General features: G+C 37.5%; 2 long non-coding RNA genes across 3 annotated transcripts; one reads left to right on the forward strand and one right to left on the reverse strand.

Moving 5' to 3' along the window:
* The first annotated feature begins 12,721 nt into the window (after window positions 1–12,721).
* Window positions 12,722–25,287, forward strand: LOC311433857. Of its 2 annotated transcripts, XR_014690990.1 has the most exons (5): window positions 12,730–12,814; window positions 14,440–14,486; window positions 21,913–21,971; window positions 23,431–23,578; window positions 25,108–25,287. It is a non-coding gene; the product is annotated as an uncharacterized lncRNA (long non-coding RNA). The 2 variants fall into 2 exon arrangements; XR_014690989.1 differs by lacking the exon at window positions 21,913–21,971 and having other exon boundaries at window positions 12,722–12,814.
* A 9,986-nt stretch (window positions 25,288–35,273) lies between these two features.
* On the reverse strand, window positions 35,274–60,090 carry LOC311433858. Its single transcript, XR_014690991.1, has 4 exons — window positions 59,979–60,090; window positions 38,130–38,184; window positions 37,793–37,878; window positions 35,274–35,859 (listed from the first exon to the last, which is right to left on the reverse strand). It is a non-coding gene; the product is annotated as an uncharacterized lncRNA (long non-coding RNA).
* Between the last annotated feature and the right edge of the window lie 858 nt (window positions 60,091–60,948).

The following is a 60,948-nucleotide window of genomic DNA, read 5'->3' on the forward strand; positions in this document are numbered from 1 at the left end:
GGTTATTCAGGTTGCAAAGGATCACAGGAAGTGTCTACTCCAAACTCCTGCCAAAAGTAGGATCAGCAAGATCTCAGACTGAATTACTCAGGGTTTGATCCAGTTGAGTCTTGAAAACCTAAGACTGGAGATTAATATGGAGACTAGAATTTGTGATTGAAGCAACAACCCTCAGATTTGCACCTTCCTGGTCTGAACAAATATTTAATAGAGTTCTTCTTCAACCCTTGTACATGTCTGCATTGCCCTTTTGCTTCCTTTTTCACTGCGTCCTGCCAGCCAGAATTCAGATACTTATCTGAGTGTTCTTTCTGTCTTATGAAGAAATTTTACATCCAATCTGCTGAAATGAGAAACAAACTTGAATTGATGGCAAAGGGAACACTTGAAACTTTTAATGACAAAAGTGACACAAAGATATGCCTGGGGTGGAAGTTACATGGGAAAAGATAAAGCAGACAAATGATGTGATACTATCATACACATTGAATCAGAAATATTCATATATTCTAGATGCTGGAAACAACTTGAGACACCTCAGAAATGTGAAAAAAATCTTCCTTATTTCAGTGGTGATTTTTATGTTTTACTAATTATCTGATTAGACATGAGAAGAAGCAAAGACTCCCACCCTATTTTTTATGACCTACATTGCCCTATATGTTAGCTAGTGTGCTGTAAGAATACATCAGCCTGAGAATCATGGTTATGAGATTCCACTTGCATTATGGATCTGCAGTCTTTCTATCCCACCATGCCCAGTGGCATCACCAAGCCAAAAAATCTAAGAGCAGGAGATAATCTTTTAGAAAAGAAATTGTGTTCAACAACCCAACTAATTTATACTCATAGGACTCTTGTATGACAGCATACAAAATCTCGTCTGGCCCCTCAAAGAAGCTTGTGTATGTAAATTAAATAGACTCCCAGACTACCATGATCTTCCCTAAAGGCAATCTGCAAGATCTACATCTTGTTGTAGTACCTAAGAACAAGGTTCCCAAGGAGAAAGTTGAGATATCTCCTTGACAGATTGATAGCTGAGAGATGTTGAGAGATCTCTTAGAGCTCATTCAGAGTAACAATAGTTAAAGGTCAGTTATTTATATTTTTCTTCCTAAGCAACTGAAAATTCTTTGTGAATAGTTTGTGTCTGGATTGCACTAATAAATTATTTATTTTTATTTTATTTTATGCTTGTATTAATTGTAATTTTAAGACATATGGAAAATCCTACAGCATTCTGCTGCCATTAAATAGGGATAATGGAGTACTCTCGCAGTGTCTATTACTGTAATACAGAATGGTCCAGTTGGTAGCTGGAAATGCATACTATATGTGCAATATTTTCCAGTGAGTTGTATCACTCATGGTCCTTGGCAAGCATCAGGACACTGGAGATACTGTCTGAGTTCAAGAATCCACTGGCAAAATTGTAACACTTTAACACTTTTTTTTGTCCTCCTTTGTAACAATCATATTTTTAGGCTGCAGGAAAGATAAGACTTAAAAATATGCACAAAAGATGCCATCAGAATAAATAGTAGGACATCAGCCGTTGCCCTTAACAAAATATCTGAGAAGCCAATATGTCCTTTATTTCACTGCCAACTCCCAGAACCACAAATAAGGATGCAAGTATTTGCACAGATCTTTAAATATAGTGCAAGCTTGGCTCAGCATACTGTGGTTTGTGTAGCTGTTACTAGCATTGTTACAACAATTCACCTTCTTAACTCTAAACTCAAGAGATTATTTTCAGTTTCAAGAAATGGTAATTAATAATAAACCATGCACTGTTCCCCAGGGTAAATCAGGTATTTTGTTTTGTTTTGTTTTTCTTTTTCCTTCTTTTTTTTTTTTTTTTTTTTTTTTTTTTTTTTTTTTTTTTTTTTTTTTCCCAAGCTTTGGAGGGGGGAAATCCAAAATAAAAGCTAAATCTTTTATATTGAAATTCAGAAATTGCAGCCAATACAGAAGGAAATATGCAAGCACCTAGCAGATTCTACAGGATTCTGTTAGAGATATAAGGACAGACAAGTCTCACTGCCTGGCATGTAGTGTGCATCCACCCTGAGGTGTGCCTGTCCTTGAATAAAATGCAATGAGGACGATAAGGTTAACACTTCTGATAGCAGTAGAGAAATACTCTGCTTGTGCTCTTCAGCTACAGAAAAAAATGGTCTTTCTCAAGGCTCGAAGCCTCTCCTAGAAGCAAAGGAGGAGAGCAAAAAATACTAACCATCCAGGAGTGTTTTGTTTGTTACCTACAGTTCTTCCTCTCCTCGCTCTTCCCTGATGCAAAATAACACCAGTGCTACATTACCATCCACTGACTCTTGCAATGCTTGCTGACACTTGCCTCATCAGTTCAAACACACATCACTTCTCTGGGAACCTGAGAGGGACCTGGGAGGCCTTGACAAAGTGCTCAAGCCTTGTGAGGTCAAAGTGGAGCTCCAAAGCTTGCAAAGACAGCAGTCAGACTGCTCTTTTTCCCCAGAAAGGGAATTCTGTTAATGTCAAAACAAACAAACAAACAAAAAAAAAAAACCCTCAGACTATTTCATTTTTTCCCCAAACCTTTTCATTGTGAAAATAGATTGGAAAAAATAGAAGGGAGATTTTTGCCAAAAGCTCTAGGATTTTGTTTTTCCTGTGCCTGCACAGCTGTCCAGCTGAGATTTTTGGAGTCTGTTAAATTAACATCTGACATTATATAAAGAGAGAAAATCTAGAGCAGGTCTTTGACTTTGGAGCTCAAGTGAGAGAAATAAATGTGAATCCTTTCCCTGGTCACTTGGTAATATTTGCTGTTCTAGGTATAACAGTTTTTCATATTTAGTCAGGGCAACCAGCTGCACAGGAGTCTCACTACTAGTCCTACATGCTTGAAAGGCAGCAAGAGCCTCTTACTCCAGTACTTATAATAATAATCTTGATCAAATTAAAAAAAAAAAAAAAATCTCCTCTCAGTCTTGGAAAAAACATGTACTCACTGAGCATGTTGGGAACTTGTGAAGTGGTACGTGTAAACATTTAAGAGAGAGATGGGGTTGGGATGAGTTTGACAAATAAAGGGACATAAACAACACTGAAGAAACAGAGACAGATAATGCAGAAATAAAGAGGATGGGAAGAAAAGAGAGGAAGGCAAGAGCTGGAATGAACAAAAGGGTAAGCTAGCAGCAGATGACAGAAAAAGAGAGGTATTATTAAAAGAGAACAGTTTACCTACCTAAATGAAGAAATGAACTGGAAAAATAAGATAAAAACAGACAGGAAGAAAATAATCCAGAAATGGAGAAATGGAAGTAGGAAAAGAAAGAAAATGTATGATTTAGTTAACTGAAACACATATCATACTTCTTTATTTTAAATACCTCTGCTGTTGATGATAGGGAGGGAGGAAAGGGAGTTATTTTACACAAGGATAGGATGGTAATATGGTAGGTGTCTTTTGTCTACCATGAAACAAGTTCAGATGTGCTGTTGAATGAACTCAGAGCTTTTCCTACCAATACTTCTGAAATTCTTGAGGTAATATTTAATCCTATCTTTCTCTTTATTACATTATCTGTCCATCTCTTTCTTTATATAGATACCCAGTAAGATTTGAGGTTGTCAACCAAGTCAGTGCTATGTTGCAGAAGATGATATATATTTTTAAAGGTGTTCTTCTGAAGTGTCAGCCACATTCAAACCATGAAATATGATTTTTATGATTTCCTTCTACTCTTGCTAACTATGCAAATGAAATTGGGAAGCATAAAAGTTGCTTGGAATTACCTTTAATATTTCATCAGTTTTTGGCAAGCATTTTTGGTGCTTGGTTCTCTTGCTTCAACAAAACGCCTGTCCTTAATAGTGCCATCTTCTTGCCCTTGAGTGTTTCAAAAGACTTAAAATGTCTTGCAGCACTCTTTAACTATTGTAAGAGATAAATGTAGATGGTAGCTGCTCCAGCTTCATCTACTGTAAGTTCTTCATACCGTCATCTACTGGCTTCAGTGATCCTTTATGGAAATGCAAGGACCTCTGTGCTCAGGCAGAGTCAGTAGGAAACCCATGATTGTTGCTCTGTGAAAGCAAGCAACATCAGTCATGTGCCAATTACTAATCACTTTTTTTTTTTTTCAAATTTTGTAATGCTCTTCCCCTGGTTTTGTTTTATTGTGCGACATGTCTAATACTGTACCATTTTTTATAACACTGTACAGACAATTTTTTTTTTTTTTCCAATGTATTTTAAATCCACCACAGCAGATCTGATTTTCAGTTCAGCCATGCAATATTTCTAGTAGGAGAATATACATCCTTAGTCATAAGTCATTCTGCTGTTTGCTTTATTTATGCTGAATCCAAACCCAAAGGAAAAACTTACCTTTCACTCCAAATTACTACCTTGAAAAGACAGTAGAAAGGATAAAATTCTGGTATCAAAGGAACTCAGGGGATTAACTGAAACAATAATATTAAAATTGGAAATGAAAAAGAAAAGTAGGTGGTTTTTTTTGTTGTTGTTGTTGTTTTTTTCATTTCCAATTTTAATATGAATACATGTATGGCGAGAAGAAATTACAGTGTAAAACAATGGAAATCTAGCCCTGCATCAGCACTTAAAAAATCTTTAAACTATAAAAATCTCAGTTGACCATACAGCATACATGCCTATTCTAATGTCAATACTTTTGAAGTAAATGTACTCAAAAATAAAATTAGTATTCTATCTTATTCTCATAATATTTTTTTATGGGTATTGTTGAGACAGAGAATTCTGAATACAAAATATTCGTTATCTATTGTTTCATATGTGGAGGTAATAAAACTAAGAATTTCATGTTGAAGTTATTTAAAATAATGACTAAAAGTAATAATAATTAGTGGCTTACTGTTAACAATTAATAGCATTACCAAGAGATATCGTAGAGTATCTATTATATATCTATACATAGTATTTATGTGACTTCAATTGACATAATGGCGAAACTCTGAAATCCTTGCTTCTTCCTCTTCCCTTGTCCCTGTTATTCTAGTAGCACCACAGTTTCCAATCAGTTCCTTAAATTAAAAGCATGGGATCTGAAAATTGGAGAGGAGCTTGGCACTGCACTAGAAGAGGGAGGTAGAAACTGTTTTCAGACCCTTGTATCTTCACAATTATAGGCAGGGAAAATAAGCACATTGCTGGGCTGCTAGCTCTGATCATGTATTGAATGCTTGTTGAATGGAGTAACTTAAGGAAAACTGTGGGCTAGCATGAAGAAATAAATCTGGACAATTTAAACTCCGAATGTAGACATTTAAAACTGAGAAATTCCTATTTTTTTCCAGCTTGTCCTAAAAGTTAAATTCTCCCATGGGAGAAAAGCCACCATAGATGACAGGAATGTCAGGCTGCAAAATGAAAATGGCAAACCATCAAGACAGATAGCTGACATATCTTAAGAGAACGCACACAAACTTGGTGTTACAGCAGTAATTTTACAGCATACACATATTACAAACAAAAAAATCATGAATGAATAAATGTTTCATTGCAAAGTCACATGGCATAACCATAGCTGGATAAATTCTCATGTCCACTATGTATCAATTACCAATAAATAAATAAATAAATAAAATTATTTTACAGTGAATTTTTTCTTGCATCTTTGTCTGTGCTGCCTTAGTTTGTGTCCTCTACTACTGACTCAAACACATCAGGTTGCAAGAGCTTTTATTTTTACAAGGAAAACTGTTACTGGGACCTTCCTCCTTTTCAGGCTGTAGAATTTGCTCCCTAGAATTGCATTAGTTCAAGACACAAAAAAAAAAAAACAAACTGTAGTGGTTTCAGTTAGGACAGAGTTAATTTTCTTCCTAGCAGTGGGTAGGGTGCTATGTTTTGGATTAGGATGAGAAGAGTGCTGATAACATGCTGATGTTTTAATTATTGCAGAGCAGTGCTTACACAAGCCAAGGACATTTCAGCTTCTCCCTCTGTCCTGCCAGTGGGCAGGCTGGGGGTGCAGCAAGAGCTGGGAGGGGACAGACCCAGAACAGCTGACCCAAACTGGCCAAAGGAGTATTCCATACCATCTGACATCATGCTAAACAGGGGTGGCTAGCTGGGGGGAGGGGGGCGGACTGCTCGGGGTTAGGCTGGGCATCAGTCAATGATGGTTACCATTGCTCATTGTGAGCAATTGCATTGTGCATCATTTGTTTTGTACACATTGTTAGTAGTAGTACTATTATCATCATTAATGTTATTATTATTATTGTTATTATTATTTTCCTGTCTTAATAAAATGTCTTTATCTCAACTCACAGGCTTCTCTTTCCCATTTCTCTCCCCCACCCAGAGAGGGAGTGGGGAGGGTGAACGAATGGCTGTGTGGTATTTAGCTGCCAGCCGGGTTAAACCACAACACAAAGAAAAACAAAAACAAAAACAAAACAAAACAAAACAAAGCAAAACATTATTTAGGTCAACAAAGGTTTTAAGACTAATGTACTGGGCAAGGGTAAAAAAAAAATTTATTCTGAATAGCAATAAGAATTCCTCCAAGTCAGGTATTTATTCTAACAGCTTATAAGGAGATTTCTGATATTAAATGTATTCCATTATTGTAGAAAGAACAGCAATTTAGAACATGTTTTACAGGTTTCTAAACTTTGTTAGCACTAATTTTTCTCTCTCTAAGACTGGTTCTATTATCCATACAAACATTTATCTTCCTCTCTTTTTATCAGTTTTCTTTTGGTGTGAAATTACACTGTATTTATTCCTCTATGACAATGCCAGGAGGATCATATGGAGACAGCAGAAATTTAAGTTAAGTAAAGATGATATATAGAAATATAAAATGTGAGAAAGAGAATAATGGCAAAGAGCCCTGTAAATCTGTGTGGAATATTTGTCACAGACCTGGAAAACCACTGAAGACATAAGATGTACATCTTGGCTTGTAACTTGATTAAACATTAATGGCAGAATTGTGCTCTCAGAGCTGAACAATAACTTGCTTTGTGTTGATGTTGTGTGGTCACTGCACATTCAGCCCATCTGCTGACATCAGTGCAAGACTCTCACTTTGAGGATTGTGCATTGAGCTTGAGGGCCGTGATAGCTTTGCTATGAAGATGAAGGTGCAATATTCACCTGTTCAGTAATGGTGCAGGGAGTGTTGCACTCAATAACTGCTGAAGCATGACTGCCTGGAAGGGCAGGGACATGTGCTGGCATCCCTGTCACCTTAACAGTAACTTCCTAATGGCTTTACCATGGAAATGTTGCTTATATCCCTGTGACTACCTTTTCTTTTCTGCAGCACGAGTGTAAAAATAGAGGCCATTTGTTCAGAACAACGTCTGAAAAGTTTTACAAAAGGAGCTTCTCTCTTTCCATGTTAAAAATCCCTTGCTGTAAAGGATAACTACGTAAGTGCTATAACATTCCTTTACTCTGACCATCTTGAAGGTGTGCATGCTATTCAGTATGAAGGGTTCATTTTAAAAATTCTTTTAGCAATAATAATTGCTAATTAACAGAAAAACTCTATGAAATAATTTCTGACCCTTGGGATCAGTTTCCTTTCTTTTGCAGCCTAATCCTTCAATATTAAGCATGAAAAAAAAATCCTTCCTCAAAATTCTTTGTGTGACTGAACAGCATTTCTGTGAGCAAGAGCCAAAGAATCTAGTCTCAAGCCCTTTGAAAGAGCTGATCTGACTTGGCACTAAGCTTTTGTGTCATCTTAGTGGAGAGCATAATTGCAAGCAAAACCTTTCTGGGACCATCTGACTTCCTTGAGCGAGGAAAATAGTCAAATCTGTTCTATTGAATGTAGAATCATATCCTTTGGAGATTATCAAACAATATCACATTCCTTACTTCTAGCTCTTCTGTTTTTCATGTAGAAAAGTATCAAAAACAACAAATGCATCCAAAAGCCAGTAAAGGTCTTTTCAGAAGGAACTGTAGAATTTTTTGCTGCGCACATCTCTTGGTTTTGCATACTAATCTCCATGACAAACTGTGCTTGATTCTGCTCCCATTGATGTCAGTGACAAAACTCCCACAGATTTTAGCTGGAACAGCATCAAACCCAATTTTGCTGATGGTTCAAAAGAAAATTCATATTTTCTTAAGTTTCCAATATAATTTCTTGGCTTCTTTCCTACACAGCCCCTGTCTAGAGGAATGTAGACCTTGTGGGATCTTAATTTATAACATGTCTATTGCTGTCACAGCTATAAATTACAGTGTCAAAGTTCCAAGGACTGTATTGTTACAATTCACAAACAGCTCTTGGGAAAGAAGAATACTACTAAATTTCACTGAAGGTATGTGACTCATCATGAGGAATGGCACGAAGAAAATACATATTTGAATATCTGTCTCTGCATGTGTTTTCTACTCCTTTATCTGTTTGAGCAACCTTTGGTCTTCAGAAACCATTGAATCATTGTTCTGTGCCTAATATTTCCTTTGGGAAAACATTCCAAATGATGTGCCTGCGGAGCAAAATTCTGGCACAGATCAAGTCTCCCTTTTACCTAAATGTATCTCCTATTGTCACACTCGTTTTTCTGTCATTCATCATGGTTTCTGCAGGGAATCTAGCTACAACGTTAAGTACTGAAATGAACAGCTGTAAGTGCTCCATCATGGTAAAAGGCTCTAGTCTGTAATTCACGTTTGCAAGGCAAACAGTGTGTGGAAAGATGCCTGCACTCATTGCTGCACTGACCATACTTGGAAAATTATTGTGTAGATGAGATTAATTCATATATGTAGTATATATTTGAATTATGGTAGCTTCATGTTTCTTCTGGAGAAACAGTTCCACAAGAACATCTAAACAATAACTTTCATTTTCAAACTAGACTCCCAAGCGAAACCCTCATTATGTTATGAGCCCTATTGGGCTAATGAGTGTGAGTGCTATGTTTAAGTTTTTCTATACAAAGAATTCTTGAAAGGAGTTTGGTGTGAGGAGAATAAATTTTCCTCATTAACATGAACTGGGAATACCGATAGTACGTGCCTTGATTTAGCAGCGTGGCTAAAGCAATAAAAGGTGAATGGTGATCACAGTCATTTTCTGAGTACTGCTTGAACAATGATGTTTGCTAACTCCATTTCAATATTTTTGTTCTAGAATACAATGGCCTTTTAAAAATTAGATGGATCTAGTCTAATTAATCTAATCTATATTAATTTAATCTAATTTAATTAAAAATTAGATTAAATATATAGACAATCTTAACAAAGGTGTTCATTCATAAAGTCAATGAAAAATATCTGCTCCAGATAAAACTGCTGTGTAGATAAGCCATTTGATATGGACAAGTGACTACAGAGTGACTGAGTGGCTGCAGCAAGCAAATACTGCAGTCACAGATGTGCACACACATTTAGGCTGAGCCTGCTGCAAGATGAAATATGTTATCTGAGCCCACGTAAAGGTGTTATAAGGTCATACGTTTTATCTGCAGGCAGGGTAGCGGGGAGACAGCAAGATGCACATGCTGTCTGGTGATGTGGTTTGACTGAAGATGAGCTCAGCTCCAGTAATGATTGCTAGAAATTGTATGGCCACCATGCTGGCATCTGCAATATGGTTACATTTTCTGCATTTGCCTTCATTCTTCCTGTGGACTGAAAGGAACTGTAAAGGGACAGCAACTTGGAGGATGGCCCCTGAAATTAAGTAAATGGAAATTAAACTGGGTTACTCTGACTTGTGATGGTGAAGACTTTTTGGGGATTTTTGTAACAATCACTTTCCTCCAGTTGTCTAAGTCACAGAGTTTACATAGCTGGCCTTGGATGAAGTTATTAGAATAAACATGCTCCCAGCTATATGGGCAGAAATTTCCTTCCGCCATTTTGCTTGATATGTGAAGACTTCAGCTAAAGGATTTATTAGACATTTTTTCCACCCTCAAGAAAATAATAAAAAAAATCAATTTTTTAATTTCAAGTTTATCTGTTTCATAACAGATCAAAAGGAATTCTGTAAGCCCTAGAGTCTTAGTGAGAGTTGTAGCAACTAGCTGGAAGGACATAGCAATACCAATGAAAGCACAACAGGTTGCTATTTTGGAAGAAATTGCACACAATAGGAACAATCACCAGCAGCTAATCTTTAATTTAGACATGGTTTCCACTCTGGCTGGGTCAAAAATCATTCTACTTTTTGACTCTGTCTTGTCCAAGTGTTTTGAAGGATGAGCTGGGGAGATTTTAGTGCTGTCCACACCAGTTTTGTTTGAGGTTTGTGTATGCAAGAATTAGGATGGGATTTTGTAAATAAATGGACTCCTCTAACATAAAGAGAATCAAGGCAAGAAGAGATGTGTTGCCTTACTGAGGAGTTAATGACAAAGGCTAGATTTTAGTCTAATGATCACAGAATCTCAGAATCATAGAATTGTTGAGGTTGGCAGGGACCTCTGAAGATCACCTAGTCCAACCCCTCTGCCGAGCAGGATCACCTAGAGCACATTGTACAGGATAGCATCCTGGTGGGTTTTGAATATCTCCAGAGAAGAAGACTCCACAACCTCTCTGGGCAACCTGTCCCAGTGCTCTGTTACCCTCACAGTAAAGAAGTGCCCTCTCATATTCAGCCAGAACCTCCTGTGCTTCATTTTGTGCCCATTGCCTCCCATTCTCTCTCTGGACACAACTGAAAAGAGACCGGCTCCATTCTTTTGACACCCTCCCCTCAGATATTTATACACGTTGATGAGATCTCTCCTCAGTCTTCTCTTTTCCAGGCTAAATTGGTCCGGTTCTCTCAGTCTGTCCTCATATGACAGGTGCTCCAGTCCTTTGTTCATCTTCGTAGCCCTCCTCTGGACTTGCTCCAGTAGTTCCATGTCCCTCTTGTACTGGGGAGCCCAGAACTGGACACAATACTCCAAGTGTGGCCCCATGAGGGCTGAGTAGAAGGGGAGGATCAGCTCCCTTGACCTACTGGTAACACTCTTCCGAATGCACCCTAATGATGCCAGTCTGAGGGTCCTAGTCTGTTCAGTGCATAGAAGTCAGCTACAATGGCAGATGGTTTTGAACAGTTAAATTACTCTCTCTTGGCTGCCCTCTTGTAGCATCTCCACCTTCTGTGTTCATCCCATACTACCTCATCATGGCTTTCTCATTCTGTGCTAGGAAACAACCTGTGATGTTTTCCAAATGGTGGTGGTGTGCTTTGCACACAAAGTGCACACAGCCCTAGCCACATGGAGCTCTGCAGCGTAAGAGAAAAGGAGATGGAGACACATGAGGAGAATTCCCCAGGGTCATTTCTTTGTACTGGATGGAGAAACTGGGAGGCAAGGAGAAGATAGGATTCTCTTTTTGCTCATCCTATCAAGCAGAAGAATTGCAGAAGGACTTAGGATCTGGTTGCACTCTGCAGCGCAGCAACATTGAAAGACAGCCAAGTTAGTCATGGAGCTAAAAGCAGAGTAGTCAAGGGAGGGTGGTGCTGTGCCCAGGCTAAATTAAACTGCTGAGAAAGTAATGAGCCCTGGTGGAACTCAGTGCTGATGTAGCTACACTTGCTCCCAGTCCTGAGCTGGTATCTGCACAGCACATCACTGAACATACTTTTATTAATCTTTAGGAGAGTCTTAAATGTGGAGTTTGCTTAATGAACTGAAATAATTCGGAGAGCAGATAATGAGGAAATGAATCTCTTTCGGTCTACAAAATAGGATGATTGTCTGGCCGATGCTGCAGTTAAGTATATCTTAAATATTTTCATATGTGCCAGCTACCCAGCTGATCTCATTACACAGAGTGCTGTCTGATGTCCCCATTCTGGTCATTCTCCTGATAAAGCTCCCAGATTTATACTCTTTTGTTAGCATCTGATGAAGTCCTCTGGAATCACTGTTGGGGATAGCATCATAGAATCATAGAATATCGTGAGTTGGAAGTGACCCACAAGGATCATTGAGTCCAGCTCCTGGCTCCCCAAAAGACCACCCAAAATATCAGACCATGTGTCTGAGAGCCTTGTCCAAATGTCTCTTGGATAGGCAGCTGGTATCACTTAGATAAGGTGAGCTGGGAAGTGTGAAAAGGAAGAGGTTAAATGGAATAAAGTGTAGATAAGGTGCACGTATTTTAAACCAGCCTGGATATTATGTTGCAAAGGAATTGTGTAAACGGCAGGATCAGCAAATACGAGCTGTGGAATAGTAGGATTATGTTAGAAGGCTACAGAACATTGAATTATTCTTCTCAGAATTTAGCTTAGTTTAAAGTTCACTGGTATAATTATAGGCAATGAGAAGATAAGGCTTTTGTATCAGGATGTTAGGAGGCATTATTTGAAAAAAAAAGGGGGGGGGGTGGAGGAGGGAAGGGTAATCCTGCAATGAAGATTTACCTTAGAATTTGGGACAGACTGTGTGTATGTAGAGTTAGAATTTTCATTAGGATTTATCTCTCCCAACAGAACATGTCACCCTTGTAATTACTCATTCCTCCAAAGCCCCATTAAATTAAACACTTTATATGAATTGTCTGCTACGCAATACAAAAAGTGCTTGAAATTTGAAGGAAATTAGTTTGCAAATACAGAAAAACTGAAAGTTAACTGGATTATCTAAAAAGATGTTTTTTAATTAAAAGTAAATTGCTACCTCAAATGATGAATTGCTACACCTGTCACCAACATAAGAAACACAAAGAGTAACTGCTGATGAAGGAGATGGAGTGTTGGTAAACCCACTTTCCCTCAGACGAAGGGTCATAAAGGGTTGATTGACTCTCCAGAAGGAAGGAATGCTTCTAAAAATCTTTTTGGTATGCATAACTCCTCCCTTTTGTTTTATCTTCACCACAAGATTTTAGGAAGCAAAAAACCATTATATTCAGATGTAATTAAGGACTGTGATGAACTACTAACTTTTTTCTTTTCTTTTACTGTTTCCTCTTACATAAGGAGGTAATCTCTGGAGACTACTATATGGTTATCTGGTTTTATTTGAGAAATGTGTTCTAATTTTGGAGGACTCGTGTCTGCACATTTAAGGAATGGGTGAGGTACTATGATGTTATCCTTTTGTGAGGACACAGAGGAAATGTGGCAGTTAGGCTTCAATGAACTTCTGTAAAACCAGTTGACATGTGCAGCCCAGTGCTTGACAAAAGCATTTATTGAGGCATATTGGTCACCTACAATATGACAATGGCATAAGTCAGTTTTGTGCATTTACCACCTTGATCCCAGCTGTGAAATAACGGAATTCTAGCTTCAGAGTTGAACTGAGCTTTTGGTAACTGTTTTCCTTTAATCCTCAACTGGCCTAAATTGTTATGCTAACTGTGAGCTGTAAAGCAGTTATGATTTTCTGCACATGGGAAAAGCTGAATCATTTTGGTAGAAAAGTGATTTCCAAATATATATAAAAAAATAATCTTGAGAATCTATGTAAACTCAGGAGTCAAGTCTTCAAATAATATTAAAATAAATAAATAAATAAATTTGGTCCTCAAGCTCTTGTTCTCCTAGTGAATTTTGTTTTTATGAGAGCAATGAGAAGCGTGCTGTTCCTTTTGTGATGTTTTTTGTTTGTTTGTTTTTTCTTTACTTTTAAAATAGGTTGCTGTTCTGTGTGAACTCTGAATTGTATTTCTAATGTGCATTGCTTGCCTCTATACTTACTTCTAGAGAGCATAATTCAACTCCCTTTGGCTGCAGCATTTGATTTAATTAGCTACATTTTCTCCAGCTGTTCAGCTCAGCTATGTATCTCACAATACAGGTCCTGCATTCACTTATTCCCTTCCCAGAGGACCTTCATTATTGGGATAGCAGCCTGTACAGCATGTAGGAAGACAAGAACACTCAGAACTGAGGAGGAGTTGTACACGTCTAAGTCAACATTGAAAATGCATACACATTTTATGAGATAAATAGGTTTTTACAAGAGCAGAATGATTCATATTTTTCAGAAGATATGAATACTTAGTGCTAGATGGAAGTGTGGTGATTTTACATTGGGTTAAACTGTGATGTCTGTAAATAGTAGTTATTAGAAGTGACCTGGAAGCTCTTTGTAAACTAGGATCCCACTTTACCATATTCAGCACTTCCTCATTCAAATTTTTCAGCAAGTTTTTTTTTTTTTGAAAAAAAAAAAAAAAAAGCTGCATGACACGTAGCTTTTTCCTTTGCCCACCACCACAGTCCGTAACTTCTTCACTTACATCAAATTTACATCAGTGTGTAGCAGACATCTCAAGAGCAACAGGTTAGGTCGACCTAGATTACACTAATTAAGGAGCATCTGCAATGAGGGAAAAAAATTAAATTGATATAAAAGACAGAAGCAACATATACAAAACCTAGTGAAGTTCTTATATATATATATTTTTTTTCTGATTCATTTGTAGAAAAATTGAAATAAAAGCAGAAGCTGTTTCAGAATCTTACGCCTCAGAATGCATCCTTCATCCTGAATGCTACAAAAAGGTAGGAAAACACCAAACATTTCCATTTTATATTGCAAGAAATTAATGCAAATGGAAGAGGTAATTTTATTTATAAATGATTGACAGATCACTTTTGCAAGATCACTGTGTCTGGCCTCTACAACTACATATGTTTAAATGTTTTAAAAAGATGTTTAAAAAGGGAATCAGATTGTGGTTTATGAAATTTCAGGCACAGCTTTCACTGCTGATCAAAATGAGAAATGCAAGCATAGGTTAGAAGAATGAGTTGAAGCTATGTTTGAGGTGGTAACTCATTTGAAGAAAAAATAATAAACCAACAAAAAAGCCAATCTGCTATCATTCTCATCTCTGGACTGTTAGTATTATGTCCTTTATTCACTTACTGCTATACATTGAACTCAGACTATTGCAGGAAAAATACAGGTGGTAATTGAGGTCAGAAATCTATTGGAAAGAAAGATTGTTTAGTTCTGCTGCTTGTGAAAAAAAAAAAAAATGCATGGATTTTGTTTGTTTATTCATTTGCCTTCCTATGTAGCCTCCAATTATGTTGTTAAAGTAGTCTTTTTTTTGGTATTGATATGACATTTACAGGCCAGGACATTGTTCTGAACTTTTTCATAGTTTCTTCATCCACTTCAGTTGAAGAATTAAATCAAATTAGTAATACTAGTATAGCTAAAGTGGTGGAAAATTAACCCCATTTATAAGATTCAAGCTTTAAAGAATTAATGCTACTATTTATATACAGAGATACAAGCTGTTATATACTGTTTCATTTTGAGAATGTAGGCTCAGCGTTGGAGTGTGTGACTTGTATATTATTACATGTGATTACAGTCAGCAATATCACTTGTGTTACTGTTAGGAGAAAGACATAAGAAAAATAAGTTCTACCTACCTATATATATAGTTTGGATACAGGACTGGATTCCCTATGGCTTGCAGTAGTTTGTTTCATTGATTGGAAGTAGAGTCAAAGTCTTTACAAAGCTGACAATAGAGGAATGGGAGAAGTAATATAATATTTTCTAAAATATGATGCCTCCCAATGAAGTTTGGTACCTAAATAAGAGATCTCTTTACCGCTGCAAGAGACCTCCTTTTAAATAGGAAAATGAGAAACTGATGGTCAACATTTAAGAGTAGCTATTGAAACTCCTTTCACAGCATTATTCAAAACTCCACAATGCATAAAGTATTTATATACTGTTGTTAACAATAGCATTGACTATTACCCATAAGTTTTTGAGAATGATCGGTTGACATCCTTTTAATCAGTTCTGCTCCATGTTTTATCGGGCATTCTTCCAACAGAAGAATTTTTAACCATGTTTTTGCTCATTTCTCCTTGTGTTCATGATTATTCCTTTTTCAGTTTTCAGGGACATATCGAGTATCACTTCTCTAGCTTTGCTTATGATGCCATGTTTCCCAGTCTTTTTGGACTACAGTTTTAAAAATAAATACAATGATAATAATAAAAGCTCTTCCAATTGGTTAACTAGAATTTATTATCTTGGTTTCAGTGGTGAGGCAGTTCCTTTCTCATGTGTCTTAGAAAGCATGTGTGGTGTGTATTTCCCACACTCTCTGGAAATTACACTTTTATTCTCTTCAGTGTAATGGCAGTAAGCTATTTTTATTAATGACAATATTTTAGTCATATTTTAAGTTCTCTTTACTGTTGCAGAAGCCTTTAAGATGAATTTTCATACAGGTGTGATATGCAGATGCAACAGGTTGACAACAGAGCTACTTCTCGATCTTGATATGAATTTGATGCCTCAACCCTCTGCATCAAAATTCCATTAACAACTAGAGTTATTAAAAAATGTTCTTTCAGAAGTACTTATGGCATTTAAATCATGTGTCCCATTGACCTTTAACGTGTCATAAGCAAAACTAGCTCTCACTATTTCAGCATTCTGAGAAAATTGATTTCCAGATCCCCACAGCAAATTGGTAGCTATAATGATCAGTTAGTATTTAGTGTCTAGTTCACTTTAGAAATGCTGTCTTTCTGGTTCTGCCAAATGGGTATGCTCAGCTTATTCAGAAGTTAGGTCAGCCTGTGTCACTAATTCCTAAAACTCACAGCTGTTTTTTAAACAGCTTAATTATTTAGTAAGCATTTTTGAGCATTAGGCTCTTTTTAACCTAGCACTAGAAGGAGGTCATAAAGTACACAGACTTTTCCCAAACATCCTGCTGTAGCTCAGCCAGAAACTTTATGCTTATACAGGAAATTCTCATTGAAATTCTATTGTATTTATCATGTGAGATGTCAGACTGGTTAACTGCAATGATCTTTTAAAGCCTTGACCACACCAAAAATGACATATTGTATCACCAAATTTGAGAAGTAACAATGATCTCTGCATACCTGGGATAGGAGAGACTACAGTATATTAAGGCAGTTGCTAATTTTACATGAATCTTATATAAAAGAAAATCCACAAAAATCCATTTTAATGCAGTTTTCAGACAGCTTTTTGTGCTGTGTAAACATAAGAAGCTAATCTACACAGTCAAAGAGAGAACAACAAAAAATGTGGAACTATATTACTTCCATTATATAAATTTTAACAGTACTATGATGTGAAGCACCTCTTCACTTTATTCTTCCATCTAACACTAGTGATGTCATGCACCATAAATCAGACTTAGATGTTCATGAATTAGCAGGCATCCAAGCATATAATGTCAGAATAATTAAATGGCCTAGAGAAAACTTCTTTCAGCCCTACACCAGAAGAGAAGGAGAGGAACACAACGAATTTATGATTCCTCTGAAGAACATCTAGTCAACTCAATCAATGTGCCTTCTATCAATAACTAATAACATATCTGCATCTACTGATGAAGACCATCACTTTTTGCTGTCACCGATATGTATCTTTTTAACATACCCTGCTTATGTGAAGTTAGTTATGTGGTAGGCTCAAAACCAGGACTTGGAAGCTGTAATATCTGAAGTGATTGTGCCAGATTTCACCTTAGGAATGTATGCCATGTTTGTACTTTCCGGATTTCTTGTATTACTAGTAAGTAGCATCACTGATGTAGGCTGTACCCTTTACTCCCAGTTTCCCCCACCACCAAGTGCTTCTTTCCATGAATTTTTCTTTCAAAATTATTGTTCACCTTTTAAAGAGTATCATAGAGCCAAAAGCAATCAAAGACAAGGAGAGAGAAAATAAAATTATTTAAATAATGCTTGTCTTACTGGTTTTGAATAAAGATTGTGCTGAAACTGGGTTGTGAGTAACTACAGTTCTAGTAAATGCATAAGGGTTTAAAACGGAGTGTTATTAAGAACTTTCATATAACAAACTGACGGTTAGCCAGATGAGAACTTCCCCATTACTGTGTTTCCCAAAATATGAATGGAACCCTAACCATGCATAGCAGACACATGTTTAAAAATGCCAAGAAAGAGAACTTGAGTAAATATTAAAAGACATGAGCATAAAAAGACGGAAAGGACAAAATGAGAGATGCAGCACTGTGTTATTTTAGACAGCTGTGCTGGTTAAGTATTCTTGCAATTGCTTATATGTAGATATCTTACCAAAATCTCTCTCTTTTATATAAGAATTTAAAAAATATATTAAATATATAAATAATATGAATATTAAAAAATGTGGTAGAAACACTGTGGCTAATTATTTATAGACAAACTTTGAGTAAAATGCAAGTGATCAGAAAGTAAATATTTTTTTTAAATGCCAAAGGCCACTGTTTTTCATAATCCCTAGGTAGCTACTTCCACTGAATGTCAAAGATTATCTGATTAATAGCCTCAGTTAATTGTTTAACCATTTCACTCATTAAAATGACCTTTTTTCCATTTCAATATTTTTTTTCTGCTCAGAGCATATCTCCTTGGTAATTAAATCCTCACTAAAATGCATTAACTCATGTCACCCATGCTTCACCTTTGCTGCTCTTGTCTCTGCTGCCCCTTCTCTGGCCTGGAGCTGGTCATCCTCTTCCAGCTTGGGGCACACACTTGCTTCCCTCCTGCAGGTGCTGGCCCCAGGGCTCTCAAGCAAGAGCACAGGCACATTTGCCGAGCAGTGCCTCAGAGAGATGAGGGAAAGGTCTGCTTGGGACTGTATCACTTTTTTGTCCACCCTCCTCATCTCACCTGTGTCCTACTTACAAAACTACAGAAAACTCGTGGTCAGTCACGAGTGCATTGGCTCTAAAAATCTCCTATCTGGTTGCAGTCACAAAGACGGACACATATTCAATATGTGTTGTATTTTGTGAGAGGAAAAGGAAGATCTATGTCTCCTGCAAACTTGAGCTAAGCCTGGAAAAAGACATTGAAAAAAAAAATATAGATCTGCAGTGTCACTTCATAAGTCAGACAAAGGATGTGATATAATAAATACTTGTGCTCATCCTCTTTCACTGATGTTGTTTTTCATTTTGATTAGTTATTTTAAAAGGCTCATTTCTTAGTTTTTACCTCTTGTAAAGCTTTTCATTATACTGCTTCTATAAGTACAAGAAAACAGAAATCACAATGAAACAATATATATACTGATGCTAGAAATTTCTTCTCAAATGAAATGATACTGGTGTTTTTAAGAACTGAAAATATTTTATCAAATTTTTAACAGCCTCAGGATGTTATAAGCTAATAATGACAGGCTTATTAGTGTGTGAAATACCTCCTAGCTGTTCTCCAAGGTGTTTAAACTAATCAACTATTAAGAATAAGGGAATAATTTTCCTTTTACTGTCAGTAGCATCAGTTCATTGACTTTACTGATATCTCTTCTGCTTTACACTAATGCAAGAGAAGCAACATGTCCACATATAGCATCAGGTCTGTAGGGTGAGTTGGAAGTAGTATTATTGACTGACCTTGATTTTTGAATGATAGATAAGCAAAATTATATCACATGGTGAAAATGTATCCTAAACAGTCTTTTCTCAGCATTTTTCTTGCATCCATGTAAAATTTGTTCCCCCAAACTGACAGCTGGCAATTGTGCATCAATTAAAATAACAAGGAAAAGGAAATCACTAATCATAGAATATTCTGAGTTGGAAAGGACCCATAAGGATCACTAAGTCCAATTCCTGACACTGCACAGGTCTGCCCAAAAGTTTAGACCATGTGACTAAATGCACAGTCCAATTGCTTTTCAAATTCAGACAGGCATGGTGCAGTGAGTACATCTCTGAGCCTGTTCCAGTGTGCAACCACCTTCTCAGTGAAGAACCTCTTCCTGATGTCCAGCCTAAACTTCCCCTGCCTCAGCTTAACACCATTCCCACCATTCCCACCATTCCTGTGAGTACAAATTTACAAAATTTGTATTTGTCTTTCCTTTTGTTCTGAGAGTGGTGCCAACGACTGACAGGACAGTGCCAGGACAAGAGGAAATGGACACGAACTGAAGCACAGGAGCTTTCCTCCGAACATGAGGAAGCACTTCTGTGCTCTGTGGACAGAGCACTGGCATAGGTTGCCCAGAGAGGTTGTGGAGTCTGCCACCTTGGAGATTTTCAAAAACCATCTGGACATGGTCCCAGGAAACCTGCTCTGGGTGACCCTGCTTGAACAGGGGAGGTGGACTGGATGATCTCCAGAGGCCCCTGCCAACCTTAACCATTCTGTAATTCTGTGATGCTGATTGTTTTTGTGAGTTGTTTTAATCTGGGGAGGGGAAATCTGCAAAATGAGATTTTTTATTTTGTAGACAAATTGAAGGACATAGGACATGCATAGACTTTTGAAGAAGAATTTGCTGTTCAAAAGATAAGGAAGAAAAAAAAGGATAACTCTTCTGAGCCATGAAATAAACAAAAATATACCTCACCATCAGAAGTTCAGACAGAGTGTCTAAAGGACCCTGCAAAAGCTGCACATACTAATTCTTTAAACCTAGCCTGGAATCTGAAATGGAAATCTTAACTATTTCTTTCGGTTTATACAAGATTGTGCATCTGAGGTGACCAGAGTCTGTGGTACAGCCAAATACACTGAAGGTTGCTGGGCATGCAGTGCTTTAGAAAATGATGGATGGATGCTAGCGGTATCTATAAAGAAAAAGCATTAACCTGAAAATAGTCTTCACATGGAACTGACTGGTATTCCTTCCTATCTGAAGAAGGAAGCTGATTAGAGGTATCTGCTGACAGATCACAGATGTGAAAGATTGTGGGAAAAGGATTCTGTGTTTTTTTGAAAGTCAAGACTGAGCTGAGAATCAGCATCCTGCCCTGTAGCATCCCAACCAAGATAATACTTTGAGGATTAGCAGTGCTTTCAGAAACAGCACACTGCAATTGCTGCTGAGCTTTGTCAGTCAAGTACAACATTATAGAAAGGGCTATTAAGTGCTCTCACATGTAAAAAGGCACCAAAAGGCTGAGAAGGATGAACAAGGAAAGAAGAAACTCAAAATGGTATCACTGAACAGATGAACAGACTGGACAACAAGGGGAAAACTTTGGAAATTGATGCTACCAGTATAACAATCCATTTGGTCTTTCAGCTTCCCACTCACTTGGGTTTCCAATGACATTTTCCTGGCTAAAGGGTGAACCAGGTTGTAAATGCTCTGGAGTCACTTGGAGTCAGTTGTATAAGTCCAGTTTCGGCAATGTTTGTTTGTGATTTATTTTAGAACAGTGTGTGGAATTAACTTATTTAAAACTGACTACAGGAAACACAGTTTCAATAATCACATGTTCCCTCTAGTCATGGTTGAATTTATCTTTCCAATTATCTTTATCAACAAACATTTCCAGATTGCTTCTGACTTGTCTATTAAAATATACTTGGTGCTAATCAAAACTGTGCATAACCTACTAATCATTCTGTCAGCTGCTACTAGCTCTATGGTGACAACAAGATTCAAGGAAAAAATAATATTTCAATGATATGGTTATCTAACCCCGTATTTGTTGATGGGCTTATTATCTAAATTCTAAAAGGTCGGGAAAAAGGATGAGATATTTGGACAGAGGTTAGCAGATGGTCCAGAACTGAAGTCAGGTGTCTAAAGACTTGCACATGAGAAAGGATAGACGAGCCTTTAGTGAGATATGCTCCAGTGTGATTTTCTAAGTAGGACTTAAGCAATTTATTTCAATTCTTATATAGTGAATAATTGCGTGTAAATCAGAAAGCAGCAAATGCGGAACTCTTTCTGCACTATAAAAAACAACGAGAAAAAATCACACTTTTTGTTTCATTGGAAAATATTTCTTATCATTTTGAACTTGCTGTTCTGCTTTACTGACTTATTTCATTATTATTGACTTCCATGGCAGTAGCACCCACATGCTTAGAGAATTCTCAGGCAGTGATTTGTATACATGATCATGCATACTCTCCAACTCATCACCTTGCCTGAAGTCTTACAGTGACAACAAAGAGGAAAAGAAACAAATTTATTATTTTTACTCCTCAGACTGGAAATTAAGACCTGGAGAGATCACAGTTGGGAGTTCTACAATTCTTAGTGCACAAGTAAGTTACAAGTACATAGAAGTCTCTTGTTTTCAGAAGGAGTTGCTTGAATATAGCACAGGACTGGATGGAATGGACTGCAAGGCCAGAACATTTATCATTTAATGACACTCAGAGACCTAGATATTTGCACACAGAATGAGTCCAGCAATATAAGCCAGTAAAAGTTACCGAGAAACAATATAACCATATATTTTCAATGTCGTGTTTTTCGGTTGTTGTTGTTTGATGTTTTTTTTTCTTCTTAATTTAGCAATGCATGGTTCACTGGTTAAAACACTAAAATTCTGCAGTAAGTTCTAAGTGCTTGTTAAATGCATGATGAATTGGGAAAGTGATACTTTTCAAAAAGGAGTCATCAATCATCAGGAATACAGAAAGATGAAGGGGTGTAGTAGAGTTTCTCAACAACTCCTTATCACAGTAAGTGTTATTCCCAGGGGTAGCTTTGTGGTAGTCTAGACCTTTTGTCTGCTTCTTACTTCTTTCTTTAAAAGTGGGTTGCGGAAGTTTGACAAGCTGCAGTTTGCTTATTATTCTGAAATATATCAAACTGATTCTAAGAAATAGGAAGGAACACATGCTTTATGGCATAATAATTATGGGATTTATAAGGAAAGGTCACTCAAAAAACTTTTCAATGATTGTGGCTAGGATTTCTGTCATCATGGATTAAAAGAGAATATCTGAAATCAGAGTAGGAAAGAGACAAATGTATTTGTATATGTTCCTGTCTGTGTTCCTCTTTAGACCCAAATTCATCTGAAATTGCTTGGGTCAGGCTCCCTGAGTCTTTGCCCAGGCACAGTTTGTGTTGAAATCAAAGATGACATATCTTACTTCTTACAATAATCAAAAATGCAGTGGAATCATGGAACAGAGGAATTTGTTCTTTAGATCTATATTTCTAAAAATTATAAACTGCTTTGTAACTGCCGTTGACCATCAGTGCTCTCAGACTCTGTTTTGCTTGTGCTCAGGGAGTGAATAGGAAATATTGAGAGGTAAGAACCTGCTTCAAACCAATTGACTGCCTCATTAACAGGTGAGGAGGTGGGATTCTAACAATGGTTAAAAATCATAACCATCAGATATTCATAACCCTCAGATGTAGTCACACAAAGCTAATCTCTCCACTCCTGCTTTATAATCAATGAAGTGGGAGACCTCCTACAGAATACCAGGTGCCTCCATGGAAGAAGGTCCTTTCTCTTCCCTGCCCATGAAGGCAGACAGCTTCATAGTTCTTGTGGATACATCCCCACAGGTGTTAAGTAAACAGTTAGCAATATAATATTTCTAGTTAGATCTGCTCATTTCTGTTTTGTTCAAGATACTACTTAAGGTTTGTAGAATTGAGGCTACAATGTTCATTTATATGGAACAAATATAAAGTTCAGTTCAGCATGTATAGGTATTTCTAGGAAACATGATCCATTAATTTTTATTTATTTCACAGAAAGAGCTGAAAATTCAAGTTGTTTTCCGTAACAAGAATTGAGAAAGATACCAAGAAAATTTAGAAGAGAGATACAACCTCAGTGTGGATGTTGATGAATACAGGCAGAATTTATGCATACCCAGTGCAATGCCTACAGTTGATCATGGTAAGACAGTTACACTAAAAGAGTTCTATTAGGTGCATACTGAATATACATAGTAATGTTGCTGAACAAACTGCAGAATCCATATGCCTCTGTAGCTTGTTAGAAATATGATACTTTAAAAAGCAATAAAAGTCATATTCTCTGTCTCTAAAATATGGACATACGCCTCAGCAGGATGCATCTGCTAAGCTTAAAGTTAAGTCAAATCATGACACATTAGGGATCCTGAGGAAGCACTGGAGGAAGAAGAGCAACGGGGTGAAAATTTAATGAAATATATTGGTACACATATATTAAAGATTCACCTTACTTCTGCCATCCTTCATATACTTAGTGAAAATATATGCAAATGCAGAGGTACTGATGACATTTCCCATTTTACAAAGCTGTTATAAAATGGCTTTGTGGAATGACAGTATAGACTTTGAATGAAATGAGAAAAGTGAAATAAATTATGTATGCACTGGCTTAGGATGAACTTAAGAAAGCTGGGATGTCTAGCAGTAATTGGGAAGGTAAAGATGATCTGCTGGGACAAAGAATTTAGTTGGAGGTATGAGGAATAATGAAGTAAAGGAAGTCTTATTTGTGCTACTGGAAATTTCACTAGAACATAATACATTACAGGGAAAAAAGAAAAACAAAAAAGAAAAAAAAAGGAATAAGAATAGTAAATTAAGAGATTTGTTTAAAAGCAGGGAAAATGGGCTTGTAAATAAAAAATAATAATAATAAATAAGAGGAATCAGGGGAATGGAAGAAGAGCTTGGACAACATAATGACTTTAAAGACTAAGGAAAGATGTTTTTGAGACAGTGGTGTTAAAGGATGAGAATAGAAATCAAACCTCATAGCTTGGGAAACAATTTGTTTTTGTGCCAGGTAGCCAGCAACTGTCAGTCAGTGAGTTTGGGAAGGGAATGCTGTGGGCAGCTGCAACACCTGTGCTATCAGGGAAAGAAAAAGCTTGTGTGTTTTCCATGTGTCACATTAGGGAATCAGTGTCCTCTGTTCAAGAACCTGACCTCATTGATGCTCAGGACATGCTCAACTACCCAGCTGCCTACCATCAAAGAAGTTTTCAATACCAGCTTCATTTTCTTCCTTCCTACTCAGTGGAGGTCCTTTTGGCCATTAGTAGCAGGACTTAGCCCATTTTTTATTTTTTATTTTTATTTTTTATTATTATTATTTTGTTTTTTTTTTTTCTTACCTAGGGTTCCTGTTCCTTGAGATCTTTCCTGCTCCTGGAGGAAGTTTTTTTTGTTTGTTTGTTTGTTTGTTTTTTAAATGTCTGAATGGTCTCTTCTGCTACTTTGTTGCTAGCTATTCTGCCTTTTAACCATTTTTTTCCCCTCATTGTGCTTAGTACTCACAAGTCCTCAAGCCTTTCACTCATATTCACATTTCTGTCTTTGAGCCTTGGTCCTTTGCATCCTGTTTGCTCCTGCCACCTTTGTCAGATGGGTCTGGAAATGATGAAGCTCTAACAGAGTGGTTTGTCTTTTGTTTTGTTGTGTTTTCTGCAGACTGCTAAATCAAATAAGTTACAAAATACAGGAGAGAAGGACAGCATTTTCACCAATGCAAGCAGGCAATCCAAAAGATTCCTTAGGGTCCCAAAAAAATTTTAAGAAGCTTTGAGAATCGATAAACATTTCATTACTTGGATTTCATTGGTATGTTCCCTGTTTAAGATCTTCTTTCTGTGAAACTAATACAAATAATTGTATTATTATGGCAATAATACAATTTTATACAGTAATACAATAATAAAATTATGCCATTTTATACAATAATAAAATATTGTGTAATCATATTTGCTCTATTATGACAATAATACAAATAATTGTTTTATTGCATTACTGGTAGGAAAAAGAAATGTAATTTTGTTGATAAACTGAACAGAGGGGAAAAATAGCAAAGAAGTTAGGCTGCTAACCTCGGAATTGGGAAATCTGAGTCCAAATCTTTTTGAGGCTTGAGGTCTTCATGGGCTTCTGAGTGAATAATGGATTTTATCTCTCCTTGCACTATGAAAGGAGTGAGGTGGTTTCCTTTCCTCATAGAAGTGTTGTAAGAATGTTGTAAGTGCTCTGTCACTACATAAGTGCTGCACTGTAAGTGCCTATACAAATTTATTACTCTTATGCTAAAGACCTAAGAGCATTCTGGTAACATTAAACAGACATATTCAATATCTTTATTTAACTTATATTCCTCTCTTTCACACAGTAGTTGTGTTTTCATATCCCCCCATGCATAATTACAGAAATATTACAATATCTGATGGGATGGAAAAGGCACAGGTTCCTTCAGCACTAGAAATGACATTAGAGTGTCATTTAGACATTAGAATGTAGATTTATTTTGGTTTTAAATAGGACTGTCGATTCTATAGCTAAGAAGAATGTTTTGTAAACATCATTCATATTCTGTATGAGTATACATTTCACACTTTTGACTTTCCTGATTTTCTTTCCTCTAATAAAAATATGAGGGGTGTGAAATACAGAAAAACAGCTTGGGCATTACTCCAAGTCCTTGTGTATTTTGCATGGATATTCATTTTGACAACTCCTCTTGGGACTTCATATAGGTAAAGGGGCTTCAGGGTGTCAATGGAGGTCACATTTCGGTGACAACTTCTTGTAAATGTTCCTAAGAGGCTACTGGCATTAGTCCAACACCTTGATTAAGAGACTTCATTTGGCTTGCACAATGTTATGATGGAAAAATTATTCTCAGGCAGAGGAGAAGACCAAGAATTATGAACCACATGTTCTCCTTACTTCATTTTTGAAATCTCAACAACAGCTATGCATGTTTAAAGACTTGGTCTAATCTGCAGAATTGTGTATATTTTCCCCTCAAGGAAGAACTGGAAGGGCTTCAGTATTTTCCCAAATTAAATTACAACTTTGATCATGATTTAATTCACTGTGGGAGATGGCTGTAAATTGCTACAGATTTAGCAATCTATGGGTGCCAGGCACCCATTTCATCTGCAAAAGCTGTTGGATATTATGTTAGAAGCAAATGGTCAAAACCATTAAAAATCTATTTTGCATATAATACACAACAGTAACAAAAAATGAGTTCACACTTTTAAACAAAAATAAACCTTGCATATCTACTTTTCTCAGTGAGGAATGTTGAAAAATACATTTGAATTCCTCTTAAATCTATGCTATTTTTCCCTGGTCATACTGTGAAAGATTGGTAATAAACTATAATTTCTTTGTAAAACAGGCACACACATCATGCACACATGGTTTGGTTTTCAGAAGAATTGATAAAATAAAAAAGAATTGACTGGTCTTGACAAAAATCAATTAGTATGAGATGTTGCAAGGACTTTGAAATGCATTCAACATGGAAAATGTCATACTATATCTGCCAGCCTTGAGAATGTCTCCTTAATTTTTAGCCACAGACATTTTAGCACAATGGATAAACACAAACATTTAAGTAACATGAAAAATCAGCTTTGAAGAGAGCAACTCTAGGCCATTTTTAATCATAAAAAATAATGACAGCAATGACTTCCCCAAAGACTTTATAGATACTGGAGGCTTGCACCATTTTGTGCATTTAATCATCATGTTTCATATTGCAAATCCTCTGTCAGCTCTTTGGTAAGCCCTTCCTACAGCCTGACATTTCTCCCAGAGCAGCAGAAGAGGCTGAGATGACAACAGTGTGGGGGATGCATGGTCTGTCAGGGCTGCTGATGGGAAATGAGGACATTCAGGTGGACGAGCACCCAAAGCAACCAATGCTGGAGCTTTTTGATTAGAGGGGTTGTCCCTTGAGGTGCAATTTGCTATTTAAATCTGTCAAAAGCTTTTAATATTGAAGGCTTAATTGCATCATTTGGGAAGACTGTTTTGAAGAAAGATGCGTCTTTATAAAGGCTTAGCTCAAGGATGTCCAGTTAATACAGTGCTTTGGGTATCTACAGTATCATGATATAAATGGTACCAAATGATGCAAGGACATATTTCTGTCTTTCTCCCTTCCCTTCCCTTTTATTTGACATTTAAGTCTAGGGACAGAAAGTTTATGCTCCAGGCTCTGTCCTTTGTATTTCACTCACTGGTGCCACTGTGCCCAGAGTCTCCATGGCCCAGCACCCATCCCAGCTCCTGGCAGGTGTTGCTGCCCCTGGGCATCCTCCCTGACCTCCTGGTTGCCTTTTGCTGCCTTTGATGGGACCCAGGCACTCAGAAGTGGCAGCAGCTGGAAAGTGGGCAGGACAGATATAGAGGATGAATTTGGCCAAGCTTTGGGAAAAAAAGAAACAAACCATCAAATCACCCTGATTCCCACTGCTCCCATGACCTGTGAAGCTACTCCAGATGGCCCAGCACCACCCATGAAAGCAGAGCACAGGTACATCACTCTTCTTTACTCCCGGCTGCCTGTCAGCTATGCACAGAAACCATAACATTCCCGCTTATTCTGGTGCTGTCACAAACCTACCAAGATGAGACACCCGTCCCCCACTGCACACCTTCCCTATTGGCCCCCCCTGCTTCCCCCAACCCATTCTTTTACACCCCAGGCACCCTCTCTGACTTATCCATAACTGGCTAAGTTTGTGCTTATCTCTGTCTTTCCCTAACAGTATTTGTGGAAGGGGATATTAACCATAAACTGAAATTAATTGGCATGTAAAATTATTTGAAAAATGCAAATTAGACCATTAAATCATTTAAAATGTCATGCATAGTGCAGCACAAAATTTGGCAGGGAGAAGGGGTGATTATCACAGGTAGGCAGGCCAGCAGATGGCTGAGAGCTTGGGAACACTAGCTGCAAGAAAACGATGTTGTTCATAGCTCCTGGACTGCCTCTTTACATGTTAATAAACAACTACTACTACAGTAATGGAAATTCCTATCAGCTCTTTTTGCTATACTGTGGAGCCTGTGAACAGTGATATTTGCATAACCACAATGCTACCACATACTTATCTCTGCAGGGTCAATTTAAACTTTAATGCTTCCAAAACTGGTAAATTCAAGCTGGTGAAATAAGTGGTGTTTTTAGTGGGCGAATAATGATGCCCATTTAGTTCTCATATTTAAGTTCTTATGGAATGTTTTCGTAAATCTTAGCTTTAGTTGGATACCATGGTGAATTGTATGTCTATGCGGATGTAATAACTACTATATGTGGTAAGGCAGTTCAGGTACACTGTGAGATGCAGTTATATTTCATCAGACTTTTTTTCACACTGTTTGCTGTTCCTTCATGCTCCAATGAATTGGGAAACATGTTAGTTGCAATGAATACTATGGTTCTTTATTGGCTGAATGGTTATATTGTGGGAATGCGCACAGAATCTGGTTAGGGAACTCTGTCCTTCCTGCAGTACAGGAAAAGGAACTGTAAGCTATAACCCGATAGGATCAATCTCAGAAAAGAAACTGGGGAATCAAGTAGCTGGCAAATGGAAACTGCTTCTGTAAGAAAGTCCAGATAGTCAGTGATGCAAATATCCTCCTCTGGGAAGGCTGAATCTTCATTCATTTCTGGGCCACTGTCATCTGTATTTTTTCTTATAGTCAGCCTGAATTCAGTTTAGATTCAGTCTGCCCCCAGATGAATCCTATTCTGTCCTTTGCACCAGAATACTTGGAAAGGAGTGCCCTGGGACCCTGTGGCTGCTTGAGAGGGTGATCAGAAACTTTAGGGCATGGGCCCATGCCCAGCCTGAGGAGGAAGCCTTCACTAGATGAGGACTAGGAAGGAAATGCTGACCCTCATAACACACTTCCTGCTAGGAATAGAAATGGGTAGCTCTCTCAGGTTTGAAAGTGTCCTGTGGGCCAGCCTACATGTGGAGCAAATAAAGCTTACAGTAAAATGCTGGAGCCATACAAAGCCATACCTCATGCTGTCAGAGACCAGCAGTTGCCCCTGAAAGCAAAAACACAGTCTTGCTCAGAGGTAAGATGTTAAAGTGGAGACAATCCAAAATGAGGTTTTTGTCTGTTAGGACAGTCCTTAGATTTCAACAAAATAATAGACAATCCATCCCACAAGCCAGACAGAGCATGATGGTTATCATAACACTCAGGGTAAACTTCCCTGGAACTGGTTCAATGTATAAAGTATCCTCAGGCATCCATATCCATCGATATCTGTGGGGATATTCAAAACCTGACTGGACCATGGTCCATGGGCAACCTGCTATAGCTGTTTCTGCTTGAGCAGGGGGACTGGAGTAAGTGGTCTCAAGAGGTCCCTTCCAATTGATTCTGATTCTTAGCTTAGAAGCAGCCATAAGATATAGTGAGGAAAGAGCAGCTGCAACTTTAAAAAAGTTTAGAAAATGCTTCAAAAAACAAAGTAGACAAAGTGCCAGGTGGCCAGTATGATATTGCCACAGAGTGGATTTATAGCATCATTAATTTGACATCAGACTTCTTTGTGTTCTCCCTTACTGAAAGTACCAGTGCTGCCATCAACTGTTCCACAAAAAGACAAATTACTTTCGGTGGCACTGAGCACATAAACTTCAAGTTCATTTCTAAAACTGGAATCCTGGATCGAAGCAAATATAAACCACATGATTTTCATCTTCTAAATCTGAACAGAATATTGTCAAACAGATATTTTCCCATTAGACCTTTGAGAAGTCAGGATTGTAATAATTATCATTCCTTTAAACAAAAAGGTATTATCAAAATTAGTACATTTTGGATCCAACAAAAGATATGTCAATACACAATTCATGATCAATATTATTTATAGATGTATTTAGAATTCATCCTTTCACTATAGAACATGCAACTAATATTTCTCTTTCCCCCACTAACTTGCTGTGTGATATTCATCATGTAACTACACTGAGGTGAAATCAAACAGACCCTATATATATTTCAAGTCAGTTTATACATTCTCATGATATGTTTACTGACATCTAATTTAGAAGTTTATATAGCTTCATAGGTATTCTATAAATGTGTTTTCTTTTAATTATCAGTACAAACTAAAGGTAGCACTATAGTCCTGGTATGTATTCTTGTGTGTGTTGGTATCTTTATTTTTTTTTAGTAATCTATTCACTAGAAATACATAAGTGGCATTACATAAGGATGTGCTGTCAGTCTGATCACTGACAGTTTGACTTTTTTTGCATGGAGTTAATCTTAGAAGTCTTTGCACAACTCATCTGCATGCTATAAACTATTAAATGTTCTTTAGCTGTTTTTTAAAGACTTCATACAGACCCTTCAGAGGACTGTTTTTCAGACAGTCAATAACCAGAATTTTTGCTCCCTGTGACAATTCCTATTAAAACCTCACAAAATATAGATAATCAGTAAATACAAGTGAAAAAGACAAGAATCTGAGTTCACTCAGAAATCTCATGGCATAACATGTTTCTTTCTTACTTTATAATGACTGCTTAACCCTGAGGCTCAATTAAAGCCTGAAGAGTACTTCTAAATTATTGATTCAAAGGCATCAAGGATCAACCAATGGTTGCATATGATTTTATATTGCAAAAGTTACAGTAATTTAAATTGTAACCTACAAATGAATTATTAAAAGCAGCATTAATATTGCTACAGTTAACATAATACAGTTTTAGGTTTTACCAAAGAGGGGTTTGTAAAAGGAGGGAGCCCCATACCCCTGCAAATCATTGATTTTTCTCTCATTCTAAACACTGTCTGTCCCCATTGCTCAGAATGACATACGTGATCATTGCTGTCAGGCAGTAAATGAAGTTTCTGTTCAACACACTCCCTGACAAGAGAAAGTCAATGCAAAAGCATTTGTCAAAGGAAAATGAGATGCTACTAAATCCTTTGAAGCAGCATTTGCCTGCTTCTCTATCCAAAGAAAGTGAATAAAAGGACGTTTGCATGGAAGAATCACACAGAATCACAGAATTTTCTAGGTTGGAAGAGACCTCAAGGTCATCGAGTCCAACCTCCAACCTAACGCTAAGAAGGTATGTTCTGGAAAAGTAGAGTAGCGAAGTAGAAAAACAAATGAATGAGTAAAAACCCTTCATTTGTAAGAGATTTGAAGTTTTAAGAATAAAAGCACAGAACATCAGCAAGTCATATCCAAGCTGGTGATATAGCTACACACCTCCATTACAAAGAAAGAAAAAGGCTGTGAAAAAGATGATGAAATCTTTCTCTCCTTCTGATGTTTATTCTTGCTGGGGTCAAATCAATTTGAATTGCTGACATTGAACATAAATATGTAGGTGGCTACTTTCATATTTTGATCTAATTTTAAAAATGTATCAGTTTATTAATCTGTCTGTAATCTGCAGCTATGTGGGAATTTTGTTAATAAAGTTGATCACCTCCACAAGACAGATTAAAAAAAATTCACCTAAACATTATTACTCTGAATATTGAAGAAATTATACAAGTATGTAATAAGTGCTAGTTATTTCTCCAGACCCAAAAGAACCCTAATAATCCAGCAATATACTGGGAACATGACCCTATTTTCCTGAATCCTAATTCTAGTCAAACCACTAAGCCAAACTTTCATTATACAAAAAACAGGAGAAATCCAGTCTGTCCTTCTCCTGCCTTGAGGGGACTCAAAAGAAGGTTTCTGGTGAATGATTTTCATTATTTTTAGAAATCAAGATAATTTAAAATTTTTAGAAATCAATCCTATCCACATTATGATTTTACTTAGAGTTTCAGGATCAATTTAGGGCAAGCATTAGGAAATCTAAAGCTTCAGGAATCCATATTGTAGACCCCGTTCAGCCTGATGCAAAGAGTTATGAAGAACACTGGTAATCAGTAGCAAGCACAGGTTTATATTCTGGTGTGAAGAGTGGAGTCTTGGTTACACACAATTTTAGATTTAGGATTTGCATTAGGAAACTAGTGGCACCCACAGCCACATTTATTGCTGTATTTCAGCAGCCTTCTTATGCATCAGTGTAAAATCAGTTGTCTTAAACTGTGCATCACTTTAAGACAAAGCCTTACTTTGTTACACTGCCACTGGAAATGATTCTCAATCCAAATTTCAGTTTAGGGTTAGGAATGGGGTTAGGATTAGGAAATCTGTAAAGCCTGAAGAACTCTGCTGAGCTTGGTGTGTGTTGGAGAGTGCTGGTAAAGGTGGAGTCAGAGATATTTTTTAAGATTTCAGGCAAGAGACACACAATTTTTTTAAGGATAGAAGTGAATATAGAAAATTAATAGCCTGAAAATCCCTTGTATTTGGACAGACTTGCAGAGTAAGAAAAACTGAGAGGTTTAGTTTGTTTTCCATTGCCTTTCTCATATTTTCCAGTCTAAAGTTCAGGAAAAGGTTAATGTTGTACTCAACATTAGGAAATCTAAAGCTGCTGCAGGACTTGCAGAAATTTGCTTTGGAGAATCCATGAGAATTTAAGGTGGGACCTTGGGGCTACTGCTTCTGCTTTTCTTTCTTTCTTTCTTTCTTTCTTTATTTATTTATTTTGGGTAGTCCTTATGCTTTATGTGTACTTTATATATAAACATGTTCTATGTATATATGTGTGTGGTTTATATATATGTGTGTGTGTGTGTGTGTGTGTGGATATATATATATAAAACACATAACACTGGCATGTGTTTTACCCAGCTGGGTAGCTGAGCTCCACCACATGCCACTGTCTCCTCCTCAAAGAGAAAGGAAGAGAAAATATATGAAAAGGGCCCAAGGGTTGAGATAAGGACAGGGAGATCACTCTGTGATTATCATCACAGACAAAACAGACTCAGCATAGGGAGATTAATGTAATCTATTACCAATTACTAACAAGCTAGAGCAGTGAGAAACTTAAAGGAAACTAAAAACACCTTGCCCCACATCTACCCTCTTCAGTCTCCTCCCCCTGAGCGGTGCAGGGAAATGGGGAATGCCCCTGCTCCCCATGGGGTCTCTCCCACGGGATGCTGTCCTTCCCCAACTGAGCCTGCGGCGGCTGCCCACAGGCAGCAGCTCTCCAAGCACTGCTCCCACACGGCTCCATCCCACAGGGCCCATCCATCCCCCAGGAGCAAACTGCTCCAGCACAGGTCCCCCACGGGTGGGCTGCAGCTCCCCCCAGACCCTCTGCTCCTGTGTGGGCTCCTCTCCATCGGCTGCAGCTCCAGCCCGGGACCTGCTCCTGCGGGGGCTCTCCATGGGCCACAGCCTCCTCCAGGCCACATCCACCTGCTCCACCGGGGGCTCCTCCACCCATGGGGGGGCTGCAGTGTGGAAATCTGCTCCATGTGGGACCCATGGGCTGCAGCGTGCCTGGAGCACCTCATGCCCTGCTTCTGCATTGACCTTGGGGTCTGCAGGGCTGGTTCTCACTTCGCATTCTCCAAGCTGCTGCTGTGCAGCAGGTTTTATTTCCCCTTTCTTAAAACTGCTCTCACAGAGGCACAAACAGCATCGTTTATTAGCTCAGTGCTGGCCAGAGGCAGGTCCCTTTGGAGCCAGCTGAAAATGGCCGTGATCTAACATGGGGCAGCTGCTGGATTCTTCTTACAGAGACCGCCCCTGCAGCCCCCCACTACCAAAACCTTGCCACGTAAACCCAGTACAGCACATATTACATAATATTAAATATATTAGAATGTGTATTTTATAATAAAACTTATATACCTATATAAACATGTATCTATGGATCTAGTCCCCATTCTTCAACAAGAGCAAGGACAGTGGTTTATATTAACCCTATCTGGCTTTGTAACATCGTGGCCTGGCATGATCCAATATTTCTCTGTGTTTTTGTTTGTTTGTTTGTTTATTTTTCAGCTTTAAGTTTACAATTTTAATGATAAACACGATTGCATGCTTAGCTAACCTGGACTACACACACACAACTAATCTCCAAAAGACAGAAGTCTTCCACTTTACCCATTCAAAGCCCTGTAAATTCAACAATCATTTCATTCCTTAAGACTATTCTTTTCTACCCATTGCTCTGTTTCTTTTTGAATCCTGTAAGATCTCTGAAGATTATAAAAAGGCTGGTGCCTATCCAGGACATTAAATTCTATTCTATTTCAAAATATGATTTCCCTCATATTTGATTCTCTATTGTCCTTTTAGACAGGAGCAGGTTTGTGACTCAGAATTGGTATTTTTTGTTAATTCTTGTTGTAGGATTAGAGACATCATATAATTAAGATTAGCATTGTAGGCTAAGGCTACTGTAGGCTACTGTTCTCTTTTATCATTAATATCAGTGCAGTGTAAGCTTAGGTCTATGGGTTACATTTAAGAAATCTAAAGCCTAAGGATCCTATTTTATTCCTGGATTGTTCCCAACCTACAGAATACAGAGAAGTGCTCATTCTGATAAGGACTTTTATTTCATTTTCATTTTATTGGTCCCCTGGCTATGATAAGGTAAGTATTATGGTTGGGATATAGTTCATAATGAAAAAATCTAAACACTCAAAAAGCTTATTTAAGGTTCTTCAGAGTTTCCAAAGACAAAAAGAACAATTCCCACAGTTATTGCCAGTCTTCCAGTAGATTTTTTACCCAAGGATACAAGTTTAAGTTAGAATTGTGGTTACATTTCAATGACTTAAGAATCACAAAAATGTCCAAAACAGACAAAAGAACAAATTGGGATTGGGCGTTATTGTCTGTTTTATAGTAGGCTTTGAACCCCTCAGAGAATAACGCCAGTCCCAAGAATGCAATTAAGGTTCGGGACTGTAAAATAGACAACTTTAACCATCCAATTTAGAGGATAGTTCTACACATCCTGAAAAGACAGGGAAAAAAAAAAAAGGTGTAAGATTAGGGACAAGCCCTTTAATCAAACTTGTTTGCATGGAGTGTCTGTAGTTTATGGTCAGAGCTGTAGTCAGGGTTCAGGCTTTGCAACCTGTAGCATAGGAAGCTATACTTATTACTGGGTTAGTTAAAGCCTATGGCATTGGAAAGAATGCTCATAAGTGCCAGTAATATTTTTATATTAGTGTTATTTGATTTTCTAGGCATCTTGGCTTACTACTAAATAAAATATTGCAAGAGAATACACTCAAGCATTGTTCCCTGCATCATTCCTATTGCTTATCAACAGCTTGCCTACACATCATTCACCTACTCCAAATAACACTCTTCAAGACAAATTCTAAGTGTGATTTTAAAGATAGCTTACTCCAGGGGCAGTTCCCAAAAGGCCAGGCTGGATGGGACAGACTGTTTCGTTCTGCTCTATAGAGTCCTCCAAAACCCATCCACTTTGTACCCACACCTCCTTCTATTCTTGGGCATTCAGCACGCAACTTCTATTGCTGTTAAAAAAATATATAATAATAATAATAATAATAATAATAATAATAATAATAATAAAATATCTTCTCCATCTCCATGATTAGCCTTGAAAGTGACAGTTCTTGAGATGGAGGCACATAGCTATACATAATCTCATCCCAATGAAACTTTGCTACTAAAATCAGGTCTGCTTCTTTAAATCTAATTTTAGCCATAGGAAGCACTGAATATTTTGAAGGAAAATTCTTGGGGGAAAGTTCCTGAAAAGTCTGTCAAAATAACATGATGGTTGGAAAATCTGTGCAAAGATATGATAACTCAAAGCAATTCAATGGTAAGCATGCCCTCAGAACAAGGATGTGACTGCTTAAATTATTCTATTGGTTTAGAGCACTAGAACACTTCAGAAATGCCCCAAAACTCAATTTCAGCAAAATCCCTCCTTGGCCCAAGAAGTTGATGTCTTGAATGGATGAAAAAGTGAAGAGAACTCTCCACTGAACAAATGTAAAGAGAAAAAGAATAAAAACATTCCACCAATGCTTAAAATACATGGAATACCTGGAGGTTACTTAGATAAAGCCTAGCCCAAAACATGACCTTTATAAACACCCTAAATGCATTCACTTGAGGAAAAAAAAAAAAAAATCCTGGCATTTGCAATACAAAGGACATTGAGGAAACAGAAATTTGGATGGATGCTATAGGTATTTTTCATTATGTGATCCCTTTTCTGTTTCTTGTAGCTGAATGAAATACTGAAATCACAAAGGCACAGCTGCAGCAAAACACACTAGCTACAAAAACAACACAATTTATAAATGCCTTGTGTTATTGAAATCTTCCATTTCAATAACCATTTCAATTTCCATTTGAAACAAAAATTTAGTATTTCAGGGTAAGTACTGCATGAAATCTCTCCTCGAATTCTGTTTTCACCTGGCTACAAATTACATTCATTTTGCTATAAATGGAAAATGAGCAGTTATGTTCTCAGTCTATTTGCATTAAGAAAGATGAATCAGAAGCATCTTCCAGAGAACTGTCCATTTCAGCAGTACCCTAACGTTTCCTATTGTGAAAATTCTCTTTCCAATCCACAAGTACAGAATGTATATCTAGCTCAACCTACCAATACAACCTATAGTAGGAAAAGCCTCTAATTTTGATATGAACTCAGGGCCCATCTCTAACACAATTTAGTGGTGGCAGTAGCAGGTGTTCAAAGGATTGACAAGGTGAACACATTTTCCAGCCTCTTGAAAGTTAGTCTCAAAACACTACAGTTGGTGCATAGTGACTGAAATTCATTGTCATGAAATAACTGTAGGCTATCAGTATCATATGTGAAAAATGTTGATTTTAATCCATTTCTGTCACAATGAATACAACACTGTGTTTAACACAGCAGCAGAGAAGCCAAGGGCCAAGGGACTGTTGAGGGGAAAGTACCCAGGTGCTTAGAACCCAGGCTGTAGCTCTTCAGTATCAAAGCTGAAATTCTCTGAAAGAGCAAAATGCAGGCTCTTCCAATGTCATGTCCTGCAGGACAGAGGCTTTGCAACTAAACAGAGCCTTGTGATGGCATAAGGCATTTGTTTCAGTGCTTTGAGTATGCATTTCACAATGTATTTGCAGGTAACCATGTTCACAAATACAAATAGTCATGCTAGTTCTGTGCGTTTGCTACTAGAGCTGTATCCTTTAATCCTCCATTTCCCATATACGTGGTTAGATGGCTACCTAGCCTGTGCAAAAACAGGAGGGAGAAAAAAAATATCTGTGCATGTTCCATACTGAACAAGCAAAAGAAGCACATTTCTATGATTTAGTAGTAGGCTGAGCAGTCAGTTTTTTTAACTGAAGAGTACTCATGAAACCTTCAGAAATGCTGAGCAAGACGTCTAGCTTTCTAGACCGTTTTATGTGTTATGAAAATAGCAAAACACGTACCTTCTCGCAGCTGTCTGTACATCAGTGTGGCAAGTTCACTTCCCAGTAAAGAATTCAAGCACTTAGTTCAAGACTTCTGAGATGCACTGGGAGGGTAAAATAAACAAAATATATTTTTACTTCCTTTGTCTAAACTGGGGTGATATTTTACAGCTTGCATTACTGCAGCTACTCCACCACCTACATACTAGGATCTGCAGTCACGCAACAGAGGATTCCCTATCTTAGTCACAGTAACGCCAGGAAAACATTTACATTGCCCTTGTGGGCAGCTCCTGTTTCACTCATCAACTCAGAGGAAGGACATATCAGTGGGGTTTCCCTGTGTACCCTTTACCTGAAGCATTAGCTGCCTGGCACAGAGAGGTGTTCTGAATGGTATTACAGCAAATCTGAAACAGATAGTAAATACCATAAGTTCTCAACATTAATGAATTTTCATGTGCAGACCTAACAGAGTCTACCACATAGTACATGGTACTAAGTAGGTACCCCTACCTACTTAAATGCTTAGGGCCTCTTCCCCCACAGCTCTTCTTGCCCCTCTTTTTCTTCTTTTCTCCTTGCACTCTATCCTGTTGTCTTCCTTCCTTGTTCCTTTTCTGCTTCCCACACTGTGAAGCACTTAGTTCTGTTCCCTCTACTACACTCTCTGTTGTAAATGCCTCTAATTTCTTAATTCATTGTTGCAAACAACCCTAATTCATAAATTAAACTGTGCTCACTGCCCTGTGAATTAAGTCAGTTCTCAAATTCTGCAAAATTTCTGAATTTGCTGTAATTAAATGCATTCATAATGTAAATATTATTCCTACTGTGTTATTTAACATTTTTCCTTCCACCTTAAATCTACTGTTTTAAGAGGCAGAATACATGCAACTTTAATATAACTTATTCAAAAGCTAGCCTAAGCTGAACTATTTTACTCATGAAATCCTTGTTTCCAGTCATTTGAATTATTGGGCATGAAGTTCTCTCTTAAATATTTTCCCTAGTAATGCTAGATGGCTCTCTTGAAGCTGGTTGCATTTCAGTTTCTCCTGTTTGTATTCTCACTCTTTGTAGTTTCCATTTTCTATTCTCCTTACAAATTATTTTCTTCTGATACTGATACTTCTCAGTTTGAGACAAAGTAGAAGAGAGATTGACTTTCTAAATATTATGTCTGGAATTACTCTTCTATAAATGAAGCAGGTTTTATCATGCTCTAGCAATTGCATTTATTTTCCACTTTTCTTCTACCCTTTCATATGTGTTTATCTGATTTTGTAACCGTTCAATACAAAAAACACATATGGTCAGAGGGAATGGCAAGGAGCAAAACCTCTGCCTTCTTCATAAGAGCCATATCCAGAAGCTTAGTGGAAAATCCTATCCTAAAGCCTTCTCCTCCCAACTCCCAGTATCAAAGTTCCCAGCCTAGCCACAGAAGTGACCTATCTTCCACCAAAAGAACCTTTCTTCCCCCGGTTTGGCTAGTCCTGCTTGAGGGGAAGAGCAGAGGTGGCCATGAGTCCCTTCAGGCAGCCACAGGAAATTAACTACAGACTACTGTTTCTTGTAGGATTACTACCCTGTTACATGCTAATGGGGGGTTGGAAATGGCTGTTTCCACTTCCAGCTGTGTTTTCTAAGACAGCCTTTTTTTTTTTTTCTTCCTTTTTTTTTTTTTTTTTTAAGTAGTTAAAACAAACAAAACCAAAACCCTTTGTGAGTAGTACCTTAAATCAAGATGTTATCTAAGAAGCTTCCAAACTTTATTAAGAAAGAATATTATTTTACTATATGGGAAAATGAGGAATTATGTAATTAATCATATTTATTTCAGATCTAATGGAAAATAGTCCCATAATCACAGAGCAGGAAATAATTTGTAATTATAATAATTATAGAAGAAATAGATGTAAAACTATACACAAGTTTCCAGCAGTGCATAAACCCAGTAGGCTGGGAATTTACTAGCACTATGGGAGACATTCATTAAAACTTTCATATATTGGTATGAAATACCATAATTACTTTGAGAAGAACAGTATCTCATTATAGATAATTACTCCCATTTCAAGCAGCTTTAGGCTATTGGAACTGGCGAGGAGAACTCTGAGGGTGCTGGGTTTTGCACCCTGATGATTCACAGGTTTTGTCACATGAGGATCACCATAACACAAGTGATCTTATGTCTTTGGGTATTCACTATTGAAAAAAAGCTGGTGGCAGGATTTCTGACAGCCTTTAATCATGTTCACTAAATTCCAGCACATGTATTGGTGGTGCATGAAAATCTGAACAGTAAGCTTTTTTAACTGTGGCTGTGTGGTAACAGCATCTAATTACCCATATGCATTTTGTTCAGCTAATTATATTCATAGGGAAGAATAGCTTCTAGAAGCTGTTTTCCAGGCATGTGCCATCAATAAGCCACGTCTGGATGTGTATTATTAGGTTTAATGCCACGCAGTCTGTTTAAGACATGCTCCACTAGCATTCCAATGCTAGTAATTTGGGCCTTAATGCTTAATTACATCACAGCCCTCAGACAGTAACTGGATAGTACTCTGGTCAAAATCTTGACTCAGCAGTGTGAGGTTAATTAGGTAGGACTATAAAACAAATGAGTGAGAGTATCACAGTTTAAAATGCATGTTTTTATTTATTTATTTGTTTTTAATTTTAGTAGCAGTTAACTGAGGTTGGGTACAGCACTTCTCTTGCTTTATTTAGGGAAAGGAAAAGACTCGCAAGAGTTGGAGATTGTATCAGCTGAGTATCAGGCTGCCTGGATCCCATCTCAAACTCAGATGACCACAAAAAAAACAACAACCCTACAAGCACACCAAATTTAACAATCCTTGAAACTATCACAACAGAAGGGCAGGTTATGTGCTGCCAAATACACACTGACTGTCACTGTCAGGAGTCCGTTATCCCCCCACACCCACAAGGTCTAGGAGATATCCTACCTACCAAAGCCTTCCTTGTGTGAGTATCAAAGTATTAAATCAAATGGTGTCAAAATGCCAGTTTCTGTGAAACTTCCTTTGACATATGTAAGGAAAACATTTAGATTATATATATGGCTATGGTACAGACAGCCATTCCCCTGTGAAGCTTGATATTTGTATGTTTATAAAGTATCTGGAAACCCTCAGAAAAAAAAAAAAAAAAGGATGTAAGAAGCAGTGCAAAATAATCCTTGTAACCAGTAACTGGTAGAAGGTGGGCACATTGCTCTGGTTTCCATTGCTGACTGCTGTCTGCAGTCCACCCAGCAATATAGTCTCATTACTCCCACTTAATTCTTTGTTGTATTAAAACAACATAACACTTTAAATAATATTTCAGCTGTATTGTGTTTTCCTTCATTGTGTTTTCCCTGTGCTTTCCTTTCCTTCCTGTACACTTAAACACATAGCATATGCATTCAGCACATATGCATTCAGCATAGCTTTTTCAGTGCTTACTTTATCTCATGCAGGAATCTTGCCTGTAGTTTTCTAACACATTTGCTACACTTATCTCAGTAATACACCTAAAAAAAGTCATCAAAGGGCAGAGAAATGTCAGATTTATCAATGAAGAAGTCACTGGATTCAAGGGGTCTTGTCTTTAAAAAAAAATATATTAAGAGTATGGAATAAATAACCTAGTGGAGCAGCTGTCTTGTCTTGAGCTAAGAAAGGCTAAATAGGAGGTTGGTAGGTAGTGATAAATTGGAACTTATTTTTTCCCTAGCAGTAAATATAGAAAAAATATCAGAAAAGTGGATTGTTGAAATTTCTGGGCCTTATTGCATTCGTTCACTAATCCTGGCTGCCTACTTACCTGTAGTGAGGAATATCATCCCTGACCTTCTTATTATGATACCCTGGGGACAGGATCTGACCATAGCTCGACTGCATTACTACTACTGCATTCAACTGCTCTGCCTCTAGAATAAGAAACTGAAGTAATATGATTACCCCAGCATGTCCCGGAAATGATTTTGCAACAGGATAATTGTTAAGAGTTGTTTAATTCTACTTCTGATCTGTTTTTACTTGCCATCTAATTCTGACCTTTTCCTGACCCAAAAAATAGTTTTCCTGCCAGATGTATTGGAATGGGATGCCACTGGGGACCGCTTCTTCTCTACAGCTGACCAAAAACTAGTCATTTATTTGGAGCATGTCAAAAACAAATAAATAAATAAATGGGGGAAAATACAGAAAATCATAAAACGGACGGCATCATCTGAACTACGATATATTTCAGAGAATTCTACAGGACATGTGTGTTTGACAAACACATCCATAGATGACAAGATTAAGAAAAAAGCAAACTGAAAAACAGCAGGAAGCAAACAAACTGTGAAGGGAAAGGAGACTTACATTCACTTCTCTCTTCTTCTGTACTGATATTTCACTGAAGTTGTTTTTGACTGCAGACAGGAAAACATTTTTTCCCCATTGAAATCAAGTTTAAATAAGGTAAACTTACCACTGAACCAATGCATAGTCTAATCAGTCAGTGTGCTTATTATTTCTCCAGAACATTATCACACTGTAATTGATAATGGAAGGATATTTTTGGAAGGAGTTAAAATACTTATTTCTCAGGATAATTTTGTGCTGAATCCATTGTACTCCAACATACTGATTAATCAATGAGTTCAGAGAAAACAAATAAACAAAAAACAACAACACGTTTCTGGCAAGAAAAAAAAAAATAGAAAGAAAGAAAAGAAAAACTGAATACAGAAGAGGAGAATCAAATCAGATGAAGAGAAAAATCGCCTTTGATTTCTCCTTTCATTTGGTTGCAGGATCCTGACAGGAATTTTCTGAACATACTCCACAGAAACAATGAAAATACCTTCCTCTCTTCTAATTCTAACCTAAGTTTGTTGAAGCAGCTTAGGGGAAAAAAAAAAAAAAAAAAAAAAAAAAAAGAAAAGAAAAAGAAAGAAAGAAAACACTTTTGGTAGATCTATTCAGACAGACAGCAACAATTTCTTTACTTTGGCTAGTAAAATAGTAAAATGCTTGGAAATGGTTCATCTGAACTGACAAACTCCCATGGAAAATTTTGCAGTTCTCTCTCCTCCCCACCCCAAAAATAAAAACAAAACAAAACAAAACAAAACAAAAAACAACAACAACAACAACAACAAAGTAGCAATGTTTGTGCTTTGGAACTAAAGCTATAAGGTACCACTCTAACAATTTTATAGTGTAAATGATTGAATGACAGCCTCTAGGAATATTCCTGTTTCAATTACTGGTATAGACATAGCCAAAATGTCCAAGGGTTGTTCACATTTAAACTCAATGTTCTGGAAAGGCAAACTGCACTTATTACAAGGCTGACTTGCTGTGCTAAGATATTAAAGTGAACTGATTCATCAGAGTTAAGCAAATCTTTGTTTCTTTTAGTAAATAGTCTCAGTGAACTACTGATTCCATATAATCCCAATCATGATAAAAAAATTTGAATTGCTCAACATTAAAGGCTGATTCCATTTCAGAAAAAAAGCATGTAGTTTTTGAGAGCCAAGTTTGTTGTTGTTGTTGTTTGTTTGCTTTTTTTTTTTTTTTTTTTTTTCCAGTCCTTTTTGAAATAATTAAATGAGTCTTACTCTGGGTGATTTTTATGGAATAACAGATTCTGGCAATGTAATGTACCCAGACTATGAAATATTACCTTCTAACATTCTATCTGAGTCTTTATTGAGCTTCATCCAATTCACTTTAGATGGGCACCACTTGACAGTTATACTGTGTTTGTGTTCTTCAGACATTTATTTTGATTCCCTTCTAGTAATATATTTCTTGGTGTGTGCCTATATTAAAGTCTCCAATCAAGCCTCTGTAGAAGAGCTTTGTTGTTGCACCTCTCCATAACTGGAATTCCTTCATTTTATTGAAATCTTTCTGGTGCTAGTTTGATTAACATTGTGTTTAGGTGGGGACTATATTTAGATGTGAAAGAAAGAAATCATTTTCATGAACAATGAAAATATGTTTCTAGGATTTCTGTCCAAAATAACCAGTTTTTCGTCAATTGTCATGTTGATACAGTATCTGACATCTTTTCTGGATCACCAAAGACACCAAAATTTGTCACACTCTTGTCAATCTAACAAATTTGTTATCTAAGCTTGAAAATAAAAATACAGCTATATGCAAAGGGAAAAAAAGGTAATGATACCCTTTTTGAATATCTTTGTTTTTCTCCCTCTTCTTTGTATGTGTGGGTTCTACTGTCAGATTCCTTTTTCATTCCTGACTATTCCCCTAGAAGGAACAACTCCAAGAATGGCAAAGTAATTCTGCAGTGCCCAAAGGTGTACATTCCCTCTATATCTCATCTGACCTCTAGAAGTAGCAGGCTATTTCTATCAAAAATTACTATTTAGCCTTCTTTAATTTTAGTGCCCAGCAGCAAGAGAACTGCTTGCTGGTCAGTGGGTAGGTCCAGCCATCCCATCATGTCTATAAAACAGGAGACTAGATTGACTTATGCAATAATACAAAAAGAAAAAAAAATGGTGTGAAGGAGAGAGAAAAAAAACAACAAGGATGAAAGCTGCCATCATTTTCCCCTGTTGCAATTCTCTCCCTCTCCCACCCCTTCACAGTTTCTCAGGATCCTCTGGAAGAGCAACAAAGTGGTAGGTGATAACACAACTGCACCACATCAAGCAGAGACTGAGAAGACAGCAAAGTTATAAGATATGCAAACAGTTCAGTCTTTATATTTCTTGAGATGTAAATAACATTTACCAAGCTTGTTGTCCAGAAGTTCAAAACTTAGCAAAGGACAGTAATGAACATCTTCAACACTGAAACACTAAATTAAATATGACATTAACAGGAACCATTTAATGCAGTTCAGCTCTGCTTTGATGGCCATTTTAATTAGATTGCTGCTGTGTTGAACTGAAAAGCTGCTGACAGCCTCAGAAAAGCATGGCTTGCAAAATAGAACCTCAAAGACATTGCTGGATCCCAATTTGAATGTATAATTAAAGAGGTACGTCGCTCTGTAGGCGCCTCTTACGGGACTGTAACTTGATTCAAATGCATGGGTATTGACTTGCAACATCCTGGCCTATGATCTGAGTACAAGGGCCTTTTCCTTGATGGGCTCCAGCGGTGGGATGCTGCAACTGCTGTGACAATTGCTCCCTTATTATGGGGCTAATAGGTACTCCGTCTGTTGATTTAAATGTCAAATGTTTGTCACTGCCTTTGTGGGCAAGGAGGTTAGATGAATTTTAATGGCAAGAAGGGGAACTGCTTGCAAAAGTAATTGGAATTCCATCAGAACTAAAACCTTCCACAAAAAATAGTATCCCACACAAATTGTTTGATCTCATATGTAGCACATCATCCCTTCTCTGGCTTTGTAGAGAACTAAGAAAGCTAAAGTCCAGCCTTCCTTGAACCCTAAAGGAAAAAAAGGAAAAATAACTCTTCTATGACTACATTACATAGATACCTTTAAATTTCTTTGAAACTGGAGAAAAAAAAAAAAAGAAACTGAAAAGACATTGTCTCAAAAGGGCAACAGCATCATAACTTCATCATCTCATTTACATATCTAGTCACTAACCATTTAGAATTACATACACATCTTGCAATTTAGCAGGAAATATTTTGCTGCCAATAAGTTCTGAAATCAGGCTGGCTGGTATTGGAAATCAGTTCTGGTATTGGCAGTTGGCTGACAATGGATGTTACTTTACAGCCTGCGGTGCAACAAGCATAGCTAAAGGAACTCCATCTTCCTCCACACACACTTTGGAAAACAAAGATCAGCTCAATAATAAATAACAAACAAGACTGAAAATAAGTTATTTTATACAGTCTCAGGAGGGGCTCAGTAGGAAATACTAGCAAAGACTTTCAGAGAATAAAGCTGGCCATGCAATGGAAGTGTTCAAAAACTATTCTGAATTATCTTATACTATTTATATTAAACTATTTTGAATTATATTATATTATTATTCTGAAATTTTCATTGAAAAGAATTATGGAAATACAGTACAATTAATTCAATCAGGGAAACAAGTCAATTTCAAATGCAGCAGCAAGAGCTTCAAACTTCTTTTGATACTGTCTTATGGAAGATAATGGATAAAATATCCAAAATTAGTATCAACACAAAGAAATTAGACCAGAAAATTCAGTTCAATCTGCCTCATAAATGAGAAACAAAAGAAAACATCATGAAAATGAAACGCTGGAAATGGAAGACAATGAAAAATATGTTAAATAAACATTTAAATAAAATGCAAGTTGTCATAGGATGCAAGGAGGTAGTTAGAATTCAAATAAAGAAATCAGTTTTGATATCAGAAAGAAATCAGAAATCAGCTTTTGTAGTTAGCTAAGTCCCACAGGTTTCATGAGATAAATCCAAATAACATACTATATGTGAGGGAAGAGTTAAAAACAGAATAACTGCCCAGCATGTATAATCAAATGTGGTCTGTGTGATTTACAAGTCTCTGTGGTGAGACAATGGAACAGGCTGCCTAGAGTGTTCGATGTCAGGATGAATGGGGCTTTGAGCAACCTGATCTGTTGAAGGATGTCACTTCCCAAGGCAGATGATCTCTCAAGGTCACTTCCAACCTAGACTATTCTGTGGTTCTATGATTATGTGATTCTATGATTATTACTTCTTCCTCCTCAGTAAGGTCCTCAGCCTGAAACAGTCTCTTTCTTCTGCAAACCTGCATTCAGTGGGTGTTCTTATGTTGTCATCATTTCAGTTCAGACCAGAAGTGCACTTCTGAGTGCAAATGTCCCTATCATCTCCACAGCCCCACTACACACCTCCTTCTGTGATTAGTGACACCAAAACCTGCATTCTATGAAGGCACTTGACTGCAATTGACTGTGGTTCTGCATCTATTATCCTAAGTTCCCCTCTCATGTGAACATGATGATAGGAAATGACATGCTGAGGTAGGGTCTGCAAAGCAGTCAGCAATGGGTACCAGTGACAGGAAAAGTCTGGGCACACTATGGGCAGCAAGTTAAACATGTTCTTAGTGGTTTATGAAAAACAGCATTTTTCTGGAGATGCACTGGGGCAGAAGATCCAACTTTTGCACATCTTGCATCAAAGCTCCTTTTTTAAATAGCAAGACTATCACCTTGCTAGCAATTTACTAGGTACCAAAAGTCTAGTTATTTTGTCTGTTCACTCTTCTCATCTACTATTTTCTTCTCTTTCCCCCTACATTTCCTTTCTTCCTGTTCATTTGCACATGCCTCTGCCAGAAGCTTCCCTGCTTTTCTGATTTCCTTGCCTCTTTTCCACTCACTATGCATCTGCAAAGGATGCAGAGATGAAGAAAAATTGTGATGTATACAGGTCCCTATAATGTGAACCTAAAAACAAAGCTGGAAGGAAGTACTTGCTCAATTCAAGAAATAAGCAATAATTGTTGTGCTGCAAGTAAAACTGAAGTAAAGGCTTGAATTGTCTTATAATCTTTAAAACAATTTGTGCGTGGCAATTGACATTTTCCTTGGATAAAACCCTAGATTGTCTATTTATTATTTTGACTTATCTCTTCGTCTTTACAAATCCCTCTTATTTGAGTTCTCCTGGCTACAGATCTGTTGGAAAAGGAATAAAGCATCTACATAAAGTACATTATAAATCCAACCAAATACCACCAGAATTACTGACAGGAGTAAGATGTGTGCGATTATCAGACTAACATTTCAAATCACTGTTTAGTTTAGCACTGTACATTATATCTTTAGTGTAATTTATCTGAAAATGTAGGTCCACTTTTTGAGATCTATCCTTCTCAGCCTGAAGGAGAATTTGCTGATGAAATGAGCAAGCATGGAGGCATATTGCATAAATCTTTACATTATTACAAGAAAATATTTTATATCTGCAATACTCTGTCAGCATCCTTTAAGAAAAGGAAGAGGAAAATGCAAATGTCAGATTTTTGCTGTACTTGTACTTCCTTTTTTCAGGGAGGATTTCCCTACATACACTGTCATAGCTGGAGAAGCTGAAGGATTAATCCTATCAACAAGGGGAAGGGACATGCGGCAACAAGGCAAATGGTGAGGCAAGTGCAATTGACCAATGCTGAAGAAAGTCAGACAGTGTAAAATGACTGAAATAGGTAAAATGACTCAAGATTTGGGGATCTTGAACAGGAGTGTTAATCCCACAAAAAAGAATTTACTAACCCTCTATGAGAACATCGTTGGACAACATAGGGATAAGTGCACTTTCCATGTCTGGAGGAGAATGGTGGCCAACAGTGTGGATAACTGAAACAGGTTATTGTGGCCTGAAGAGGCAGAACAAGAATTTCAGATGAAGCAGGCTGTAAAACAACATTGTTATGGTCTGGGAAAGCCTATGAAAAAAGCTCAGCAACCATCCCTGTCAGTGCCACTCATGTTTCTAGGCAGAAACTTTGTTAAAGAGGGCTGAAAATTCACCAACATCAGAAACTGTCATACAACTCCCATCTACCTTTCCTGGCAAGTGCTGACATGATGTATACTTCACTAAGTTTCCCTGCAGAAATACAGCAGTAGGTGGCAGTAGTTTGCGGTGTTTTGCACTTCTACATTTAGATTAATCAGGTCAAATTTGAAGCATTTGCAATAAATGAGGAAAAGTATCTACATTTGGCATCTATCATAAGATCTAATTGTGTAACTACAAACTTCTGCCAGGAGATGAATATCTGTAAAGCAATATATACATATTCTATATATTTCAAGGCATGTTTTAGTAAGCTGTTTTGTCACACTGACATAATTAGAGGAAGCTATGAAAGCCCTGAACAAGGAATTATCTATTTTCCATAAAACCTGTGAACCTATGCAAAATTCAGTAAAATTGTATGCTTTGTAATAATTATGGAGAATTTTGAACATTTCATATCTGGGAAATGCCCTTCAAGCTAAGCTGTCACCTAACAATTTTATCAAATTGAATTTGTTTTCTTCTGACTAGTGTTGGAATATTGGTTAATTTAATGCCCAATATTACAATAAACAGAGAAATATAGAGGTAAACATCTGGGTGAGGATGTGTGCACGTGTGCATGTGTCTGTGTGCGAATACATATCTATTCAAGTAAAAGGATTGCATATGAAGTTTGAAGATAAATATCTCTCTTTAATATACATTCACTGTGTGTACCAATGAAAGAAAACCTTTTAAAAGCTTCAGTAATTCCATTAGTGATAAGTATCTCTAAACTATTGTTTTTATGAATATTAGAAGGTTTAGCAAGGGAGAAAGATTGTAGTAGAGCTTAGGGATATGGTTTAGTGGAGGGCTGTTAGCGTTAGGTTGGAGGTTGGACTCGATGACCTTGAGGTCTCTTCCAACCTAGAAAATTCTGTGATTCTGTGATTCTGTGAAGATTGAATAATAAACATATTTGGCCAGCCTACTGGCCTAAAATATACCTAGTTTGTTACGGCTGGTAAAGAGCTCATGGCATAAAACATCCTTCAGTTGGAAGGCTTTCTCCTGTTTCTTCTCTCCTTTACACCTTGCACCCACAGTGGACTCCTGCTCACAGTGACAACATCCTAGTGTAATGTTTCTTTTCCCTCACACTGTTTTCTTGCACTAATCAGCAAGAGAGAAGACAAATTACTATGTTGGGTTGACGGCAGCTATGGAAACAACCAGAAATGCCAGCTTGAGCAAAGTGGGCTGCCCACTGGAGCCCTGAGGGTCGGTATCAGACAATGTTTTCTTGTTTTCTTCATTGTTTCTATTTGCTTACAAAAGCACACAAACGGGGAAAATTGGACAGTGATTGCCTCTACTCATGCGTGCAGTTGGTAGCAAGAAGAGCACAGTAAATTAAACAAAATGTGTAGCCTATGATCTCGAATCCCTGCCTCAGGATAAGGCTCATAGAAGGTTTTTTATTGGTAGGGTATTTGTACAGTCAGAGAAGCTGTCCATTTTGGTAATATGTTTCCTTTGAGCACTTCAGAGAATTCTCCAGATATTGATTAAGCTTCATAATGTCCCTAAGTATCTCAGATTTCTGTTTCTATATAACAGATGAGTGGCCTGAAGGGCAGACAGAAATTTGGCCCAAGGTCATAAAAGAGATATTGACAGGATTCAAAATAGCTCTCAGGAACTGTGGTATGAGTCTCCTTGCTTAAATGCACAAGAGTGAGAGCACACATACTGTAATCACAGTTTACATTTCCGAAAGCTTTCCTATATGAAATATGCTATAACAGCAAACAGGATGCAGAAGAAAATGTGCAGTATAATGCAGAGGCATTTTATGAGATTGTGAACATGTTTCTAGTCTGATTAATTTTATTCCTTAAAAATAAAAATGAAAGATTAAAAAAAAATAATAAAAAAAATAAAAAAAAAAGAAGAAGAAAAAAAAAAAAAGAAAAACAAGCAGTACTGTTCCAGCTAATAAATGACAAAAAGCATTGGGAAAGGACACGTTACTTTCATCTGCCACAATTTTTCTTTTATTTGCCAAACATCATACCTAGGGAAACATGAATGATATGAGGATATCTATCTTCCTGATCATGACAGAATTACTTTGGGCAATTTCCAGCTAAATTGCTAGAGCTGGTTGAAATGTTTTCGATAAAGAAATTGAAAATGTTTGCAGAATATTTTTCTTCATGCATTGAGAATTAAAGTGGAGGTTCTGTTTTTTTCTTATGCCCTTTCCCCCCTTCTTCCTTCAAAATGGGTAAGAGAAGATAAAGGAAACAAAGAAAGTGAGAAAAAATAAAAAGGTTTTGGACAGAAGTGGAGCATTGGAGTATGAATATTGTAAGAAGGAAACAGTCAAAACAAACAAACAAAAAACAAACAAACAAAAAACAAACAAACAAAACAACAAAAAAAAATGCGCAAATGAAATAGTCCAGAAATTAATTTTTGAAGTCATGTTTTTCAATTGTATTCATATCCAAGCCTGGAAAAAAAAAATCAAACTATCTTAATCTCAAGCCAAAAATGTAAATCACTAAAGTAACCAATTTTCTTTTTCTTGCTACACCATGTTCCCAGAAAAATGATGATCTTGACAATACAGCAGCACAGCTTAAATTTTGCTATCACCTCCTTCATTATGGTTATTGGGTGCTATTTCCATCTTAAATTTAAATGTAGATTCTAATCCTAAAACTTGTATAATGTGTTAAAGCTTTTGAATTGAGAGTTCTACAAGTGTTTCCAAGTTTCTGAAAACAATGAATGGGATTCACCACTCTTTTAAAACACTATAAGAGAGTGGTGAATCAGGCCCACTGTTTTAAATAAGGCTCTGTTCTTGCAGACTGCAGATCTGACTTTGGGTAAGTCCAAGTGATTTCCATCAATTTTAGGACAGCCCAGCCTGCAGATTCCTGAGGGGCTAATAGGTCAAAGTGACAGCCCAGATTCCTCCTGCCCTTGAATTTTCATGTCTGATTTCATTATTTGCATTATTTTCAATTCAAATTTGCATGTGTGCACACAAAATGCAAAAGCAATTAATTACATCTATTTTAATTCAACTGGAATAAGGAAATCTTTACTCACATTACATGGGCCACTTGCAAAAAATGGTTGGTATTATTTATTTTAACACTTGTGCTAAAGTTCTGAGGACCACCAAGAAGATTAGAGGTTGGAGGACATATAATATGTCAGACTAGGGCAGCTTGTTTTTCCTATCTTGAAGAAGAGAAGGCTGGGGGAGATCTAGTTGGCCTTAGCTCCCTAAAGGGAAGGATAAGGAGATATGGTCTACTCCCAGAAGTGCTCAATGAAAGACCAAGAGGTGACAGTCACAAGTTGCAGGGAAATTTCAACTGGATGCTGGAAAAAAAATCAGAATGAGGATGGTTCAATGTGGGAACAGATTGCCTGGAGAGTCTGGGTATTTCCATCCTCAAAGATTTTCAAAATGTGACTGGAAATGAATCTGTGCTACCTGCTCTGACATTGAATTTGAGCAGAGGCTGGACAAAACAACCTCCAAAATGCTCCTTCAACATAAATTATGTTATAGTTATTCTACAATAATGCACTTGAGCATCCTTCTGAACTTTTCTGAACCCGAAAATAAATACTCTTTAAAAGTCTCTTATGTTTTCCACTTTTATCATGAAGTATAATCACTTGCAAAGAGCAGAGTAGTAGGGGAAGTTATTGTGTAAAGTGTTATAAGGATCAATGAAGGCTTCATAGCTTCTGCATTTACTGAACCCAAGTTACCTACATGGCATTCAAAATGGAGATTAACAATGCAAAAACATTGCCACTTTGAATTTTCCCTTGACTATCATCACCTTTTCTCTCAAGTCAACATAAGAAGCTTATCAAAACTTATCAGCAAAAAAGGAAAAGAATCCCCATGTAACGCATAATGCAAGCAGGGGTTAATTATAAAAGGAAAAGGTGAACTTGCAAAGCTGTCCTGATGGAAAACCACATCCCTGAAACAGTAAATGAGGGTTTTGGAAGCATCACCTGCAGCATTGGCTATCGGCTAAGCTGTACACTGCTTTTTAATTATTGCAAAATCTGTAGTCAGAAAGGTTTGGAAGGCAGTTCTCAGCAAGACTTGCTGAAGAAGGAACATTCAGGAACTTCACAGGGTAGGAGGAAAATTGGGATTTGGATAACTGAGCAGCCATCTGTCCCAGGTTGTTAATAAACAGACTCCAAGGGGCCTCCACCATGGCTTTTATCTGGATATTATTTTAAGTGCTCATGGGGAAGAATTTATTCTGCTTGGGGATTTTTATTACTACTGCTATCATTATTTCTGTAGCCAGGAGGGGCTGGAGATACAGGATATTGGCAGGGAATAACTGGAATATGAAGAAACTAAGGGAAATATGGCATGAGCTGCAGGTGGGTAATGAGAATGCAATAAACTAAAATCTTTGGCAGGGAACTCTGGCAGAATTATTACTTTATATTATTCCTAATTTTAAATAACTTCCAAATGACAACCACTGTAGTACAAACTATCTTTCCCTCATGTGATGTGTTTCTAGATTCTAAATGCATGAGAAAGTATGATTTAATAAGTTATTTGCTAACTCTAAGTGAAGGATCCAGGCTCTCCTTTCTATCATTATGCTTTAAGCTCCCCTGTTGTACTAGCTAGGACATAAACAGAAATGGCAATACTAGCTCAGGGTTTTCTGTAAAATGAAATATAGGGTGGAATTAACTGGGACTATTATCAGAAAAAATCCCAGAGACCTGCTCAGTCTCACTAGAAATATACAAAGTTGAGTAGCCCTGAGGGTGCCTATAACCTTAAGTGTCCTAGAATCTGTGATGCCTCTCACTGACGTTTCCTACAGCAATGCGAATCCATAAATGTGGGTTCATGATGTGAATTCATAGGTGACATTACTGCTGATTTATTGTTGTTTTATGGAAAGAGGAAGGTCCCTAGCTAGATGTAAATGGCCTCTAGGTGCTCTCCCTATGCCCTCTGCTATAGTGGAAGCAGAGTGAGAATTCGCTGCATATGTATTAATTTCAGAGGTTAGCAAAAGGTGGAGGAATATATAACTGCACTTTGCTGTGAACATGATTGTTCCTCTGTGTTGAAGACAATTAACTGTGGCCCACAACTCTTTTAATCAGCTCTTAGGCTGCTTAGGGCTCTCCATACCCATTCTAGCTGGAGTACAAGGTTTCTCTATGTGTGTTGTTTCAATGGGATGCTTTTTCACTTGCAGAAGCCCATACAAGTTGGAATTAAATTGCGAGCCTTGCCAGCAATTCTACGCACTCAGGTATACTATCAATATTTATTGTTGGCCTTGCTCCCCACATAGCACATCAATGAGATGAGCTGTTGGGAAAAATAAAATAAAAGAAGAAAAGTGACAGAGGTATCAGACATATTACAGGCATTTACTAAAATAAAAATATTACAGTTAAAAATGAGTATCTTTATATATATATATATAGTTCTATTGCATATCTTTGCATATAAATGCACGAACATGCAGACACAATACTTGTTTGTTATAATCACAACCACTTAATATGCTGGCTCCCTGTGTAGCCCCGCCTCTATACAGATTTTATCTTTTTAATTTGCTATAAGTGAGATTTTTTTTATTTTTTTTATTTTTTGCTAGGCTGATATATGTCACTTCTCAATCCGCTGCATGCAACTCTTCATTTTCATGGGAGAATAAGATGTTAGACTTGTCTTAAGTATCCTCAATCACAATACTTTTTGTTTCAGTGCTTTGTACATCCCAGCCCTCATTCCTTCTGTCCCTAGACTGTTTACATCCTGAGGAGAAGACAATGTTGCCATGGTATGGGTGGACATAACAGAAATATTTTGCAAAGAGTTTACAGCTTGCATTTTAGATAAAGTTTCCCATGGGATTTAATCTCTCTCCATGTATTTCAGATTGGCTTTTTCTGCAGTAAGTACCTGCTCAGTTTAGCAATTTCCCATTGTTCTAATTTTACTTCATTTCAAAGCAATGGAGTTTTTATAAGCATATGTACTCCATATACATAGCTACAACCTCTGTTTAAAACATTACAGCTGTCATTGGAAGTCCACTTCTCAATCAGTGTTTGTCAGTATAATATGACAAGCAACTCTGCAGACACTTATAGGTCTAATTATTGATCAGTGGGACATTTTTCTCTGCTCAGCCCTGTTACAAAATGGAAAAATAAGCATTGTATAGTGTGCCTTTCCTTAGAAACTTCAATACGATTGTAGATGGCATGTTATTAAAATAGGTTAATGGATTTTTCTTTTATCATACAACTCTTGATTTTGAATACAGATTTCCATAATAAGATTTTCTGAATCTGCACAGGGAGAGTCAAGCAATAAATAAGAGAAAGAGTAACATTTATGCTACCATTTTCTATTCTATTATTATGACAAAAATATTAAATTTCTTAGACTTCTGGGCTAAATTTACAACAGTTTTCCTGCCATTGACTTTGTCCAGGTACTGGGCTGATTTTAATCTACCATTTAACCATTCACTTTTGGTGCCTGTAGTGGAACTGCATGATTTTACATGGAGAGGAGAAGATAAATCTATGGCCCAAATAGGGATTTACATTTTGAAATACGGACATGTTTAATTTCCTATTAATAGGGAGGAAAAAACGAAAGAAATTGGAAAAAAAATCTGATGTATAAACCACTGTGCCCTTTTGTTTGGACTCCCTTTGACCTCAAGCCCACAGCCTCTGCAAATAAAGACTTTCTAGAGCAGGCCGTGCTTCTGTCTTTATTGAAGACACTTAGGGAATCAACAAAATGCCTGTAATAACCATAATGAAAGTCTGTCTTTTATTCTGCAGAGTTCATCCAGCCACACCTAGACAATAAGGTTTTTGTTTCCTCAAGATTCCTACACCAAGGATCTGTATGGGATTTGCACCACTTTCTCAACTCTCATTTTAATAACTATCAACAAAATCTATTATGAAGAAAGTTCCCTTTAAGTAACTTTTTTTTTTTTTCTATTTAACACTCCATATTTTAAATGTTCATCTTTGCATGAAGAGTGTTGGATCTTTATGGGTGGAGGGACTCTTGGCTTATTCAGAGGAGACTGGATCTGTTTACTTAATTTGCTGTTTTGGAAAGGAAGATGATATAATCCCTTTTTAATATTCCAGGAAAGGTTTTGTCTGTCTATCAAGGTATTCTTCTCAGTCAAAAGGTCCCCTTTCTTTCTCCTTTTGAATTAACATAACGAATGCCAGCTAGCAGCAAAGCTTTGAAAACAGAAGTCACTTCAGTCCTTTATAGTTAGCAATACCTTTCCCTTCATACACTCATTCAGAAAGTTCAAAGAAACTCAGAGCACAAAAATTTTGACGTCTAGGAGATGTGATTCATTCCTGCTTTCTGTGCTAATCGGCCATCAGGCTCAGATGGTGCTCACAGCTGGGACATACAAGGCATAAATTGACTGCAACCATATCATTACCAAAACCTCCCAAATAACAGGCCAAAGAGGAGAAGAGGTAGGGAATGTGGAGCCTGCATGTATTGGGGTACTCAGTCCACAGATACCCACCTGCCCCAGGGACAGCAGTGGAGAGGACAGAAACAGGACAGGCTAGGGCAGGAAGCCAGCAAGAACTGCTTCCCTCCTCTTAAAAAGCTGTGACTCCTGCACCTGTGTGTGAACAGGGAGAGAAAAGAGGAGGTGCCCTGAGCTGAGTGTGAGCATCAAGGGTGCAGCATGGCTGGGGTAAGAGCCTGGCCAAGAGTAATGTATTGCATCAAAACAGAACAATCCTCACTAGCACAGCCCTTGTCCATTCTGGCAGGACTCTGATAAAGTACAGGTTTTAATTTAAAGCTGTCCTCTCCTTGGTAGAAGGTTTGGATATTTGGAGAAATCCAGCAAGAGACTAGTATCTTTTAAATAGTGAGTCACGTTCAGAGAATTCCACTTCTTTTTTTTTTTGTCTAACAAGCTATTGCTCTAGATTTCATATAGTTTGAAAGTGTTGGCAAAATTTCTTAAAACTTTGTATCTACTAATGAACGGTGTATGTGTTTAAGTTGTGCCAGATCATCTCAATAAGGTAGGTTTCTTGCTCCCTGGTTTGTAATAAACAAGAGACATTGACACCAAGTGTATCTAGTACACAAAGAGCTGCATAGATAATCCCTCAAAAAAAAAAAAAAAAAAAAAAAAAAAAAAAAAAAAAAAGGAACCTCAACTAAGAAATTTGAACAAATGGTTCAGAGAAAGCTGGGTATGGTGGACGTACCTCCATGACTTCCTGACTTCCTGTGGAAATGGCCTTTTTGTCAAAATGATCTCTGGGGCCCACCTTGTTCTGAGCAGCCTTCAAGCTGTAACAGAGGGTAGAGTCTGGGGTGGACAAGGCTGATGGATGCTTTGGCTGAGCAGGAGTGCTCTGGCACTAACTTTCTCCTACCGCATTTACCTATATTTTCTCAGTGTCCTTATCTAAAGGCAGGGCCTTGAGACTTCTTGTCCAGGAGTCTGTTAATCTATAACAAAATATCCACCTAAACAAGCAAAATAAATAGTCCTTTTTTTCCTCCTTTGTTCCTTCCCAGCCTATTTCTCTCCTACTCACCCTACAATTCTTCCACTAACTAACTCTCATTATTTCCCCTGAAAATTCCCATTAAACAAGCATTCGGCATGTGCCAAGTGTTACCCAGGAAATCCAAAACACCCACACACAAGCAATGAACTGATGTGAAATCAGGGAGAGCAAGAGAAATGATGAAAGGCACAGACAGTGAATGCTTACGGGAAAGTTGCAGAGACCTGGATACATTCAGTCTGAAGGAAAGATGAAAGACAAAAAACAGAGTTTACAGACAAGAAAAGGGATGCTGTGAGAGGCAGAAAAATCTATTAATCTGACAAACTAGCTGAAGGTTTGAACTGAAGCTGCAATTTAAGTTACCATGAAGAAAATAGATGTTAAGTATTTACTCAAAAGAACAAAATATTCAGTAAAATCCCATTTTGACCATCTCACTGGTCAGCACCTGCCTCCTTTTATGGCAGCAATATATTAAAATCTTGAGTGGACAGAGTATGTTTTTGTATCTCAGACTGGCAGCGGTGACAGCAGTAGGCTTGCATCAGCCTTTTTCCGCAGCAGGAGGTGCAGTCAATTTTTTTAGAATAATTTTGAACATTTCCACTTATAATATTTCCTTGCTACTGATGGGGCCTAGAACACTGCCAACACCCCTGAGCTATCTTGTGTGTTTCTCATATGACACAGCTTTTTATAGCTGCTATAAAATTGAAGTTTACTGTGGAGTGAAAAAATAGTGTCTGTCTGGATGGCTGAAAGTAAGTTTAGACTCAAAATTCTGTGAATTCTCTGGACTAAGCAGCCACCTACTCTATGGTTATTTGTAGTTGTGAGGGACAGGCTGTGACCCAATCCCCCACAAGGCTGAAATCCACAGGAGAGAATCATGAATTTGTTTGGGAATGGAGTTTTTGTTGTCCTCTCCAAACTTTCTAAATACCACCACCACTGAATATATCAATGTTTCATTGAATTTGTAAAAAGACACAGAAAGAAAAGAGGGTCTGTCAACAGAGAAGGAAAAAAAAAAATGAAAACAGTATATAACTCAAAAAAAAAAAAAAAAAAAAACACTCTGAAAGCTGTTGTGATGGCTTTTGATGAAGATGAGAGTTAAGATGGGTTGCACTCCCATGGATTAACTTACAAGCACACTAGGAAGTACAGAACTGGAAGCCACTACTTTGTGTCATTATTAAATCTCTTCACTTGTTCTCCTCACAAGGAGCTTTAAGAAAGCAAGGCTTCTAAAAGGTTAACAGCAAGTACTCACTGCAATTCCAGTCTCTGATGAACAGCTCACATAAGCTTTTATTGAGGGGTATGACAGTTCTACAGATAGATTTGCCAGATAGATTTGCCAGTCTTTCTGCTTTGAGGACCTGGAAGTCACCACCAGACTTCATGGGTATCTACACATTTTAATTTATAAAAAAGGATAAAAACTCCACGACTGACTAGTAATCAAATATTTTATGCCTTCTATACGACTGTGGAGAGGGGGAGTCCCATGGTTATCTCAATACATCAAGTACAGAACAGATTTATAAATCAAGAACTCTTATACGACTAAATCCAGGGGTACATTTAAAAGACTGCTGGCATTTGCAAAACTTACTGAATGGTTACTGTAAACCATAGGGAATATGAATGGTTTTGTTTGTGTTTTTTTTTTTTGTTTTGTTTTGTTTTGTTTTTTAGTTGTTTATTCCTCCCTTCCTTCCTTCCTTCCTTCCTTCCTTCCTTCCTTCCTTCCTTCCTTCCTTCCTTCCTTCCTTCCTTCCTTCCTTCCTTCCTTCCTTCCTTCCTTCCTTCCTTCTGTCCTTCTTTCTTTTATAATAAGGTTACTGAGGAGGCAGAGGGGCAGACCTGTTGACCCATCTGTGGAAAATGGTAAATTTGGATTTGAGGACTATCAGTGACAATGTACAATGACAATGACAATACTAAAAGCAGCCATCAGTCAAACCTAAAGAAATGGACTGATAAAATCAAAGCTAGGAAAAGAGCATGAAAGTCATTGATAAAGACTGAGAAAATTAGATTCATCCTGTAAAAGAAGAAAACTGGATTGGTTACTGAATAGGCAAACAGAGAGGCTGAGAAGTGATAGCTCTGAAACACGAGGACTGAAGAAGCTAGTGGCACATCAAGCTGAAGGAAGCATTTCCACTGCAAGAAAAGTCTGGCCAGAGGGAGCAATGAAGTGTGAGTAAGGGTTGATCGAAATCACACATGCATTTAAAGACTCTACAGATCACCATCTTTATGAAAAGGAAAAACAAACAAACAACAACAACAAAAAAACCTTAAAGGCTTTCTGAAAGCTCCAGAGCTAAAGACACTGCCCCAAAAGTTAGATGTATTGTGTTGGTTTAAGACACAGAATCTCATTTTAATGGCTTAAGGAAAAGCAGCTCTCAGGGATCCAGTGCAGAATTTGAAATATATATATATTTATATATATATATAAATAAGCACATGTGCATATGTGTGAAGGAGACTGTTTTAAAATCCTTTGAAGATCTCAAAGCAGTTCTGGTTTCATTAGGAGGAGTTTCTCCCAGCAGGCCTGTTACTTCTGCTTGCAGGTCTGACATCTCCTGACAACAAGCAGGCCTGGGACCATGGCCAAGGGGGGCACAAGGCAAACACGGCAGGCAGAACAGACACATATCTGCAGATAAACACCAGCCAAGCATAATGTTAGGGATCTTGCCATGAGAAGGCTGCTGCACACAAAGTGTCCCAAGAGCACCTCCAGCAGCCTTAAGTCAGCCACCACTGTTTCCTATAGCCCTGAAGAGGTAGGAGAGGCTAGAGGTACCAGTGGAAGGGCCTGAATCACCACCTGAATTTTACGGTGCTGCTTTCACAGAGCCACTCCATCCCTCAGCATCTCAACTTGAGACGATGCTACTCTCCTTCCTCACTGGCACACCGCAGAGCTCTATTCATTAGTGTTGGTGGCCTGCCTTAAAATTCTTGACTGAAGTGGGCTGAAGGAGTAAAACACATTAGGTACAAAGCATGCAGATGATATTGATGCTCAGACAAAATATGCTTCAATAAAAGCTTAATAACTTACCAAGAGGCAATGAACCCAACTGTGACCTTAAATGCACTACTCCTGGTTAATTTACAATTCCTGGCAGGTTTCTACCTTGGAGAGACAATCAGCACATGCTATTTCAGAAGAGGGCTTTACAGATAAGCAAAATGAATATAATAGCCTCCTTAGCCAGCATAAATCAGCATCACTCCTGTGACTGCTGAGCCAGTTTACTCTGGCTGTGTACCTGGCCCCACTTTGCTTGGTGTGACCAAAATGAATGATTTCATTCACCTGCTGGAGGCTGTAGGTGCCAGGGCTTAGAGGGGTGTCTGTGAGAGGCCTCTGGCTTCCTGGACAAATTTACATACTCAGTTTCAGTCAGAAAGATTATGCCATGCTTGTAATCCTTTTCTGCATTAAAAGAAATTCTTTGAATGAACCCTTGGGAATTGAGGGCACGGTAGCATTGTGATAGTTTGGAAAACTGCCATAATTACTTTTTCTATAAAAAGAATCTCCGCATCACACAGTGTGGAGCAAAGACTTTTTAAACAGATGAGAAAAATGGACCTGATTACAGTTGAAGGGTAGGCTTCCAAAGAGGTAAAGCTCTTGTTCCACTGAAATGCTACTGCCCTGAGCTGAAAACTCCACATCCTGCTTGCAGAGGTAGCTCATGGGCCTCTAACTGCCTCTGAATGGGCACAAAGGACAGAAATACTTCTCAGCATGCTACTGCACAGTGAGAGGTCACAAATAATTACTGGCCAACTTTGTAAAGCATACACAACTTATCCAGCAGGAAAATAACCTGAAAGCTTTTTAGCCTGTTCAAGCTAGAAATAAAAGATAATTTTGTCAGTTGCCTCTTAATGTTTTTGGTTTGGGTTTTATATTCTGAGGAAATATTGAAAATTACTATTTTATAATTGTTTTCTAGTTGTTGGTGTTTTTTTTAAATATTTTATTTTCTTCTTCATTTCTATTGTTTTATTAATTTTAA

This window comes from Aythya ferina (assembly GCF_964211825.1).
Source record: "Aythya ferina genome assembly, chromosome: 3".
In the NCBI taxonomy this organism is placed as follows: Eukaryota; Metazoa; Chordata; class Aves; order Anseriformes; family Anatidae; genus Aythya; species Aythya ferina.